This window comes from Vicia villosa, linkage group LG6, assembly GCF_029867415.1.
Source record: "Vicia villosa cultivar HV-30 ecotype Madison, WI linkage group LG6, Vvil1.0, whole genome shotgun sequence".
Classification (NCBI taxonomy): domain Eukaryota; kingdom Viridiplantae; phylum Streptophyta; class Magnoliopsida; order Fabales; family Fabaceae; genus Vicia; species Vicia villosa.
The window spans coordinates 2,763,214-2,831,781 of NC_081185.1; the positions used below are offsets into that span (position 1 = coordinate 2,763,214).

At 32.0% G+C, this 68,568-nt stretch overlaps 7 protein-coding genes and 1 long non-coding RNA gene across 14 annotated transcripts; 6 read left to right on the forward strand and 2 right to left on the reverse strand.

Moving 5' to 3' along the window:
- Positions 1–21,445: 21,445 nt before the first annotated feature.
- On the forward strand, positions 21,446–22,523 carry LOC131608747 (ribulose bisphosphate carboxylase small subunit, chloroplastic 3-like). Its single transcript, XM_058880278.1, has 3 exons — positions 21,446–21,712; positions 21,918–22,052; positions 22,142–22,523. Exons 1-3 carry the CDS (start codon positions 21,536–21,538, stop codon positions 22,370–22,372), a joined length of 543 nt encoding a protein of 180 aa, XP_058736261.1. The 5' UTR covers positions 21,446–21,535; the 3' UTR covers positions 22,373–22,523.
- Positions 22,524–32,048: 9,525 nt separating this feature from the next.
- Positions 32,049–34,828, forward strand: LOC131608751 (caffeoylshikimate esterase-like). The gene is made up of 8 exons (XM_058880282.1): positions 32,049–32,197; positions 32,317–32,498; positions 33,305–33,334; positions 33,508–33,634; positions 33,745–33,891; positions 33,970–34,100; positions 34,186–34,323; positions 34,414–34,828. Exons 2-8 carry the CDS (start codon positions 32,361–32,363, stop codon positions 34,747–34,749), a joined length of 1,047 nt encoding a protein of 348 aa, XP_058736265.1. The 5' UTR covers positions 32,049–32,197; positions 32,317–32,360; the 3' UTR covers positions 34,750–34,828.
- Positions 34,829–35,397: 569 nt separating this feature from the next.
- Positions 35,398–38,846, forward strand: LOC131611043 (caffeoylshikimate esterase-like). The gene is made up of 3 exons (XM_058883171.1): positions 35,398–35,523; positions 35,650–35,700; positions 38,511–38,846. Exons 1-3 carry the CDS (start codon positions 35,398–35,400, stop codon positions 38,844–38,846), a joined length of 513 nt encoding a protein of 170 aa, XP_058739154.1.
- A 955-nt stretch (positions 38,847–39,801) lies between these two features.
- LOC131608754 (protein ABA DEFICIENT 4, chloroplastic-like) lies at positions 39,802–42,064 on the forward strand. Its single transcript, XM_058880285.1, has 6 exons — positions 39,802–40,018; positions 40,675–40,888; positions 40,979–41,079; positions 41,174–41,302; positions 41,409–41,497; positions 41,768–42,064. The coding sequence occupies exons 1-6, from the start codon at positions 39,971–39,973 to the stop codon at positions 41,913–41,915; spliced, it is 729 nt and encodes a 242-aa protein (XP_058736268.1). The 5' UTR covers positions 39,802–39,970; the 3' UTR covers positions 41,916–42,064.
- Positions 42,065–42,282: 218 nt separating this feature from the next.
- On the reverse strand, positions 42,283–43,949 carry LOC131608755 (uncharacterized). Its single transcript, XM_058880286.1, has 2 exons — positions 43,802–43,949; positions 42,283–42,754 (listed from the first exon to the last, which is right to left on the reverse strand). Exon 2 carries the CDS (start codon positions 42,750–42,752, stop codon positions 42,474–42,476), a length of 279 nt encoding a protein of 92 aa, XP_058736269.1. The 5' UTR covers positions 42,753–42,754; positions 43,802–43,949; the 3' UTR covers positions 42,283–42,473.
- Positions 43,950–44,009: 60 nt separating this feature from the next.
- LOC131608753 (uncharacterized) lies at positions 44,010–46,808 on the forward strand. The gene is made up of 8 exons (XM_058880284.1): positions 44,010–44,428; positions 45,018–45,062; positions 45,199–45,328; positions 45,573–45,636; positions 45,718–45,766; positions 45,854–45,951; positions 46,091–46,229; positions 46,449–46,808. The coding sequence occupies exons 1-8, from the start codon at positions 44,084–44,086 to the stop codon at positions 46,608–46,610; spliced, it is 1,032 nt and encodes a 343-aa protein (XP_058736267.1). The 5' UTR covers positions 44,010–44,083; the 3' UTR covers positions 46,611–46,808.
- A 54-nt stretch (positions 46,809–46,862) lies between these two features.
- On the reverse strand, positions 46,863–49,581 carry LOC131608752 (mannose-6-phosphate isomerase 1-like). Its single transcript, XM_058880283.1, has 5 exons — positions 48,899–49,581; positions 48,174–48,341; positions 47,785–47,997; positions 47,440–47,706; positions 46,863–47,336 (listed from the first exon to the last, which is right to left on the reverse strand). The coding sequence occupies exons 1-5, from the start codon at positions 49,214–49,216 to the stop codon at positions 47,019–47,021; spliced, it is 1,284 nt and encodes a 427-aa protein (XP_058736266.1). The 5' UTR covers positions 49,217–49,581; the 3' UTR covers positions 46,863–47,018.
- Positions 49,582–54,802: 5,221 nt separating this feature from the next.
- LOC131608756 (uncharacterized) lies at positions 54,803–58,509 on the forward strand. 7 transcript variants are annotated; one of them, XR_009285801.1, is made up of 7 exons: positions 54,803–55,125; positions 55,694–55,779; positions 55,964–56,102; positions 56,218–56,290; positions 56,667–57,674; positions 57,945–58,022; positions 58,108–58,509. It is a non-coding gene; the product is annotated as an uncharacterized LOC131608756 (long non-coding RNA). The 7 variants fall into 7 exon arrangements; XR_009285799.1 differs by having other exon boundaries at positions 56,667–56,780; positions 57,590–57,674; positions 57,945–58,509; XR_009285800.1 differs by having other exon boundaries at positions 56,708–56,780; positions 57,590–57,674; positions 57,945–58,509.
- Positions 58,510–68,568: the final 10,059 nt, after the last annotated feature.

A 68,568-nucleotide genomic window follows, 5' to 3' on the forward strand; every position in this document is an offset into this window, starting at 1 on the left:
TGGACTATCATATGCAATTTTTCTCTTCTCCAAAAATGTGGACTATCATATGCAATTTCTGAAATTTACTTCTCCTCTCCAAAAACGTGGACTATTATATGCAGCTTCAGGATTTACTTTTCCATCTCCAAAAACGTGGACTATCATATGCAATTTTTTAAATTTCTTCTCTTCTCCATAAACGTGGTATATCATATGCAATTTTTGAAATTTCTTTCTCTTCTCCTAAAACGTGGTATATCATATGCAATTTTTGAAATTTCTTTCTCTTCTCCAAAAATATGGACTACCATAAGTAACTTATTTAATTCTTTCCTTCTCCAAAAACGTGGACTATCATATGAAATTTCATTCTCTTCTCCTAAATCATGGACAATCATATGCAATTTCTGGAATTTTTTTTCTTTCTCCAAAAACGTGGACTATCATATACAATTTCTGAAATTTCTTTCTCTTCTTCAAAAACGTGGACTATCATATGCAATTTCAGAATTTTTTCCCTACTTAAAAGCGTGAACTATCATATGCAGTTTCAGAAATTTCTTTCACTTATCAAAAAACGTGGACTATCATTTCCAATTTCTGAAATTTCTTTCTCTTCTCCAAAAACGTGGGCAATCATATGCAATTTCTGGAATTTTTTTCCTTCTCCAAAAACATGGACTATCATATGCAATTTTTGAAATTTCTATCTCTTCTACAAAAACATGGTATATCATATGCAATTTCTAAAATTTCTTTCCCTTCTCAAAAAACATGGACTATCATATGAATTTTTTGGAATTTCTTTCCCTTCTCCAAGAACTTGTATTATCATATGCAATTTCGGACTATTCTTTCTCTTCTGCAAAAACATGGACTATCATATGCAATTTCTGGAATTTAATTCACTTCTTCGAAAACGTGGACTACCATATGCAATTTTTGAAATTTCTATCCTTATCCAAAAACGTGGACTATCATATGCAATTTTTGAAATTTCTTTCTCTTTTCCAAAAACATATACAATCATATGCAATTTTTGGGATTTCTTTCCCTTCTTTAAAAACGTGGACTATCATATGCAATTTCTGAAATTTCTTTCTCTTTTCCAAAAACATGGACTATCATATGGATATTCTGGAACTTCTCTTCCTTGTCCAAAAACATGGACTACATATGCAATTTCTGAAATTTCTTTCTCTTCTCCTTAAACTTGGTATATCATATGCAATCTTTGAAATTTCTTTCTCTTCTCCAGAAACGTGGACTACCATATGCAATTTATAGAATTTATTTCCGTCTTCCAAAACGTGGACTATCACATTCAAATTCTGAAATATCGTTCCCTTCTACAAAAACGAGGACTATCATATGTAATTTCTGAAATTTCTTCCTCTTCTCCAAAAACGTGGACTATCATATGCAATTTCTCGAACTTCTTTACCTTCTCAAAAAACGTGGACTATCATATGCAAATTCTGAAATTTCTTCCCTTCTTCAAAAACATGGACATCATATGTTATTTCAGAAATTTCTTCCACTTCTCCAAAAAAGTGGACTATCATATCAATTTCTTGAATTTCTTTTTCTTCTCCGAAAGCATGGACTATCATATGCAATTTCTGAAATTTCTTTCTCTTCTCCATAAACATGGTATATCATATTTAATTTTTGAAATTTCTATCTCTTCTCCGAAAACATGGACTACCATATGCAATTTCAAAAATTTCTTTTTCTTCTCCAAAAACGTAGACTATCATATGCATTCTTCGGAATTTCTTTCCCTTCTCTAAAACTGTGTACTACCATATGCAATTTCTAAATTTTCTTTCCCTTCTCCAAAAACATGGACAATCATATGGAATTTCTGGAATTTGTTTTCCTTCTCCAAAAACGTGGACTATCATATGCAATTATTCTCTTCAATGAAAAGGTGGACTATCATATGATTTTTATAGAATTTCTTTCCTTCTCCAAAAACGTAGACTATCATATGCAATTTCTAAAACTTCTTTCTCTTCTCCAAAAACAAGGACTATCATATGCAATTTATGAAAGTTCTTTCTCTTCTCTAAAAACGTTGACTATCACATGCATTTTCTGGATTTTTTTCCCTACTTCAAAAATGTGAACTATCATATGTAATTTTAGAAATTTCTTTCACTTCTCCAAAAACATGGACTATCATATGCAATTTTTGAAATTTACTTCTCTTCTCCAAAAACGTGGACAATCATATGCAATTTCTTGAATTTCTTATCCTTCTCCAAAAACGTGGACTATCATATGCAATTTTTGAAATTTCTATCTCTTCTTCAAAAACGTGGTATATCATATGCAATTTCTTAAATTTCTTGCCCTTTTCCAAAAACGTGGACTATCATATGCATTTTTTGGAATTTCTTTCCCTTATCCAAAAACTTGTACTATAATATGCAATTTCTGAAATTTCTTTCTCTTCTCCAAAAACATTGACTATCATATGCAATTTCTAGAATTTAATTCACTTCTTCGAAAACCTGGACTATCATATGCAGTTTATAGAATTTCTTTCCAAATCCAAAAACGTGGACTATCATAAGCAATTTTTGAATTTTCTTTCTCTTTTCCAAAAACACACACAATCATATGCAGTTTTTGGAATTTCTATCCCTTCTACGAAAATGTGGACTATCATATGCAACTTCTGAAATTTCTATCTCTTCTCCAAAAATGTGGACTATCATATGCAATTTCTTGAATTTCTTTTCCTTCTCCAAAAACGTGGACTGTCATATGCAATTTCTGAAATTTCTTTCTCTTCTCCATAAACATGGTATGTCATATGTAATTTTTGAAATTTCTTTCTCTTCTCCGAAAACGTGGACTACCATATGCAATTTCTGAAATTTCTTTCCCTTCTCCAAAAACGTAGACTATCATATGCATTTTTTGGAACTTCTTTCCCTTCTCAAAAAACGTGTACTATCATATGCAATTTCTAAAAATTCTTACCCTTCTCCAAAAACGTGGACAATCATATGCAATTTCTGGAATTTCTTTTCCTTCTCAAAAAACGTGGACTGTCATATGCAATTTTTCTCTTCTCCGAAAATGTGAACTATCATATACAATTTATATAATTTCTTTCCTTCTCCAGAAACATAGACTATCATATGCAATTTCTAAAATTTCTTTCTCTTCTCCAAAACAAGGACTATCATATGCCATTTATGAAATTTCTTTCTCTTCTCCAAAAAGGTTGACTATCACATGCAATTTCTGGATTTTTTTCCCTACTTCAAAAACGTGAACTATCATATGTAATTTTAGAAATTTCTTTCACTTCGCCAAAAACGTTGACTATCATATGTAATTTTTGAAATTTCTTCCTTTTCTCCAAAAACGTGGATTATCATATGCAATTTCTAGAACTTCTTTACCTTCACAAAAAACGCGGACTGTCATATGCAATTTCTGAAATTTCTTTCTCTTCTCCATATACGTGGTATATCATATGCAATTTTTGAAATTTCTTTCTCTACTCCAAAAATATGGACTACCATAAGCAACTTATATAATTCTTTCCTTCTCCAAAAACGTGGACTATCATATTAAATTTCTGAAATTTCTTTGTCTTCTTCAAAAACATAGACTATCATATGCAATTTTTGGATTTTTTTCCCTACTTAAAAGCATGAACTATCATATGCAGTTTCAGAAATTTCTTTCACTTCTCCAAAAACGTGGACTATCATATCCAATTTCTGAAATTTCTTTTTCTTCTCCAAAAACGTGGACAATCTTATGCAATTTCTGGAATTTCTTTTCCTTCTCCAAAAACGTGGTATATCATATGCAATTTCTAAAATTTCTTTCCCTTCTCCAAAAATGAGGACTATCATATGCAATTTCTGGAATTTCTTTCTCTTCTCCAAAAACGCGGGTAATCATATGCAATTTATGGAATTTCTTTTCCTTCTCCAAAAACGTGGACAACCATATGCAATTTATAGAATTTCTTTCTCTTCTCCAAAAACTTGGACTATCATATGCAATTTCTGAAATTTCTTTCTCTTCTTCAAATATGTGGACTATCATATGCAATTTCTGGAATTTCTTTCCCTTCTTCAAAAACGTGGACTATCATATGAAATTTCTGAAATTTCTTCCTCTTCTCCAAAAACATGGACTATCATATGCAATTTCTGGTACTTCTTTACCTTCTTAAAAAACATGGACTATCATATGCAATTTCTGAAATTTCTTTCTCTTCTCCATATACGTGGTATATCATATGCAATTTTTGAAATTTCTTTCTCTTCTCCAAAAATATGGACTACCATCAGCAATTTATAGAATTCTTTCCTTCTCCAAAACGTGGACTATCATATGAGATTTATGAAATTTCATTCTCTTCTCCAAAAACGTGGACAATCATATGCAATTTCTGGAATTTCTTTTCCTTCTCCAAAAACGTGGACTATCATATACAATTTCAGAAATTTATTTCTCTTCTTCAAAAACGTGGATTATCAAATGCAATTTCTGGATTTTTTTCCCTACTTAAAAATATGAACTATCATATGCAATTCTAGAAATTTCTTTCACTTCTCCAAAAATGTGGACTATCATATCCAATTTCTGAAATTTCTTTCTCTTCTCCAAAAACATGGACAATCATATGCAATTTCTGGAATTTCTTTTGCTTCTCAAAAAACGTGGACTATCATATGCATTTTTTGGAATTTCTCTCCCTTCTCCAAAAACGTGTACTATCATATGCAATTTCTTAATATTCTTTCTCTTCTCCAAAAAACATGAACTATCATCTGCAATTTCTGGAATTTGATTTACTTCTTCAAAAACGTGGACTATAATATGCAATTTATAGAATTTCTTTCCTTATCCCAAAACGTCGACTATCATATGCAATTTTTGAAATTTCTTTCTCTTCTCCAAAAACATAGACATTCATATGCAATTTTTTGGATTTCTTTCCCTTCTTTAAAATCGTGGACTATCATATGCAATTTCTGAAATTTCTTTCTCTTCTCTAAAAACAAAGACTATCATATGGATATTCTAGAATTTCTTTTCCTTCTCCATAAACACGGACTACATATGCAATTTTTGAAATTTCTTTCTCTTCTCCATAAACGTGGTATATCATATTCAATTTTTTAAATTTCTTTCTCTTCTCCAAAAGCGTGGACTACCATGTGCAATTTAAACAATATATTTCCTGCTCCAAAAACGTGGACTATCATATTCAAATTCTGAAATTTCTTTCTCTTCTCTAAAAACGTGGAATATTTTTTGGAATTTTTTCCCTTCTTCAAAAACCTAGACTATCATATAGAATTTCTGAAATTTCTTCCTCATCTCCAAAAACGTGGACTATCATATGCAATTTCTCGAACTTATTTACCTTCTCAAAAAACATGGATTATCATATTCAATTTATGATTTTCTTTCCCTTCTTCAAAAACGTGGACTATCATATGTAATTTCTGAAATTTCTTCCTCTTCTCCAAAAACGTGGACTATCATATTTAATTTCTGGAACTTCTTTACCTTCTAAAAAAACATGGACTATCATATGCAATTTCTGAAATTTCTTTCTCTTCTCCATATACGTGGTATATCAAATTCAATTTTTGAAATTTCTTTCTCTTCTCCAAAAACATGGACTACCATATGCAATTTATAGGATTCTTTCTTTCTCCAAAAACATGGACTATCATATGCAATTTTTGGAATTTCTTTCTCTTCTTAAAAAACGTGGATTATCATATGCAATTTCTGAAATTTCTTTCTCTTCTCTAAAAACTTGGACTATCATATGCAATTTCTGAAAATTCTTTCCCTCATCCAAAAACGTGGACTATCATATGCATTTTTTGGAATTTCTTTCTCTTTTTTAAAAAGGTGGACTATCATATGCAATTTCTGAAATTTCTCTCTCTTCTACAAAAATGTGGACTATCATATGCAATTTATGAATTTCTTTCCCTTTTAAAAAAACGTGGACTACCATATGCAATTTATGGAAATTCTTTTTCTTCTCCGAAAACGTGGACTATCATATGCAATTTCTGAAATTTTTTTCACTTCTCCAAAAACGTGGACAATCATATACAATTTCTTGAATTTCTTTTCCTTTTCCAAAAACGTGGACTATCATATGCAATTTTTGAAATTTCTTTCTCTTCTCCAAAAACATGGACTACCATATACATTTTATAGAATTTCTTTCCTTCTCCAAAAACGTGGACTATATCATATGCAGTTTATGAGATTTCTTTCTGTTCTCCAAAAACGTGGACTTTCACATGCAATTTCTGGATTTTTTTTCCCTACTTCAAAAACGTGAACTATCATATGCAATTTCAGAAATTTCATTCACTTCTCCAAAAACGTGGACTATCATATGCAATTTCTGAAAATTCTTTCTCTTTTCCTAAAACGTGGACAATCATATGCAATTTCTAGAATTCCTTTTCCTTTTTTTCCTTTTCTCTTCTCCAAAAACGTTATATATCATATGCAATTTCTAAAATTTCTTTCCCTTCAGCTAAAACGTGGACTATCATATGCATTTTTTGGAGTTTCTTTCCCTTTACCAAAAACGTGTAATATCATATGCAATTTCTGAAAATTTCTTTCTCTTCTCCAAAAACATTGACTATCTTTGCAGTTTCTGGGGTTTAATTCTCTTCTCCAAAAACATGGACTACCATATGCAATTTATGGATTTTTTTCACTTCTCCGATGAAGTGGACTATCATATACAATTTATAGAAATTCTTTCCTTCTCCAAAAATGAGGACTATCATATGCAATTTCTGGAATTTCTTTCTCTTCTCCAAAAACGCGGGTAATCATATGCAATTTATGGAATTTCTTTTCCTTCTCCAAAAACGTGGACTATCATATGCAATTTCTGAAATTTCTTTCTCTTCTCCATAATCGTGGTATATCATATGTAATTTTTGAAATTTCTTTCTCTTCTCCAAAAACGTGGACTACCATATGCAATTTATAGAATTTCTTTCCTTCTCCAAAAACTTGGACTATCATATGCAATTTCTGAAATTTCTTTCTCTTCTTCAAATATGTGGACTATCATATGCAATTTCTGGAATTTCTTTCCCTTCTTCAAAAACGTGGACTATCATATGTAATTTCTGAAATTTCTTCCTCTTCTCCAAAAACATGGACTATCATATGCAATTTCTGGTACTTCTTTACCTTCTTAAAAAACATGGACTATCATATGCAATTTCTGAAATTTCTTTCTCTTCTCCATATACGTGGTATATCATATGCAATTTTTGAAATTTCTTTCTCTTCTCCAAAAATATGGACTACCATCAACAATTTATAGAATTCTTTCCTTCTCCAAAAACGTGGACTATCATATGAGATTTATGAAATTTCATTCTCTTCTCCAAAAACGTGGACAATCATATGCAATTTCTGGAATTTCTTTTCCTTCTCCAAAAACGTGGACTATCATATACAATTTCAGAAATTTATTTCTCTTCTTCAAAAACGTGGATTATCAAATGCAATTTCTGGATTTTTTTCCCTACTTAAAAATGTGAACTATCATATGCAATTTCAGAAATTTCTTTCACTTCTCCAAAAATGTGGACTATCATATCCAATTTCTGAAATTTCTTTCTCTTCTCCAAAAACGTGGACAATCATATGCAATTTCTGGAATTTCTTTTGCTTCTCAAAAAACGTCGACTATCATATGCATTTTTTGGAATTTCTCTCCCTTCTCCAAAAACGTGTACTATCATATGCAATTTCTTAATATTCTTTCTCTTCTCCAAAAAACATGAACTATCATCTGCAATTTCTGGAATTTGATTCACTTCTTCAAAAACGTGGACTATAATATGCAATTTATAGAATTTCTTTCCTTATCCCAAAACGTCGACTATCATATGCAATTTTTGAAATTTCTTTCTCTTCTCCAAAAACATAGACAATCATATGCAATTTTTTGGATTTCTTTCCCTTCTTTAAAATCGTGGACTATCATATGCAATTTCTGAAATTTCTTTCTCTTCTCTAAAAACAAAGACTATCATATGGATATTCTAGAATTTCTTTTCCTTCTCCATAAACACGGACTACATATGCAATTTTTGAAATTTCTTTCTCTTCTCCATAAACGTGGTATATCATATGCAATTTTTGAAATTTCTTTCTCTTCTCCTAAAACGTGGACTACCATATGCCATTTATAGAATTTATTTCCTTCTGCAAAAACATGGACTATCATATTCAAATTCTGAAACTTATTTCCCCTCTCTAAAAAGGTGGAATATCATATGCATTTTCTGGAATTTCTTTCCCTTCTTCAAAAACGTGGACTATCATATGTAATTTCTGAAATTTCTTCCTCTTCTCCAAAAACATGGACTATCATATGCAATTTCTGGAACTTCTTTACCTTCTTAAAAAACGTGGACTATCATATGCAATTTCTTAAATTTCTTTCTCTTCTCCATATACGTGGTATATCATATGCAATTTTTGAAATTTCTTTCTCTTCTCCAAAAATATGGACTACCATAAGCAATTTATAGAATTCTTTCCTTCTCTAAAAATGTGGACTATCATATGAGATTTATGAAATTTCATTCTCTTCTCCAAAAACGTGGACAATCATATGCAATTTCTGGAATTTCTTTTCCTTCTTCGAAAACGTGGACTATAATATGCAATTTATAGAATTTCTTTCCTTATCCCAAAACGTCGACTATCATATGCAATTTTTGAAATTTCTTACTCTTCACCAAAAACATAGACAATCATATGCAATTTTTTGGATTTTTTTCCCTTCTTTAAAATCATGGACTATCATATGCAATTTCTAAAATTTCTTTCTCTTCTCCAAAAACAAGGACTATCATATGGATATTCTAGAATTTCTTTTCCTTCTCCAAAAACATGGACTAAATAGGCAATTTTTGAAATTTCTTTCTCTTCTCCATAAACGTGGTATATCATATTCAATTTTTGAAATTTCTTTCTCTTCTCCAAAAACATGGACTACCATGTGCAATTTAAAGAATATATTTCCTACTCCAAAAACGTGGTCTATCATATTCAAATTCTGAAATTTCTTTCTCTTCTCTAAAAACGTGGAATATTTTTTGGAATTTTTTCCCTTCTTCAAAAACGTGGACTATCATATGGAATTTCTGAAATTTCTTCCTCATCTCCAAAAACGTGGACTATCATATGCAATTTCTCGAACTTCTTTACCTTCTCAAAAAACATGGATTATCATATGCAATTTCTGAATTTCTTTCCCTTCTTCAAAAACGTGGACTATCATATGTAATTTCTGAAATTTCTTTCTCTTCTCCAAAAACATGGACTATCATATTCAATTTCTGGAACTTCTTTACCTTCTCAAAAAACATGGACTATCATATGCAATTTCTAAAATTTCTTTCTCTTCTCCATATACGTGGTATATCAAATTCAATTTTTGAAATTTCTTTCTCTTCTCCAAAATAATGGACTACCATAAGCAATTTATAGAATTCTTTCTTTCTCCAAAAACATTGACTATAATATGCAACTTTTGGAATTTCTTTCTCTTCTTCAAAAACAAGGATTATCTATCACATGCAATTTTTGAAATTTCTTTCTCTTCTCTAAAAACTTGGACTATCAGATGCAATTTCTGAAAATTCTTTCCCTCATCCAAAAACGTGGACTATCATATGCATTTTTTGGAATTTCTTTCTCTTTTTAAAAAAGGTGGACTATCATATGCAATTTCTAAAATTTCTTTCCCTTCAGCCAAAACGTGGACTATCATATGCATTTTTTGGAATTTCTTTCCCTTTACCAAAAACGTGTAATATCATATGCAATTTCTGAAAATTTCTTTCTCTTCTCCAAAAACATGGACTATCTTTGCAATTTCTGGGGTTTAATTCTCTTCTCCAAAAACATGGACTACCATATGCAATATATGGAATTTTTTCACTTCTTCGATAAAGTGGACTATCATATGCAATTTATAGAAATTCTTTCCTTCTCCAAAAATGAGGACTATCATATGCAATTTCTGGAATTTCTTTCTCTTCTCCAAAAACGCGGGTAATCATATGCAATTTATGGAATTTCTTTTCCTTCTCCAAAAACGTGGACTATCATATGCAATTTCTGAAATTTCTTTCTCTTCTCCATAAACGTGGTATATCAAATGTAATTTTTGAAATTTCTTTCTCTTCTCCAAAAACGTGGACTACCATATGCAATTTATAGAATTTCTTTCCTTCTCCAAAAACTTGGACTATCATATGCAATTTCTGAAATTTCTTTCTCTTCTTCAAATATGTGGACTATCATATGCAATTTCTGGAATTTCTTTCCCTTCTTCAAAAACGTGGACTATCATATGTAATTTCTGAAATTTCTTCCTCTTCAAAACGTAGACAATCATATGCAATTTCTAGAATTTCTTTTCCTTCTCCAAAAACGTAGACAATCATATGCAATTTCTAGAATTTCTTTTCCTTCTCCAAAAACGTGGACTATCTTATGCAATTTTTTACATTCCTATCACTTCTCCAAAAACGTTATATATCATATGCAATTTCTAAAATTTCTTTCCCTTCTGCCAAAACGTGGACTATCATATGCATTTTTGGAATTTCTTTCCCTTTACAAAAAATGTGTAATATCATATGCAATTTCTAAAAATTTCGTTCTCTTCTCCAAAAACATGGACTATCTTTGCAATTTCTGGGGTTTAATTCTCTTCTCCAAAAACATGGACTACCATATGCAATTTATGGAATTTCTTTCTCTTCTCCAAAAATGCGGGTAATCATATGCAATTTATGGAATTTCTTTTCCTTCTCCAAAAACGTGGACTATCATATGCAATTTCTAAAATTTCTTTCTCTTCTCCATAAACGTGGTATATCATATGTAATTTTTGAAATTTCTTTCTCTTCTCCAAAAACATGGACTACCATATGCAATTTTTAGAATTTCTTTCCTTCTCCAAAAACATGGACTATCATATGCAATTTCTGAAATTTCTTTCTCTTCTTCAAATATGTGGACTATCACATGCAATTTCTGGAATTTCTTTCCCTTCTTCAAAAACGTGGACTATCATATGCAGTTTCTGGAATTTCTTTTACTTCTCCAAAAATGTTGACTATCATATGCAATTTTTGAAATTTCTTTCTCTTCTCTATAAATGTGGCATATCATATGCACTTTTTTAAATTTCTTCCTCTTCTCCTAAAACAGGGACTACTATATGCAATTTATAGAATTTATTTTCTTCTCCAAAAACGTGGACTATCATGTGCAATTTCTAGAACTTCTTTACCTTCTAAAAAAACATGGACTATCATATGCAATTTCTGAAATTTCTTTCTCTTCTCCATATACGTGGTATATCAAATTCAATTTTTGAAATTTCTTTCTCTTCTCCAAAAACATGGACTACCATATGCAATTTATAGGATTCTTTCTTTCTCCAAAAACATGGACTATCATATGCAATTTTTGGAATTTCTTTCTCTTCTTCAAAAACGTGGATTATCATATGCAATTTCTGAAATTTCTTTCTCTTCTCTAAAAACTTGGACTATCATATGCAATTTCTGAAAATTCTTTCCCTCATCCAAAAACGTGGACTATCATATGCATTTTTTGGAATTTCTTTCTCTTTTTAAAAAAGGTGGACTATCATATGCAATTTCTGAAATTTCTCTCTCTTCTACAAAAATGTGGACTATCATATGCAATTTCTGAATTTCTTTCTCTTTTCAAAAAACGTGGACTACCATATGCAATTTATGGAAATTCTTTTTCTTCTCCGAAAACGTGGACTATCATATGCAATTTCTGAAATTTTTTTCACTTCTCCAAAAACGTGGACAATCATATACAATTTCTTGAATTTCTTTTCCTTTTCCAAAAATGTGGACTATCATATGCAATTTTTGAAATTTCTTTCTCTTCTCCAAAAACGTGGAGTACCATATACATTTTATAGAATTTCTTTCCTTCTCCAAAAACAAGGACTATATCATATGCAGTTTATGAGATTTCTTTCTGTTCTCCAAAAACGTGGACTTTCACATGCAATTTCTGGATTTTTTTCCCTACTTCAAAAACGTGAACTATCATATGCAATTTCAGAAATTTCTTTCACTTCTCCAAAAACGTGGACTATCATATGCAATTTCTGAAAATTCTTTCTCTTCTCCTAAAACGTGGACAATCATATGCAATTTTTAGAATTCCTTTTCCTTCTTTTCCTTTTCTCTTCTCCAAAAACGTTATATATCATATGCAATTTCTAAAATTTCTTTCCCTTCAGCTAAAACGTGGACTATCATATGCATTTTTTGGAGTTTCTTTCCCTTTACCAAAAACGTGTAATATCATATGCAATTTCTGAAAATTTCTTTCTCTTCTCCAAAAACATTGACTATCTTTGCAATTTCTGGGGTTTAATTCTCTTCTCCAAAAACATGGACTACCATATGCAATTTATGGAATTTTTTTCACTTCTCCGATAAAGTGGACTATCATATGCAATTTATAGAAATTCTTTCCTTCTCCAAAAATGAGGACTATCATATGCAATTTCTGGAATTTCTTTCTCTTCTCCAAAAACGCGGGTAATCATATGCAATTTATGGAATTTCTTTTCCTACTCCAAAAATGTGGACTATCATATGCAATTTCTGAAATTTCTTTTCTTCTCCATAAACGTGGTATATCATATGTAATTTTTGAAATTTCTTTCTCTTCTCCAAAGTCTTGGACTACCATATGCAATTTATGGAAATTCTTTTTCTTCTCCGAAAACGTGGACTATCATATGCAATTTCTGAAATTTTTTTCTCTTCTCGAAAAACGTGGACAATCATATGCAATTTCTTGAATTTCTTTTCCTTTTCCTAAAATGTGGACTATCATATGCAATTTTTGAAACTTCTTTCTCTTCTCCAAAAACGTGGACTACCATATGCAATTTATAGAATTTCTTTCCTTCTCCAAAAACGTGGACTATCATATGAAATTTCTGGAGTTTCTTTTCCTTCACCAATAACATGGACTATCATATGCAATTTTTTAAATTTCTTTCCCTTCTCCAAAAACATGGACTATCATATGCATTTTTTTGAATTTCATTCCCTTCTCCAAAAACGTGTACTATCATATGCAATTACAAAAAATTCTTTCTCTACTTTAAAAACGTGGACTATTATATGCAATTTCTGGAATTTAATACACTTCTTCCAAAATATGGACTATCATATACATTTTATAGAATTTCTTTCCTTCTCCAAAAACGTATTCTATATCATATGCAGTTTATGAGATTTCTTTATGTTCTCCAAAAACGTGGACTTTCACATGCAATTTCTGAATTTTTTCCCTACTTCAACAACGTGAACTATCATATGCAATTTCAGAAATTTCTTTCACTTCTCCAAAAACTTGGACTATCATATGCAATTTCTGAAAATTCCTTCTCTTCTCCTAAAACGTAGACAATCATATGCAATTTCTAGAATTTCTTTTCCTTCTCCAAAAACGTGGACTATCTTTGCAATTTCTGGGGTTTAATTCTCTTCTCCAAAAACATGGACTACCATATGCAATATATGGAATTTTTTCACTTCTTCGATAAAGTGGACTATCATATGCAATTTATAGAAATTCTTTCCTTCTCCAAAAATGAGGACTATCATATGCAATTTCTGGAATTTCTTTCTCTTCTCCAAAAACGCGGGTAATCATATGCAATTTATGGAATTTCTTTTCCTTCTCCAAAAACGTGGACTATCATATGCAATTTCTGAAATTTCTTTCTCTTCTCCATAAACGTGGTATATCAAATGTAATTTTTGAAATTTCTTTCTCTTCTCCAAAAACGTGGACTACCATATGCAATTTATAGAATTTCTTTCCTTCTCCAAAAACTTGGACTATCATATGCAATTTCTTAAATTTCTTTCTCTTCTTCAAATATGTGGACTATCATATGCAATTTCTGGAATTTCTTTCCCTTCTTCAAAAACGTGGACTATCATATGTAATTTCTGAAATTTCTTCCTCTTCAAAACGTAGACAATCATATGCAATTTCTAGAATTTCTTTTCCTTCTCCAAAAACGTAGACAATCATATGCAATTTCTAGAATTTCTTTTCCTTCTCCAAAAACGTGGACTATCTTATGCAATTTTTTACATTCCTATCACTTCTCCAAAAACGTTATATATCAGATGCAATTTCTAAAATTTCTTTCCCTTCTGCCAAAACGTGGACTATCATATGCATTTTTGGAATTTCTTTCCCTTTACAAAAAATGTGTAATATCATATGCAATTTCTAAAAATTTCGTTCTCTTCTCCAAAAACATGGACTATCTTTGCAATTTCTGGGGTTTAATTCTCTTCTCCAAAAACATGGACTACCATATGCAATTTATGGAATTTCTTTCTCTTCTCCAAAAATGCGGGTAATCATATGCAATTTATGGAATTTCTTTTCCTTCTCCAAAAACGTGGACTATCATATGCAATTTCTAAAATTTCTTTCTCTTCTCCATAAACGTGGTATATCATATGTAATTTTTGAAATTTCTTTCTCTTCTCCAAAAACATGGACTACCATATGCAATTTTTAGAATTTCTTTCCTTCTCCAAAAACATGGACTATCATATGCAATTTCTGAAATTTCTTTCTCTTCTTCAAATATGTGGACTATCACATGCAATTTCTGGAATTTCTTTCCCTTCTTCAAAAACGTGGACTATCATATGCAGTTTCTGGAATTTCTTTTACTTCTCCAAAAATGTTGACTATCATATGCAATTTTTGAAATTTCTTTCTCTTCTCTATAAATGTGGCATATCATATGCACTTTTTTAAATTTCTTCCTCTTCTCCTAAAACAGGGACTACCATATGCAATTTATAGAATTTATTTTCTTCTCCAAAAACGTGGACTATCATGTGCAATTTCTAGAACTTCTTTACCTTCTAAAAAAACATGGACTATCATATGCAATTTCTGAAATTTCTTTCTCTTCTCCATATACGTGGTATATCAAATTCAATTTTTGAAATTTCTTTCTCTTCTCCAAAAACATGGACTACCATATGCAATTTATAGGATTCTTTCTTTCTCCAAAAACATGGACTATCATATGCAATTTTTGGAATTTCTTTCTCTTCTTCAAAAACGTGGATTATCATATGCAATTTCTGAAATTTCTTTCTCTTCTCTAAAAACTTGGACTATCATATGCAATTTCTGAAAATTCTTTCCCTCATCCAAAAACGTGGACTATCATATGCATTTTTTGGAATTTCTTTCTCTTTTTAAAAAAGGTGGACTATCATATGCAATTTCTGAAATTTCTCTCTCTTCTACAAAAATGTGGACTATCATATGCAATTTCTGAATTTCTTTCTCTTTTCAAAAAACGTGGACTACCATATGCAATTTATGGAAATTCTTTTTCTTCTCCGAAAACGTGGACTATCATATGCAATTTCTGAAATTTTTTTCACTTCTCCAAAAACGTGGACAATCATATACAATTTCTTGAATTTCTTTTCCTTTTCCAAAAATGTGGACTATCATATGCAATTTTTGAAATTTCTTTCTCTTCTCCAAAAACGTGGAGTACCATATACATTTTATAGAATTTCTTTCCTTCTCCAAAAACAAGGACTATATCATATGCAGTTTATGAGATTTCTTTCTGTTCTCCAAAAACGTGGACTTTCACATGCAATTTCTGGATTTTTTTCCCTACTTCAAAAACGTGAACTATCATATGCAATTTCAGAAATTTCTTTCACTTCTCCAAAAACGTGGACTATCATATGCAATTCTGAAAATTCTTTCTCTTCTCCTAAAACGTGGACAATCATATGCAATTCTAGAATTCCTTTTCCTTCTTTTCCTTTTCTCTTCTCCAAAAACGTTATATATCATATGCAATTTATAAAATTTCTTTCCCTTCAGCCAAAACGTGGACTATCATATGCATTTTTTGGAGTTTATTTCCCTTTACCAAAAACGTGTAATATCATATGCAATTTCTGAAAATTTCTTTCTCTTCTCCAAAAACATGGACTGTCTTTGCAATTTTTGGGGTTTAATTCTCTTCTCCAAAAACATGGACTACCATATGCAATTTATGGAATTTTTTTCACTTCTCCGATAAAGTGGACTATCATATGTAATTTATAGAAATTCTTTCCTTCTCCAAAAATGAGGACTATCATATGCAATTTCTGGAATTTCTTTCTCTTCTCCAAAAACGCGGGTAATCATATGCAATTTATGGAATTTCTTTTCCTTCTCCAAAAACGTGGACTATCATATGCAATTTCTGAAATTTCTTTCTCTTCTCAATAAACGTGGTATATCATATGTAATTTTTGAAATTTCTTTCTCTTCTCCAAAGTCGTGGACTACCATATGCAATTTATGGAAATTCTTTTTCTTCTCCGAAAACGTGGACTATCATATGCAATTTCTGAAATTTTTTTCTCTTCTCGAAAAACGTGGACAATCATATGCAATTTCTTGAATTTCTTTTCCTTTTCCAAAAATGTGGACTATCATATGCAATTTTTGAAATTTCTTTCTCTTCTCCAAAAACGTGGACTACCATATGCAATTTATAGAATTTCTTTCCTTCTCCGAAAACGTGGACTATCATATGAAATTTCTGGAGTTTCTTTTCCTTCACCAATAACATGGACTATCATATGCAATTTTTTAAATTTCTTTCCCTTCTCCAAAAACATGGACTATCATATGCATTTTTTTTTAATTTCATTCCCTTCTCCAAAAACGTGTACTATCATATGCAATTACAAAAAATTCTTTCTCTACTTTAAAAACGTGGACTATTATATGCAATTTCTGGAATTTAATACACTTCTTCCAAAATATGGACTATCATATACAATTTATAGAATTTCTTTCCTTCTCCAAAAACGTGGACTATATCATATGCAGTTTATGAGATTTCTTTATGTTCTCCAAAAACGTGGACTTTCACATGCAATTTCTGAATTTTTTTCCCTACTTCAACAACGTGAACTATCATATGCAATTTCAGAAATTTCTTTCACTTCTCCAAAAACTTGGACTATCATATGCAATTTCTGAAAATTCTTTCTCTTCTCCTAAAACGTGAACAATCATATGCAATTTCTAGAATTTCTTTTCCTTCTCCAAAAACGTGGACTATCTTATGCAATTTTTTACATTTCTATCACTTCTCCAAAAACGTTATATATCATATGCAATTTCTAAAATTTCTTTCCCTTCTGCCAAAACGTGGACTATCATATGCATTTTTTGGAATTTCTTTCCCTTTACAAAAAATGTGTAATATCATATGCAATTTCTAAAAATTTCGTTCTCTTCTCCAAAAACATGGACTATCTTTGCAATTTCTGGGGTTTAACTCTCTTCTCCAAAAACATGGACTACCATATGCAATTTATGGAATTTCTTTCTCTTCTCCAAAAATGCGGGTAATCATATGCAATTTATGGAATTTCTTTTCCTTCTCCAAAAACGTGGTCTATCATATGCAATTTCTAAAATTTCTTTCTCTTCTCCATAAACGTGGTATATCATATGTAATTTTTGAAATTTCTTTCTCTTCTCCAAAAACGTCGACTACCATATGCAATTTATAGAATTTCTTTCCTTATCCAAAAACATGGACTATCATATGCAATTTCTGAAATTTCTTTCTCTTCTTCAAATATGTGGACTATCACATGCAATTTCTGGAATTTCTTTCCCTTCTTCAAAAACGTGGACTATCATATGCAGTTTCTGGAATTTCTTTTACTTCTCCAAAAATGTTGACTATCATATGCAATTTTTGAAATTTCTTTCTCTTCTCTATAAATGTGGCATATCATATGCACTTTTTTAAATTTCTTCCTCTTCTCCTAAAACAGGGACTACCATATGCAATTTATAGAATTTATTTTCTTCTCCAAAAACGTGGACTATCATGTGCAATTTCTAGAATTTATTTCACTTCTCTAAAAACGTGGAAAATCACATGCAATTTCTGGAATTTCTTTCCCTTCTTCAAGAACTTGGACTATCATATATAATTTCTGAACTTCCTTCCTCTTCTCCAAAAACGTGGACTACCATATGCAATTTCTAGAATTTCTTTCCCTTCTCTAATAACGTGGACTATCATATGCATTTTTTGGAATTTCTTTCCCTTTTCCATAAATGTGTACTATCATATGTAATTTCTGAAATTTCTTTCTCTTCTCCAAAAACGTGGACTATCATATGCAATTTCTGGAATATCTTTCTCTTTTCAAAAAATGTGGACTTTCATATGCAATTTATAGAATTTCTTTTTCTTCTCCGAAAACATGGATTATCATATGCAATTTCTGAAATTTCTCTCTCTTCTTCAAAAACGTGTTATATCAAATGCCATTTCTGAAATTTCTTTCACTTATTCGAAAATTTGGACTATCATATGCAATTTATAATATTTCTTTCTTTCTCTAAAAACGTGGACTATCATATGCAATTTCTGATATTTCTCTCTCTTCTCTAAAAACATGGATTATCATTTGCAATTTATGAAATTTCTTTCTCTCCTCCAAAAACGTGGACTTTCACATGCAATTTCTGGATTTTTTCCCTACTTCAAAAATGTGAACTATCATATGCAATTTCATAAATTTCTTTCACTTCTCCAAAAACGCGGACTATCATATGCAATTTTTGAAAATTCTTTCTCTTCTCCAAAAACGTGGACAATCATATGCAATTTCTAGAATTTGTTTTTCTTCTCCAAAAACGTCGACGATCACATGCGATTTTTAAAATTTCTATCACTTCTCCAAAAACATGGTATATCATATCCAATTTCGGAAATTTCTTTCCCTTCTCCAAAATCGTGGACAATCATATGCATTTTTTGGGATTTCTTTCCCTTCTCCCAAAACGTGTACTATCATTTGCAATTTTTGAAATTTATTTCTCTTCTCCAAAAACATGGACTATCATATGCAATTTATCGAATTTAATTCATTACTTCTAAAACATGGACTATCATATGTAGATTATAGAATTTCTTTCCTTATCCAAAAACGTGGACTATCATATGCAATTTTTGAAATTTCTTTCTCTTCAACAAAAACATAGACAATCATATTCAATTTTTGGGATTACTTTCCCTTCTTCAAAAATGTGGACTATCATATGCGATTTCTGAATTTTCTTTCTCTTCTCCAAAAACGCGGACTATCATATGCAGTTACTGGAATTTCTTTTCCTTCTCTAAAAAAATGGACTATCATATGCAATTTCTGAAATTTCTTTATCTTCTCCATAAAAGTGGTATATCATATGAAATTTTTTAAATTTCTTTCTCTTCTCCAAAAACGTGGACTACCATATTCAATTTATAGAATTTATTTCCTTCTCCAAAAACGTGTACTATAATATGCAATTTCTGAAATTTCTTAAATCTTCTCCATAAACGTGGTATATCATATGCAATTTTTGAAATTTCTTTCTCTTCTCCAAAAACGTGGACTACCTGTATGCAATTTATAGAATTTATTTCCTTCTCCAAAAACGTGGACTATCATATGCAAATTCTGAAATTTCTTTCTCTTCTCTAACAATGTGGAATATCATATGCACTTTTTGGAATTTCTTTCCCTTCTTCAAAAACGTGGACTATCCTATGTAGTATCTGATATTTCTTCCTCTTCTCCAAAAATGTGGACTATCACATTCAATTTCTGGAACTTCTTTACCTTCTCAAAAAACATGGACTATCATATGCAATTTCTGAAATTTCTTTCTCTTCTCCATATACGTGGTATATCATATGCAATTTTTGAAATTTCTTTCTCTTCTTCAAAAACATGGACGACCATGTGCAATTTATAGAATTCTTTCTTTCTCCAAAAACCTGGACTATCATATGAAATTTCATTCCCTTCCCCAAAAATGTTGACTATCATATGCAATTTTTGGAATTTCTTTCCCTTCTTCAAAAACATGGACTATCATATGCAATTTCTGAAATTTCTTTCTCTTCTCCAAAAATGTGGACTATCATATGCAATTTCTAAAATTTCATTCTCTTCTCCAAAAATATGGACTATCATATGCAGTTTTTGGAATTTCTTTCTCTTCTTCAAAAACGTGGACTATCATATGCAATTTTTGAAATTTCTTTTTCTTCTCCAAAAACTTGGACTATCATATGCAATTTCTGGAATTTCTTTCCCTTCTCCAAAAACGTGGACTATCATATGCATTTTTTGGAATTTCTTTCCCTTTTCAAAAAAGGTGTACTATCATATGCAATTTCTAAAATTTCTGGTTCGATTGAGCAAGGAAGTCCTAAGTTGTGACTTTAGGCAAGAAAGTCTCTTTCAGGTCGATTGAGCAACGAACTTCGAAACAAGTGTGTTTAGGCAAGAAAGTCTCTTTCAGGTTGATTGAGCAAGGAACTTCTGAACGAGTGTGTTTAGGCAAGGAACTCTCTTTCAGGTGTAATTGAGCAGGAAGTCGTGGACTGGTGTGTCTAAGCAAGTTGTAATCAAGTTCTGATTATAGTGAAAAGCTATTGTGTGACAAGGGGTCTGGACTACTCTCGTTATAGAGGAACTAGGATAATTGTTGTGAGTGATTTACTTATTGCTTCTGAACTTTAAACTATTCCGCTGCTGCTTACTCTAGCTTGGAATCTGAACTTTGTCAGATTCAGAAGCTACCGATTCTAGAAAAACAAAAGTTATCAGAAACTTAATTCAACACCCTTCTTGCGTATTTTTCTCACCTTCGTATTGATATTCATTTACCAACTTAAAAGAGAATGTTAAAAGTATTAAATTTCAAATAATATTTTATAATATTCACTTGAGACTCATTAAACAACACATATTAAAATTTATTTTTCTCTCTATTTAACTCAAATTATTTCAATATATCAAAATCCTAGCTATCTACCACCATCTTAATAGTATGATTTGTTCAAATTTACCTATCAATGATTCGTGGGTCTTTCACATTTTCAACATATAAATTTGTACATAAATCAATTAGTATGTAAAATTTATCTCAAAATAACATAAACCACTATTTTTTTACCTCAACAAGGAGCCAAATACTAAACAAAAGGTACCATCTATGATTTAGATATTTATGGAGGAATTAATAGTGACAAAACTCCATGAGGCCAACATGCATACATTAATAGCATAACTACCATCACACATTTATGTTTTTCACATATGAAAAGATAAGGTCATCATCCACGTGGCACTCTCATAGTGATGCATAATGTATGGCTAGTATACAATTTTCATTCAATCTCGTGTGGTTAATATGGTTCCATTGTTGATCATTTTCACAATCCAAAACCATTGGTATAATTGATCAGAAACCATTTCTGAACCATTATATATACCTATAGTTTCCATAGAAGCTTTGCAACTCAACTATAGCAACAATGGCTTCTATGATATCCTCCTCAGCTGTGACTACAGTCAACCGTGCCTCTAAGGTGCAATCCGCCACTGTGGCTCCATTTGTTGGCCTCAAATCCATGGCTGGATTCCCAGTTCAGAAGGTCAACACTGACATTACCTCCATTGCAAGCAATGGTGGAAGAGTAAAGTGCATGCAGGTAACAAAAACATATATCTACTTATGAAACTGTTTGGATTATTGACATAAGTGCTTATGAAACTGTTTGAGAGAGTTATTAGAAACAATATATCATATGTCCATGAATTATTTTCAACTTATTTTCATAAGCTTTTCAGAATATCTTATGAAACAGTTTGTTATTTGTTAACCCTAGTTTGTTAACACTTTTGTTGAATATTTAGGTGTGGCCTCCAATTGGAAAGAAGAAGTTTGAGACTCTTTCATATTTGCCACCATTGACCAGAGAACAATTGTTGAAAGAAGTTGAATACCTTCTCAGGAAGGGATGGGTTCCTTGCTTGGAATTTGAGTTGGAGGTTTGATATTTGTTTACTTTTTCAATCATTATATATACATAGTTTTGGTTAAAACCCTAATGTGTTTGATTTTGATTACTTGGTTGCAGAAAGGATTTGTGTACCGTGAGCACAACAACTCACCAGGATACTATGATGGAAGATACTGGACAATGTGGAAGCTTCCTATGTTTGGTACCACTGATGCTGCTCAAGTCTTGAAGGAGCTTGATGAAGTTATTGCGGCTTACCCCGAAGCTTTCGTTCGTATCATCGGTTTCGACAACGTGCGTCAAGTTCAGTGCATCAGTTTCATTGCACACACACCAAAAACCTACTAAGTTTGATGCATTGGAGCTTCCTATTTATATGTTATGCTTTTAAGTTCCTTTTGTTGTGTAATTTTATGATTTCTGTTTTTGGATTTCAAATTGCAAATGGGATGTATCAGAGTTAATGAATGATATATATGGTTACTTTATTCCCAAGTTACTTAAGAATTTATTCCCTGTTGGCTTTCATTGTTCGGTGTTTGACATGTGTTAGTGTCAGAGTTTCATTGTTCGGTGTTTGACATGTGTTAGTGTGAGAGTGTCAATACTAGAGTGTCAATACTGGCACATGTGATTATCGATGTTTATGTGTGATTGTAGGTATCGTGTGAGTGTGTTAATGCTGACATGATATATGTGATTGTCGATGTTTATGTGTGATTGTAAGTATCGTGTGAGTGTGTTAATACTGACACGATACATGTGATTATCGATGTTTATGTGTGAGTGTCAGTATCGTGTCTGATGTGATAGCAGATATTTGTGTCAATGATTGTTAATTAAATTTAAAGTATAGTGTTTGAAATAAGTGACATATAAGAATGTTGCATCACTTATACTCATGGCATAATTTAATTCAATGTGATGAAGATAAGTGATATATCTTTTATGCATGGCCACAAATGATCTATCAAAGATAAGTGAACACAAATGAAATGAAAGTATAGCCATATGTTTTAGATATTTATTCACTTACATTTATGCAACTTGCAGTTTGAGATTAATATTTTTTGAAAGGGCTGAATGAATCTGAATTTTAAGTACAGAGATAAAAATTTATGAGATCTTATAGTATATCACTCTTGTTAATATCAATAATTTTAACAAAATTATTTTGATCCCTTTAGAGTTGCATTCAGTAAAGATTGTTTTTTATAAGTAACTTTGAATCAAATTCAAACACTTTAATCTAGCTTGTGAGCTTGGAGAGAAGTAAAAATTGAATGCTTTAGAGTTTGGAGGAATGAGAGTGGAGAGAGAAAGAAAAAGAAAAAAAGGATTCATGTTTTTTGAAAATGAGTGCTTTAGAGTTTGGAGGAATGAGAGTAGAGAGAGAAAGAAAAAAATTCATGTTTTTTATAAGAACATTTTTGTAGAATGATTAGTGAACACTTAACATTAGTTCTTTTTAAAAATTTAGATTGAGATTAACTCAATTTTACAAAATCAACTTATAAAATAAATAAGTAAATCTTGTTTAAATTTTATAAACATCACATGTTACATTTCCAAAATTTTATAAACACCACACATGTCATATTTCAAAACAAGATAGAATTAAATTCACGGCTTTACACCTAAAAAAACAAAGTATTGGAGGTTGCAATGAAGACAATCTGAATAGTGGAATTAGGCAGTTATGAGCATATCACAATGAAGGTGGAATTTCTAACACACTCTTAAGCTCGAACTCAAATGAGATTAAAGTGTGAATGATGTCGAAAACCTAACATCGTATTTAGTATAAGTTTTGATATCATCTTATAATTTGGTTATGGGTTTCTCGGTACTTAGTTAGAGTGGAGGTTGTCTAGTTATGTATGTTTTGTAATAAATGTGCACCCAAGTGTTATTTAGTAGATAAAAGAGCTATGTGGGCATACCCATATTCCAAAAGGCAAGTTTTTAAGGTGATTCTTTTGGTGTGTTATGGAGAATTATAATTCCATCTGCTCTTCTGCTAAAAGGGTAGGTTTGGGTGTATCTTCAAGTTCTTTTGGGAGAGTGGCTAGGAGGACTGGTCGTATTATGATTTCTAGTGGGTGGTGGAACAATTGGGGGGATGTGGGCTCTCCAGAAGGATGTTTCTAATCATTGTCCTATTACTCTTAAGTATGATAATCAGTCGTGGGGTCTCAAACCTTTCAAATTCAATAATTATTGCTTAGCTCACAATAGTCTTCCTGAGTTGGTGGCTTCCTTCTAGAGCACTACTAATTTTTATGGTTGGAAAGCACTTGTTCTGACGGAGAAGCTTAAAGCCCTTAAAGTGCACCTAAAATCTTGGAATAGAGATATTTTTGGTAATCTCGACACATAGATTAACTGGTTGAAAGAGGAAGTTAGCAGGGTTGATTCTTTGGTCGACCTTAGAGCCTAATCTGGGGGAAATTGAGACTAAATCCAAAGAAATTGCAAATTTTTGGTCCCTCCTTAGGGTTAAAGACTCTCAATTTTTTTAGAGATCTAGGTCTAAATGGCTCAAGGAAGGTGATACTAATTCTGGTTACTTTCATGCTTCTATTAAGAATAGGAGCAAAAGAAATGCTATCTTAGAGCTGTAAGTATGAGAGGTTTGGATTAAAGGGGTGTTCGATATTAGATGAGAGGTAGTGAACTATTTCACTGAGATATTTAAAGAACTTGATGTTGATACACCTTTTTTAGATGATGTAGTCTTTCTCTCTCTTTTGGGTGACAATAATCTTTCTTCATCAGCTCCCTTTAGTCTCTAGGAACTTGATGTTGTTGTGTCCCAATGTGATGGTAATAAAAGTCCAGGTCTAGATGATTTTAAATTCTCCTTTTTAAAAAATATTATGGAACCTACGTAGATTTGACTTAGGGATCATGTTTGATCAATTCTATTGTTTTACATCTCAACCTCATAGTTTTTCTTCTTACTTTGTGACTCTCATTTCTATGGTTAAATCTCACTTTCATCTGTGAGACTTTCGACCTATTTCCCTTGTAGCATCCTCGTATAAATTGGTGATTAAAATTTTGGCCATTAGACTTGTGATTGTGGTAGAGAAGCTCATTTCCCCTAACCAATCAACTTTCCTTAAGAGGAAAATACTGGTGGATGAAGTGGTGGCTATTAATGAGGTGGTAAGCTTGAATAAAATAACTAAATGAACCTTGGCCAAGGAGTATTACATAAAATTATATGTTTCCTGGTTTGTTTTCCAACTCTCTCCAACCTAAAAGGTAGGTAGGTGAGATATGATTTGTTGTTAATGAGGTATTGACTTGGGATTCAAGATGGTGGATATCCTTCTTCCTAATAGAATTACCTATTTTTTATGAGTTGCTTTCTGTACTTAGAGATGTCATCCTTACTTTGGATAGAGATAAGTGGATTTGGAAGCACTTTAGTGAGGGTACTTTTTAAGTGGCCTCCGATTACATCGTCTAGAGGGAGAGTTTGACTTATTTTGTGTCCCCACTTCCAGTTTAAAGTCATACCTTCTCCCTTATTTGGAGTAGTTGGGCTCGGTCTAAGATATTGGTTTTCTCCTGGCAGCTTTTGCAGGATAGACTTCCGCCTAGAGATAACTTATTTAGAATAAGGGTGTTTTCTGACCTAGTAAGATTTCTTGTTCCTTTGGTGATTTTTAGGCTAATACTGCTCCTCATTTTGTTGTTACTTGTGAGATATCCTCGTCTGCGTGGCATAGAGTTTTTAGGTGGCTTGGATGGCAGATAGTTATTAATAAGAATCCTAGGTTGCTTTTTGAGTATTTTCTTTCTTTATGGGGTAGGGTTTAAGTATAGGGGTGGAGGAAAGCTCAAAATGATGTCATCTTTAACGAGTTACAAAACTAGCAAGAGAGGTGGAGGAAAGAAGTATTTATTTGGCTTGAAAATGGTTTTTGGATAGATCCGGGGTGAACTCTTGCACCTTCACGAATTGTCTTCACAATCCTATACTTACCTGCACTGAAGTCATGTTCTCCCTCCAAAAAGATGTCAAACACAATGTTTCGGGCAATGTGTATGACAAGATGGGTGCAGTAATAATTAAAATGCAGATAAAGCAAATTGAACACAAGGAATTGGAACCCTATTTAGTGCAATATCACCTACATTTGGAGTGTGTTAACCTAAGAAAGGAAATATACACTTAATAGTAAAAGAACAAATTGGTCTTAGATGAAATCTTCTAGTTCAATGCCTTTTTCATAATACTACCTGTGAATTTCTATTTAGGACTCCCCCTAAATATGACACCTCTCCCACTTTCTCTCAACAACTGTCCCAGGTGTTGGAAGAATTACAAGAAGTTGGAATGATAAAACTATTACAACTCAATAAACAAAACTTTATTCCTTTGGATATGAATGCTTCAAATAAATTGAGTTTCACAAGTTAAACACAGGAAAACACAAATAATCAACAAATACAAAATGCCTTGCAAAATCTCTCAAAGTCGGAGTCTTTTATGTGGACATCGTCTCTTTAAATAGCCAAACATCCAACTTTAGTTTGCATTTGGGGTTTCAAAATACTCGCGGCTGAAGAAACACCAAAAACTCAGTTTTAAGATATGATTTATTTGATTTACAATCTAACTTAAATTAAATCTCTATTAATCTGATTTGGATTTCATCTTTGATCTTTTAGGATTTCTTTCCTAATTCTAAAAAGTGAATAAGCTCAGAGATAAATATGGAAACAAATTAGGCTTGTGATTCTATTACAGTGCACCTGGCTTGTGAGGCAGAAAGTTCCATGATGTGTGGGAAATTTTGCTCCACATCTTTGCCTCTTGTTTTAAGTGCATAAAGACCAAGTGTCTCAACATAGTGTCATGGCATCTTGCATTACATGTTGTCTATAAAAATGTGTCAATTACTTGTGTCGCACCCTAATTTTGTTCCAATATTTTTAAATCACTTTTGTATATCATGTGCATTAGGTCAGGTGTTACCTCATTTAAAATTGAAAAAAATATTCTAAGTACACTAAATGCATCATATGTCATGCATCATTTAAAATTCATTCATTTCAAGATGATCCCATTAAAAGTCAACCAAAAAGTCAATATTTGATCACTTGAATAATTATATGGTGTGTATCATTACAAATAAATTCATATGATTCAGGAAATTAATGGCAATGAAGATGCAATTATTTGTGATAAAGGAAAGATTCTTGTAAATGGGGAAAGTTCCAATACTGATAATATAAACAATATTGGAAATAATAAAGGCATATTATATAGAATTAATGAGCAGGAGGTGGCGTACGAGACGGAAAAAGGTGGGGACAGTAGGGCTCAAAATGAGGATAATTTGCATGCGGTGGTGACGTGGCCTGAGATGACTGGAGGACTAGAGAATAACATTAAAAGTCAATATTTCAAGATGATCCATCAAAAGTCAACCAAAAAGTCAATATTTGATCACTTGAATAATTATATGGTGTGTATCATTACAAATAAATTCATATGATTCAAGAAATTAATATAAAAGTTTATTGCACTATACTTTTATATTTTATTGTACTTATTTTAGTTGATGCTTAATCGATAATTGTTAATAAGATAAAATTACCATTAAAATTAACCCTTTCTAAAATAAAATCAATCAAACACTTGATTAACATCAAGTTATTTTTAGCAAAACCACTTCACCATCAAATCAAAATAATCAAACCGTATCCATCTCAACGCAAATTGAAACACATGATCAACATCAAGTCAGTTTTCACGCTTAATTAAAAAAAACATCAAAAAAAATTTCGCAATAAACTTGGAATAAAAAGGACAACTGGATGCACGTCCTTTTGAAATCCTGAGTAAACGAGTGCAAAGTGTACACTTTGTTTCAACCAGTTACTTGTATTATGTAAAGATAATTTTCATAAATACAATATGGATGAAATGGGACAATTGAATGCACATTCTTTTGAAACCCCGAGTAAACGAGCACAAAGTGTACACTTTGTTTCAACTGGTTACTCATATTTCGCAAAGATAATTTTCATTAATCCAAATTGGATGAAAAACGACCATTGGATGTCTCTCAAACAATGTGAATCTCATGGAAATGTGTATGGCAAGATGGATGCAGTAACAATTAAACGACAATAACAGTTAAACTACAGATAAAGTAACCATCACCAAGATGTCAAACACAATGTGCTAGACTATGTGTATGACAAGATGGATGTAGTAACAATTAAACTGCAGATAAAGTAAATTGAACACAAGTAATTGGTAACTCATTTTGGTATAATATCACCTACGTCTAGAGGGCATTAACCCAAGAAAGGAAATCAACTTTTAATATTAAAAATACAAATTAGTCTTAGATGATTTATTCTTGTTCAATGCCTTTTTTCTTAATACTACACATGAATTTCTATTTAGGATTCCCTCTAAATATGAGACCCCTCTCACGTTATCTCAACAACTATCTCTAGTGTTGGAACGATTACAAAAAGTTGGAATGATGAAACTATTACAACTCAATAAACTAAATTATATTCCTTTGGATATGAATGATTCAAATGAATAGAGTTTCACAAGTTAAACACACGAAAACACAGACTCAACAAATACAATTGCAATATCTCTCAAGGTCTGAGTCTTCTGTATAAAGAGTGTCTCCTTAAATAGAAAAACATCCAGCTGCAGTTTATGTTTAGGGTTTAAGAATACTAACAGCTAAAGAAACACAAAAAAACACAATTTTAAGATATGATTTAATTTGACTTGCAATCTATCTTAAATTAAATGTCTATCAATCTAATTTGGTCTTGGTCTTTGATCTTTTTAGGAATTCTTTCCTAATTCCAAAAAGCGCATAAACTCACAGATAAATATGGAAACAAAACATGCGTGTGATTATGTTACAACACAACTAGCTTTTGAGGAAGAATGTTCCACGATATGTGGGAATCTTGCTCCACATCTTTACCCCTTGATTTGAGCGCCTGGAGACCGAATGTCTCAACATAATGTCATAGCATCTTGCATTACATGTTGTCTATACAAATGTGTCAATCACTTGTAATAACAATATATAACAGATCAAGTGTTTGCCTTATTTAAGAGTGTGGTGGTGGATCTTCTATTTCTCTTTTGATGGAATATGTTTTGTTGATGGTGGATTTGTTAGTTTAAGATCTAACACGTGAGTAGTGTGGTAGTTCTTTAGTGGTTGTAGTCTGTTTCTGGGTGGTTTAATCCATATTTATGCCTTTTGGTTGTTTTATTTTTTTATTTCCTCGTGATTGTATGTTGTTTAGCCTTAGTTGTTTATGTAAATATTTTGTTATACGTTGGTGTTTATTACCTTATTAATAGATTCTATTTTCTATTAAAAAAAGAGTGTGATCTAGCTCAATTTTACAAAATTGACTAGTATGATGAGGATTGTCCTAATTTATAAATATATTTTGAAGAACTATATCATTTGATGTGTGACTCTTACACACCCTTCATACCGTGTAATATTCAGGGTAAATTAGACATTACATTCATAGTCAACACAACCAAATCCTAGATGTTTACGGTCAACACAACAAAACACACATGCAATAATTTCAAAACTAAGTGGGGCATAACAAAGACATACGATATTGGAGAACATAAACTATTCCTAATACATCAAACACAACACACAAAAGCACATGTGGGACTAACCTTAATGTTTGGACCACAACAAACGCAAAGTTGAATCAATGGAATCTTCGTACAGCGTAGGAGAAATCGTCAAAGTTGGGACCACAATCGAAATGCGAAATCGTCAAAGAAGCTGGGACCACACAATTCAATGGAGCATGTATGCATCTTCAATGGATAAGAAGGTATGACGAAGATTGGGACCACAAGTGAGAGTGAACAAAAATAAAAATGACGAAGATTAGGGATTTGGTTTTAGATTTAGAGTTTATGGTTAAATGATTAATAGGTAAACATCAAGTAGAGTGAACAAAAATAAAAATGACGAAAATTAGGGATTTGGTTTTAGATTTAGGGTTTATGGTTAAATAATTAATAGGTAAACATCATAACACGTGTACTGGCAGTAAAAATGAAAAATTAATTAGTTAAAATAGTTCTAATCCACCTGTACTGTCACATCAACATCTGTTAGTGACATTTAACGTCTGAGACCATTTGTATGGATGCAATGTTTTGAAGAGACCATTCTTTAAAAAAAAAAATATTTAGGACTAAGAACGAAAAAATACTATCCTAAAATTAATAATTAAGTTAATAAAATTTTTTTAATTTTATTTTATGATTAATGTAAATACATGAGTATATGTGAATAATATCTTAATAAATATTTTTTTAGTACCTACTAGTCAGAGACCCGTGCTTACGCACGGGTGATTTTTTTTTCTGGTGTAGTATTTTTGTAATGATATGAATAATATAAATAAAAGGAATTATAAGCAATATGCATAATTAAAAGGAATTGTTTTACTTGAATAGAGTTAGAGTTTTATTGATTGCTCTGTTATACTCCCAATTCTCTGAAAATCTAATATCCATAGGAATCATTTTGAAATTTGAAAATAAATACTTTAGTTTTCAAATTAAAGTCATTATTGTTTAAAATAAAATAGGCATTGTATTGAAAGTGGCCCTTAAGATTAAACATTATTATCTTATTCATGTGTTAATTTTGTGTGTAATAAAGAACCATATAAAAAAGGACATGTGAGTTGGAGAAAAAAATAAAATTTTAACAAATGCAAATGTAAAATTTTAAATATAAATGAAAAATATGAAATAGTTTACTTAATTGTAAATTTAACAATAATTATATAGAAAAGAATGATCCACAAAAAAATGTTTAAGATAGGTTAAGAACACAATAGCAAAATTGGGTCAGATAATTTAATAATTGACGGTCCAACAACAATTAAAAGAAAATGATATAGATAACTATGGTTTAATTATAAATGAAAAATAATCATATAACTTCAATTATATTAAATAATCATATAAAAAAATACTATAAGATGGAGATAATAAAAATGAAATATTAACATTTAAAAATAAAAATTATCTCTCAATTAATAGTAATTGTTGATTAAAATAAAATAGCTACTATGTTGATAATGACCCGTGAAATAAAAAAATAATTTGATGCGATATAAAATATATTTAAAAACAAATGTAAAATAAACAATAATCATGGAAATTTAATTGTATTAAATAATGATAAAAAATCGTGAGATGGAGAAAAAAATAAAAATAAAGATATTATCTCTCAAATAAAGACAATGATTGATTAAAATAAAATAGGCATTATGTTGATAGTGACCCGTGAGATAATAAATAAATAAATAAATAGAGAAAAAAATTAAAATTAAAGTAAGAAAGTGTGAAAAAATGTGAGAGAAATTTGAAATTTTAATTAAGATAGAGAAAATGTGTAATGATCGATTAAAAAAAATTAAATATTAAGTTGATAGTAGCCCGTGAAATAATTAAATATTTTTGGGAATAATAATTAAATGATCGATTATTAATATTTTTTGCGATAATAGATAAATGTTGAAAAATTAAAATGAAAGTATGGAAAAATGAAATGCGAAAGAAATTTAAAATTTTTAGTAAGATTAAAATTTAAAAATAGATTATTAATATTTTTTGTGATAATAAATAAATTAAGAAAAATTAAAATGAAAGTAAGAAAGTGTGGGAAAATGAAATGTAAAAGAAATTTAAATATGAATTCCATCATCCATGACTTACATGTGATGTCATCATTCATGCAATAAAGTTGTAGGGAAAATGTTATTTAATTCGGACCAATGAAAAGCTAACACTTGGGGCATCCATTCAATAAAGTTGAAAGAGTGAATACTTAATTTGTTAGTTACAAAAATGACCTTTTATTAGTGCAAATAAATTTTGGTGAAAGGGTAATTTAGGCAATTTGGTGAATCTATTATGAATGTATAGATAGATAGATAGATAAATAGATTTCACACATTTACCTATTTTGATTGTTCCATTCCATTCATTCATCACTATATCTCTTTTCCTACTTCCCGGGACTCCTTTTTCCAACAACCACAGTCAATAACCATCGCTTATGCCTCTCACAATTTCAACCCTTTTCAAGTTTCACCATTTCCAAGGTTCTTTCAATTCACCCCACACAAAAAAAAATCAATTTTTTTGCTTAAATTTCGCTTCTTTTTCATGTGGGTTGTGTGTGCGTGAGTTTTATGTGAATTGATTTTCTCATCATCCATAGGTTGAACAATCCAAGCGTGTAGGAGAGAGGTAAAGACATTGGCTATGGCCACTAGGTTTCCTGGAGTTGACAATGAGTTGCAGAAGATTTTGGATGCTAATATGGATCATGTTCATGCTAGAAGACTAGCTCGTGAGTCCTTCAAGGATATTCAGCTTGGGATTGATCACATACTCTTTAAGGTATGTTCATGGTGGTTAGTTAGGTTTGATTCAATGTTGAATACTATAAGTTATTAAGCATTGACTTTGAGATTTCAAAATGATAGTTGGTTCATAGAGTAGGGTGGTGTCAACCATGAATAAATTCAATGAGGCAAGTATCCTAAACAATATATATAGACAACACAATCAACAACTGGTAAGTTTACACCGGTCCGGCTTAAGTTTTTGAAGACTCTGTGTAGGTTAATTGCAGCTTAACTGTGGCAAAATTTATAGGAGCCCTATTTTACCACGGTTTAAGTGAGACCCTATTTAGCCACGATTTAACTGTGTCAAATTTTAGGCTCTGCGTGGTAGCCTGTCTTGTACATCCTCAAAGACAGCCTTGGGTTTACGTGGTTCAACATCTATTGCCTGCATCGAAAGAAACGCCTCAACAAATATATTCACTGTCTTAGATTAGATTACAAGATTGTCACTCACCCCAAATTGTATATCACTCAAGAGTTACAACGAATGATAAACATATTCTCACTATAGGTGATCACCTGCACTAGTCCTCCTCTCTATGACATAATTGGGGATGCTTCGACTCTTCACTAATCCTTCTGTTTATAGGAGGTGAAATTGACATAATCTGTCTCAATTTTCTAAGTAACATCTATCCATGAAAGTTGAGTTCTCTAGGAGTCAAGATACATTCATTCACCTCTTAGAATGTATATCGTAAATTTTCGCTTACTTACGTTTATTAGGAAATTTGAATTGATTTCCCTAAATATTACTTCCTCTTAGAATTAAGTCAATTCCTTTATGCTTTGCAGACTCGATGCGATGGACTGATAATGAAGGAGGTATGAATTCTCTCATATGAAATTATTTTCATAAAACTTTCGTGTTTGAAATGACGGTTTTCTTAGTATTGCTTTGAATTGGCATCAATCTCATCTTGTCATTGTACTGTAATGTTATGCTAATACTTTCTCCTCCTTTTTGATTTTGCATCACTTGGTGTGCTTTTCAACAGTCGTATGAGAGGAATTCAAAGGGTGTTGAAATCTTCTACAAGAGTTGGCTTCCTGGAACTGCCAAGCCGAAAGCCGCCGTGTTTTACTGTCATGGTTATGGAGACACTTGTACCTTTTTCTTTGAAGGCACGTGGTATCTGGTGTTGTTAAGTTCTGGTTGCTACAAGTAACTAGTTAAGTTACATTATCGATTACTAACTCGATCAACTCGATGCTATCATGAAATATATTTGCAGGAATAGCGAGAAAATTGGCATGTGCTGGATATGGAGTGTTTGCTATGGATTATCCAGGATTCGGTCTTTCAGAAGGTCTTCATTGCTATATTCCGAGTTTTGATTCGCTAGTTGATGATGTCATCGAGATTTACTCCAAAATCAAAGGTAGCGTACATGAAGTTATGCTGCCTCATACAAAGATTCGTGTATATCGTTACTAAAGTTTGGTTTGTTCTGTAACAGAAAATCCAGAATTCCAATCTCTTCCAAGCTTCCTCTTTGGACAATCCATGGGAGGAGCTGTTGCTTTAAAGATGCACCTTAAACAACCTAAGGCATGGGACGGCGCTGTTCTTGTTGCACCAATGTGTAAAGTAAATATTTCCTAAACAAATTCGTGTTAAGAGTTTCGGTGGAATTTTTTACGATCTTCTTTTGACCAGATACTCGATTTTGTAGATTGCAGATGATATGGTTCCACAGAAGTTGCTAGCTCAGATTCTTATCGGCATCGCTAATATTCTACCAAAGCTAAAGTTAGTTCCTCAGAAGAATTTAGCAGTAGCGGCATTTAGAGATCTGAAGAAGAGAGAAATGGTTCGCGTATTTAATCTAATGCATTCAGTTTTTCTCAGCAATTCGCGTATTGGCGAGTAATAATTATACTTTTCCGATATCACTTTGCAGACAGCTTATAATGTCATTGGCTACCGTGATAAACCGCGTTTGTGGACTGCTGTCGAGATGCTTAAAACCACTCAAGAAATCGAAAAGAGATTGGAAGAAGTATGTTTGCCATTGTTGATCCTTCATGGAGAGGCTGATATTGTGACGGATCCGTCGGTGAGCAAAACATTTTACGAGAAAGCTAGCAGCTCGGACAAGAAGCTTAAACTTTACAAAGATGCTTATCATTCTCTTCTTGAGGGGGAGCCTGATGAAATGACAATCCAAGTTTTTAGTGATATTATTTTATGGCTTGATGAACACAGCTTGAAACATTCTTCATTTTCCTCTAATTGATTTATTTTTTGTGTATTTTATGAATATTGAGATTGTTCTTTTAATGGTGAAAAGGAAGTTTTCCATTGTTTGTATATAATTTTTTGTTTAAGTTTTGATCCAATATCTTTCACACTTGCCTATTTTGATATTAAGCAATGGAGGGTGCATCTATTTTCCTACTTCTCAGGACTCACTCTCTGCATATGGCTCTCAGTATTTCAAAATTTTCCAGGTTTCACCATTCACAAGGTACTTTCAAATCACCCTACTAAAAAAAATCGATTTTGTTGCTTTTTCATGCGGGGCATGTGAATTTTATTTGAATTGGTTTTCTCAGCCTTAGGCTCCAAGCATGTAGAATTCAAGTGTTTGTTGCCGAGGAGAGAGGTAAAGACATTGGCTATGGCCACTAGGTTTCCAGGAGTTGAGAATGAACTGCAAAAGATTTTGGATGCTAATATGGATCATGTTTCTGCTCGAAGACAAGCTCGCGAATCCCTCAAAGATATTCAGCTTGGAATTCCAGCATAGTCTATTCCTCTCCGCTCTGTTCTAGTCCATCAATCTAAACATAGCCTTAAACAAATTCATGCGAGAGGAGTTTTGGTGGGACATTTTCTGATCTTCTTTTGACCGGATACTCTATCTATGTAGATTGCAGATGACATGGTTCCACCAAAGTTGCTAGCGCAGATTCTTTTCGGCATAGCTAATATTCTACCAAAGCAAAAGTTATTTCCACAGAAAAAACTATCAGTGGCAGCATTTCGAGACCTGAAGAAGAGAGAAATGGTTAGCGTATCTTAATCTAATGCACCTATATGAACTTTCGATTTTCACTTCAAATCTTTGCGTTCGGTTTTTCTCAGCAATTTGCGTATACGTGAATGATCATACTTTTCTGATATCTGTGTGCAGACAGCTTATAATGTTATTGGCTACAGAGATAAATCGCGTTTAAGGACTGCTGTCTAGATGTTTAAAACGACTCAAGAAATCGAATGGAGATTGGAAGAAGTATCTTTGCCATTGTTGACCTTTCATGGAGGGGCTGATATTGTGACTGACCCCTCATTAAGCAAAACATTTTATGAGTGATCTATTTAGAATAAAATGATGTCCCAAAATGAATGATTTATTTCAAGTTTCATTTTAAAATTTTTACCAAGTAAAATTTTCATTTTAAAATCAATGTGTTTTTTATTTATTTTAGAAGTCATTAAATTATTTTGTGAAAAAAAGAAGTCATTAAGTTAGGACGTCATGTTTATGCAAACTCATTGACTTTCACAATATTATAATAAGAGCATCTCAATGAGATAATAAGGGGGTGTTTGTTTCGGAGATACAAATATTATTCCGGGGAATGTTACATTGAAATTCACATATTTCTTTGTTTGTTTCAAGTTTTGATGAATTATTCCCGGGTACTTTTTATTCCCAGGAATAACTTTTGTTCATGAGTTTCTTCTTTTTCATTCCCATGTAAAAGAATGGGAATCTTACATTTCCATAGAAATATAAAATAACAATCATAACTTCCCACTCTCATATTATTTTAACACACTTACTTTTTAATTTTTAAAATTTAATTAAAACAAAATCTAAAAATATTCCTAGGAACTTTATTCATTTGTCAAACACATTGATAGGAATAAAGTTCCAAGCAATAATATTCCTAGGAATGATATTCCCAGGATTATAATTTTAATCCTTCAAACAAACACACCCTAAGAATATATTTTGTGAGTGCACTTTTTTATTAGATGTTTCGAATGATGTTAAAATTAAGAACATTTTAAGATTTTTGTACATTGAACAGTATCTCTGAGTCATTATGTGTACCTTAGCATTAGGAATCTTAGAATGCACCTAGACCAAATTTGAAAAATGTATCATGCATCAAAAATGAATTACATAACATTAAAAATCAGTTGCAAGATTGAAAAATTACTTTTTCTCTAAATACAAGTGTATGTGTCGACACATACCTTTTGACACATACATTTTAGGTCGACACATACTGAAGAAATTACTTTTACATGTCGATGTATACGATTTTTAGGTTGACACATGTGTTGTAGTTTTAAAGTTTGTAGTCTCTGTTTGAATGTGTCGACACATGACCCGATACAGGTCGACACATGCATTAATATAGGTCGACACATAACTAACATGTGTCGACACATGCTGCTGTTTTTCAAAAAAAAAAATTGCATCCTTTTTCATATTTTTAGGTTTTTTGCCTCCAAATTACGCTACTATAAACACATCACACAAGCATCTTTTTCAAATCGATGAAACTATAAACACATACTAAGATTGCTCATCATCTTTAACCTTGCATCTATGCATACGCACAAACAAAGTATACATAATCATTCATTGTTTGGGTGTCATCTAGACTTGGTTGATAACGTTCAATTTAGGTTGGTTGTAACCTAAGATTGGGTTGAAAATCATAGGGGGTTTCATTGGAAAAACTATAAGGGTTTTTACTCTAAGATCAAGGTGTTGATTTGGGGATTTTCAACAAGAGTTAGGCAATTGAATTCGGTTGAGTGAAGAGCCTTGAAGAACGAGTGGTTCTTGCAAAGGAGTAGCGTGAGACGGTGAATCAATTGGTAATCTTGGGTGACAACAACTTGCAATTTGAATTTGACTGAGTGAAGGCTTTGAAGAACATTGTTTTCTTGCAAAGGAGTAGCGCGAAATGGTGAATCAATTGGTGTTTGTTGGGTGACTCGATCAAACTCAAATCAAGAGAAAGGCAAGAAGCAACGTCAAACATAGGGTTTGTAGGGTTGGATTGCTTCACATCTCTTGTAAACAATTTTTTACATAGTAAGATTGATTTCTCGATTTCAAATTGGAATTGGGGGCTGACGTAGTCTTAACAAGGACGATCGGTTAAGTGCCTAAATAACTCCCTATGTCTTCTCTCTTTATCTCTTGCAATTTAAATTTTCATTATCAAAATGTTAAGCACATTGATTGAGCGATTGATTCGTAACGATTTTCCATTAATTGTTTGAAGCATTGTTGATTTGTTGATTACCTTACAATCAATTAGATTGTAAGATGATTTTTATATCAACAAACTTAAACGAAAAACTGAAAAATCGATCGCACGTCAAGTGTTTGATAATTTGACACTTTGAATTTTTGTGTTAAATTTCATTGGGAATTGGTTGCTTAGTGATCACATTAAAACTGTTAATTGAGAATTTTTGTTAATAAATTATATCATTGTTATCCTACACTAAAAGTTGTGCGCATATCTGAGATTGCAATAATTAGTCCGGTTTAGACAACCTTCTATCTAAACACGATATTTCCGTTTAACATAGTTTAAAAGTTTTCAAAACCTTTAAAATTTGAAATTTAAAGTTTGGGATCTATTCACTCCCCTTCGAATAAATTGTCGTCGTTTAACATATTTCATTTTAATCATAGATCTTGAGTTTGACCCAGTCTAAAATACGCACCGAATATTTTAATAAATATTTCAGATATATAACTAATGTAAATATATCTCATGGATGACATAGTTCACAAAAGAAAGATTACATTATACTCCAACTAAAAATATAGAGTTCTTATAACAATTACCAAGGGAAGTATTTGGTAATTAAAAATATAGAGTCTGTATTATTAGATAGGTCACACACATGGAGGAAAATTGATATTAAGGGAAGTAACGTAATCTAATGCATTCAGTTTTTCTCAGCAATTCGTGTATTGGCGAGTAATTATACTTTTCCGATATCTCTTTGCAGACAGCTTATAATGTCATTGGCTACCGTGATAAACCGCGTTTGTGGACTGCTGTCGAGATGCTTAAAACGACTCAAGAAATTGAAAAGAGATTGGAAAGAGTATCTTTGCCATTGTTAATCCTTCATGGAGAGGCCGATATTGTGACGGATCCGTCAGTGAGCAAAACATTTTACGAGAAAGCTAGCAGCTCAGACAAGAAGCTTAAACTTTACAAAGATGCTTATCATTCTCTTCTTGAGGGGGAGCCTGATGAAATGACAATTCAAGTTTTTAGTGATATTATTTTATGGCTTGATGAACACAGCTTGAAACATTCTTCATTTTCCTCTAATTGATTTATTTTTTGTGTATTGTATGAATATTGAGATTGTTCTTTTAATGGTGAAAAGGAAGGTTTCCATTGTTTGTATATAATTTTTTGTTAAAATAATAACAATTAGGGAACAAGATTTTCTTAATTAGAAGTAAAGGTGTTAAAAGTGGATATAATGAGTGTATTTCAGAACATATAGTTTAATTAGCATTGGAATTTTAAAAAAGGTCATTAAATTAAATTATGCAAAAGCTTTGGCTATTTGCAAAAGGTTTGTGGGGTCGCGAAAGTTCAAGTTGTTTTGTAAGGTGGTTTGATCTGGTCCTGTGAAAAAACTTAAGGCATTTATCTAAGTGATTTGGAAGCGTCCTGACTCATGAGGAAAGCAAAGTCTCACTCTCTAATCGAATAGATCTTGTATCTAATCGATTAAGAAACGAGTTCACCACCTAATTAATAAGGAGCCCTTTTAATCGATTAGGATGCGAACCCAGTTTAAATGTTTTCTTATTTGTTAGGCCTAATCGATTAACGCCACATGCTAATCGATTATAGAACGGTCATTTCATCTCCGGTTGCTCTTACTCCGGTCGCTCAATATTCAATAGATTTGTGCAATGTTTATTAGAAGTCATTACATTATTTTGTGAAAAAAACAAGTCATTAAGTTAGGACTAATATGTCTCGTGTTTATGCAAATTCCTTGACTTTCACAATATTATATTAAGAACATCTGAATGAAATAATAAAAATATATTTCCGTTTAATCAGAGATTTTAAGAAAATAAGAATATATTTCCGTTTAATCAGAGATCTTGAATTTGATCTGGTCTTATAACAATTACCAATGAAAGTATTTGGTAATTAAAAATATTGAATTTGTGTATTATTATTAGATAGGTCACACACATGGAGGCTTTATAAAAGACAAAAGAAATGATAGTGGAAAATTGAAAAGAAAAAAAATTGTTCCAATTTTGGCCAACTTTTTAACTTGTTTATCTATCTTCATCTTTCATAAAACTCCAACTATTTGAGTTATTTAGTCAGCATTCAAAAATTTCCCATTTTTACTTCTTTTATATATATGAAGAAGTGGCCATTGTTGTTGAATCTGTTATTCACTATCCTTGTTTTGCTTCAGCCATGTCTTTCTCTTCTTGCTATTCCCATTCTCCATTAGTATACAATAAGGTACAATTTTTCTGTTTTTCTTGTTTTTTCAATTATTTGCACTTTCTGCTTTGTAATCTTATCTGCATTTTTCTTGCTTTTTGGTGGAATTTTTTGGTACCCTTTTGTTTTAATTTAGTTTTTATCAAATGGGGTTTCTGTTTGAAGTTTAAAGTTTTGAACTTTGGTTGAAAATATCTGAAATTGAAAATTGTTTGCCTTCTGTCATTGATTTGAATCACCAATGCATTATTAATCAAATGGCCATTTGAATTTTTGTTGTTGTTGTTGTTGTTGTTAATTTTTGTATTTAATAGATCTGATGATGCTAGGTGCATGTTGGTATATTGATGATAAACTATGTAGAACACTTAAAATGTCTACGAATTTAGAGTCGTGTTTGGTGTCTGTGTCTATGTCGGTGCTTCTTAGATAGTAAAACAGAGTTTATAGGTGGCTAGGTGTTCGATATGTGTCCGTGTTTGGCACCAATACAACATTGACTCATGTAATTACATTGAATCATTTTACTTTTTCAAATTATGATTGGTGTCGATGTGTCACTATCGTATCTGGTGTTCATGTCTGTGTCAATACTTCGTAAAAAACAACTATGAGTTTGTTCAAGAAACTTTATTCTTTTTCTATGCTAACTGATTGATCATCACTTGGGGCAGGATATAAAACTCTGTAGAACAGTTGGACAAGAGAAGCCGAATTTTCCTTTCTCTATCAGGAGTAATGGTGTTGATCTATGCACCCGACGTGTTTCCAGAAGTAGAGCGGGCTTAAGTGGAGATTGGAGTTTCATAGGAGGATCTAAAATTGTTATAAAACCTAAAGCTACAACGTCGTTTCGCAATTCAAAACGAAGTCAAATACATGCTTCATGTAATAATCTCTTTTCATGCTACTTAATGGTGGTGATAATGGTGACAATACTTGTTCTGTATATTCATTTGGTCTAGCTCTATGTTTCAGGGTTCGTCGGATCTCAACTTGCCAGCACCGTGTTTACATGGGGAACAATCGCAGTGCTCCCGTATTACACACTTATGGTTTTCGCCCCGAAATCCGAGCTAGTATGTTTGATTAGTCATCGCAATTCACTTCATTTCATTTATTTGGTTATGATTCTGATATCCTGATTCATTTTTCTGAAATGCAAAATTACAGACCAAAAAGTCTATGGAAAGTAATTTACCGTACGTAATCCTCGGCGTTCTATACGCTTACTTATTGTTCCTTTCTTGGACACCTGAAACGGTTCGATTGATTTTCGCAAGTAAATACTTACTACCTGAGGTGAGTATTCAATCATTCATTCATCCATGAAGTTTAAGTTTTCTTTCTCTACAGAGTTCTATTATCTAACTCGTAACCGTTTACATTTGCGTACTCGATCATGCAGCTAAGTAGCATAGGAAAAATGTTCTCTAGTGAGTTGACTTTAGCCTCTGCATGGATCCACCTTTTAGTTGTTGATCTTTTTGCTGCAAGGTTCTGCATTTTATCTTCCTTTTTGTGTTTGGATTTGATATTTTGACACGCAAATTAGATAACAAAAATCGACAACAATTTGGATGGTTAACGTCGTTCAAATATATGGTTAATCGCGTTCAGTGATTGGTCAATGAATAAAACTCTAAATTAATCATGTATAAGTTGCATTAACTCTAAATTTTTGTCGAATTTTGTGTCAAAATAACACAACTCTTTCATGTTCTTTAGCTTTTTTTTTCTGATAGTATTTTGTGGTACAAAATCCAGGCATATTTTCCGCGATGGAAGAGAGAATCAGATTGAAACTCGGCATTCGGTTTCCTTTTGCTTGTTCTTCTGCCCTATAGGGATTCTTACTCATGTCATCACCAAAGCAATGACCAAAATTACAAGAACAGAGAGTCATGGTTTATAGATGGCACATGCTTCAACAGAAGAAAACAAGTATTTTGTTTGAAGATTAAGATTATGAGGATGTCTAGTTTGAGTTGAAGTTACTTGTAATTTCATTGTAACAAATTTTCGGTCTTCAATAAAAAATGTAACTTAATTTGCTGTTTGTTCTATCTCAAGTGTATCTAGCAAGATTGAGAGTGTAATCTTTCTTCTATTGTCAATGTTTAACAAATCAAATTGAACCCGACAGTTTAGCCGATTGAACCGTGGATCAACATCGTATACAATTTGGTTACTTGAACGATTCGGTTGCGGTTTCTTTTAGTCTCCAAAGGTTTAAAGCAGTTCAATTATACTCCAAATGTCTCATCAATTCAATGGTCTGGTTATTAAAACATTGGTTTCAACATTACTTCAGCCACAACGCACAATCTTATTACAAAAAGTTAAATATTGTTGTGTTATCATCCACCAAACAATACTCCATAATTTCTTCAATAAACTAACTAAAAACTAATTGTAGAATCATACAGTACCAAGATAAAATCACTCAGACATTTAAAACATATTTCAAAAGCTAAGTAAACTTAGTTTTCTTGGACTTTACTTGAGGCTTCTTAGCATCCTCATCCTCATCATCATCGTCGGAAGAACCTTCCAACGACTCGTCGGGAACATCTTGAGGAACATTATGCTTTGTTATGAAATCCTTCAATACAGCCATGCTTTGTTCTTTCAGGTTAACTAGTTGCTCTGATAATGAAGAACCATCGGTTGCCTTAACAGAATATGATTCTGCACCAAGGCGAAATGTGGCATTCACCTGAGGTCTCGGAAGCACTGATTCGGTTTCCATCTCTGTGTTTTGAATAGTTAAAGAAACAAATAAGACAGTTAGTTGCTTCATTACTTACCGATGTATGATGATACTAAATCAAAGACAACAAAACAAAGTAAATATTATTGGCTCAAAAATATATCAGTGAAAAAGGTTATCGGATGGAAGAATCTGTTCTCAGTCTCATACTGTAAAGGAAAAAGACGAGAGCTATGAAGAGTTGGCGCAGCCGCTGACACTGACATTTACACATCAATACTAATAATAGCTTAACAATGGCCCAATTTGGATTACTACCTTCAAATTCATGGGGGCTTCTTAACTGAGAAAGCCAGAAAGGTATTTGTTTCATAAATAATGAAAAAAAGCTTCAGAAAAATTTCATAGCTACATTAAAACTTAAAATTTTCTACAAGGCTGGCACTATAATTTGTATGCAATACGAAACAATAGAGCCAAACAAATGAAGGAATTAAGTCCAAAGAATTAACTATTACGGCCCTGTTTCGATAAACAGCTGAATTAAACATACAAGCTATTAGTTGTTGTTTATATAAACTATCGTGGACAACTTATGAAAATAAGCTGAAAATAACTTAGTTTAGCTTAGGGACATGTCATAAGTTGTTGGTGTAAGCTCTCTCAAACAGTCTTTCAACAAGTGCTTATGCCAGCACATAAACTCAATCAACCAATCCAAACAAGCCCTAACCATAGTTTTAAAAACAAGTCCTATTTAACTATCAAGAAGCTCAAATGCTCAAACAGCAAGCTAAACTCAACCCAATATATCCTATAACATACACAGCTTAAAGTTAAGCACAATTCCTGACGCCAAAAAACATACAGAGACATTTCATCAAACAGTTGATATCCTCAAATAGTAATAGCAAAAACAACACTTTCCAGTTTCCAGTAACTGAACAAATCAACCAAGGAGCGTAATTGTATGCATAGAATATCAAGAAGTTCAAACAAAAGCACACATAATTGAAATTGAAAATGAAAACTCATCGACATGAAAGAAACAATGAAGAAAACCAAAAAAAAGTTTAGGCGTTTATTACCTTTGACTCAGAATCTATTCAAGTGGCGATAGAACGACAGACTTCGGTTCCCGTTTTGTGGTAACTGAGTTTACAACAATCTCTCTCACCCCATTTAACCTAATTTTGTTTTTGACCCTTTAAATATATTAAATTTTATTTTTAACCCCTCCAAATATTTTTTTTCCAACTTTCATCTCACCTAAAGAACATATTTAAAAAATATATAAAAATAAATCTTTTATCCCAAAAGAGGAGAAAGTAAAAAACATTGAAGAAGAAGAACAAGCAACAGAATCAGCAATGGCAATGACAATGGGTACTATTTATGTCTCTTCCATTTTCAAAGTTTCTTGTTATAATCATAATAAGGCAGTAACAGTAGCTGCACAGAAGAAGGAGAAGATGAGTGTCCCTTACAATCTAAAGGAAGGGCAATCTCGTATTTTCCACGAACTCCCTTCAGGGTTGAACATGGAAGTTATTGTCCAGAAGAGTAGAAATGTTGTTGAAGATGAAAAGTGTTACTGTCCACCTTTGGTATTTGTTCATGGAAGCTATCATGCTGCTTGGTGTTGGGCTCAACATTGGTTGCCATTCTTTTCTCAATCTGGCCATGACTGCTATGCTCTCTCCTTGCTTGGACAGGTTCATCTCTTTCTTCAAAAATGATCACCAATTTGTTTATTTCTGCTATTAGAAGTAAATAGTAGCACGACTCTTCTGAAAAAATTTGTGTCTTTGCTAGTGTCGGTGTACCGTGACAATGTGTGTCTTTGTTAGTGTTGATGTCTAAAACTTCCATAGTGACACTTGTGATTAAGTTTAATTTATAATATTTTTTAAATTATTATTGGTATTGTCATGTTAGTGTTTGTGTCGTATTTAGAGTCGTCTCAAGTTTTTGGAAGCCCTGTATGTTAGCCACAATTTAACCATGAAAAAATAAATAGAGGTTCTACTTAATCACGATTTAACTGACAAATATTTTATGAGGTTCTATTTACCTATAGTTTAGCCTTAAAAAACTTGAGGCCCTGTGCGGTAAGTCACCTTGCACGCCCTCTAAGACGGACCTGGTCGTACTTCTGGTGTCGGCGCTTGATAGTGTTAGAGAGGCCTATTATCATGTTATCAATTTTCAAGGACTAATTTGGTTATTTAGTTTTGGTGATTTCATGTTGTTCAATAAAATAGATTATCTGAAACTCATTTGTCATGTATTTTACATGACTAGGGTGAAAGTGATGAACCAAAAGATAAAGTTGCTGGTACACTTCAGGTAGAGAGTTCCTCCCCTTTTACTAGTTTAGAATTATTCATCTATCAACTTTCAACTTTTTTGATTATTTCGACAAATTTTTTCGTTATTTTCAAATACTCTTATGATTTCCTGTTTGTACCATGTTTTGCAGTAGACACATGCAAGAGATGTTGCTGATTTCATTCATCGAAATATTGGATCGCCGCCCGTCTTACTCGGACATTCATTTGGAGGACTTATTATTCAGTATTACATTTCAAATTTAGGAAATGGCAGACTCAAAGGTACTTCATGATTCTCGAATAGAGAATTGTCTGGTGAAGAGAGAATCGTCGCATATTTCCTTAGTTCTTTGATAATTGAGCCGACTATCTTGTTGACATTGATTGTACAAGTTAACGAAAAGGCTGAACGAGTAGAATGCAACACGCACGAACACTTACTTTCACCACACACATGCGCGCGCGTGTAGTCATGTTCATTTTTGGTTTGTTATGCTAATTCTCTTTGAGTTTGATTCTATAATAGAGAATTTATACCCGGAGCTAATCGGAGCTGTCCTTGTTTGTTCGGTTCCTCCTTCTGGTAACAGGTAACTTACTAAAATTTCTAGTGTTTAGGGAAAGATAAATACGACTAAAATGGTTGATAATTTTTGTTTTATTTTTATCAGTGGACTAGTCTGGCGATATCTCTTTTCGAAGCCGGTTGCTGCGTTCAAGGTATATGAATCGATTTTTTCGGTAGAGTGTGAATGTTTCTTTGTTTATCTTCTTCTTATATGCATGTATGTATCCACTGTTTGGCAGGTTACATACAGCTTGGCAGCAAAAGGTTTTCAAAGCTCTATTTCTCTTTGCAAGGAGACGTTTTTCTCCGCCACGATGGCCGATCATGATGTTAAAAGGTGTATTTTCCCTGAATAAGTATTTCATGAGCATTTCTTGTTGCAATTTGACTCGAAAAGACGATGCTTATTGATTTTTGTTGGTTTTGAAGTTTATTAAAGGAACAATGTCTGTGTTTTTTTGTTTTTAATGTTTTAGATATCAAGAATTAATGAAAGAAAGTTCGCGGATGCCGTTGTTTGATTTAAGAAAACTGAACGCTTCACTTCCGGTTCCTTCAGTTCCAAACTCCTCTCTTAAAGTTCTTTGTTTGGGTGCAAACAATGACTTCATTGTGGTAAGCTCAATTTCGTATAAATGATGAAACAACTCGCAGAAATGTTATTTGAACATCAATTTGAGAAACCAACATTCAACAACTTTTTACAAGGTTAATGCGGTTCACACACGTGGTTAGCAATTCAACCATGCGTATTGGTATCAGACACTGACACTTTTTTTATCGGTATTTCTGCAACCGTTTAAGTTTTGTTTGTGTAATTTTTGTTGGTTATAGGATGCAGAAGGACTCAAAGAAACCGCAGAATTTTATGGCGAGTCGCCGGTATATGTTGAAGGAGTTGCTCATGACATGATGTTGGACACTTCATGGGAGAAAGGTGCAGAAGTTATTCTTTCATGGCTTAAGGGCTTACACAATCAACAAGAAGGAAAGTAGCAAAGGAAACTTTTGGTTCAATCCAAAGTACTACTTTTGGAATTTCAAGCTAGTTGACTTTCTTTTGTTTACTATTGCAATCCAACTTTTTTTACTTTCCATAATGTTGCATTTAATAATCATCTCCATGGTTGACCCTCAAAAACAATTATTTCCATTGATTCACAAGATTATATTGGAAGCAAAAATTTAAATATATGTATACAATCTTAAATCACAAACTTCACTTTCTAAGTTAAACAAAAATATATATATATTTGGAAGCACTTCACTTATTTATAAATAAATAAAATGATAAATAATGAACAAATTACATGAAAACAAACCTCTCTAGAATGAACTTTTCTCTCAACCTATATGATCTTATTACTCTCATTATTAACTTATAAGACAATTAAAAAAATAAACTTAAGATTCTTCAAAAAACTTGCTATTAATCCCTGTTCTGTACAGATGCAACTCGGACTCACTTGCGACGCTAATCTCGGTATAAGCCGGAGCGAAAAGAACATCACCTTCGGTGATTTCATAAACTTCAGGTGATCCTGTGTTCATCGTTCCTTCCCCGGCCGTGACCAAAAAGATCGAAGGACCTGGAACGGCCGGGAACACCACTCTTTCGCCTTTCGGGAGAGTACAATGATCGATCTCGAATTCCTCGAACGGTGGGATATATTTGTTTACGTATGGATTCATAGAAACTCCTTGTAAAATCTCAGGAATACCCTGTGAGAATATGAGAATAAAAATGAGTTTAAAACTAAGAAAAAAGCGCGTTTATGCTATAAGATTCTTATAATGAAGTTGTTTATCCAAATATATGATTTACCTGTTTGTATGTGAGCATCGAGCAAAGAGTCGGGACGTCTATGTATTTGGGAGTGAGACCGGCTCGGACAACGTTGTCAGAAGTTGCCATGCATTCAATACACTCCCCTGATAAATACGCATGCGGTTCGTTTGCTCCGAGGAACAATGCTTCACCAGGATTGAGTTTTACGTGGTTTAGAAAGAAAGCCGCTATCACGCCAATATCAGACGGGTATTGAGTCTCCAACCGCAGCACGAGCAGCTCCTTTTCTGTCAATGGCCTCACCTAAACGAGAACATAACGGTATCAATCAATCGTGCTATCACGTCTAACTAACTTGAAGAGATTAAGTAATAAACTAACCTCGCTTTCTAATTGAAGCCGATTTATCAATCTGTTCACTGCTTCGGTTACGCTTTCTTTGCTAGTTGACATAAGATGAGTGAACACTGCCTGTAGAACAGGTTTAACCTTCTCTTCATCACTCTGATCACTAGTTTGCAAGACTAGATCTGCGTTTGCATCACCGACGAGGTCGACAACTTCGGGAACATTATGAATCACAGCTTTAAGCTCCTAAAATGAAAAGAAAAGAAAATTTCTCATCAACTCTAAGTGAACAGCAACACAATGAAGCATTAGAAACATTCCGTAAAACTAAAATTATTCTATGAGCAAGATTTCGGTTTTCAAGCAGTTCAAAAAACAGAATCAAAACATTTCAATCAAAACTTAAAAGAATAATTGAGAACCTCAAGAGTGATGAATCCACAAAGGGCCTCAAAATCTGTCATTGCAAGAGCCATCTCAGGTTTATGATTCCCATCTTTATACACATCAGGATGCAGTTTATGCAGCCTCCTAGCCAACTCCTTATCAGGGTGAGCTTGTATAGACAAAGCCTTTCCCACAGACAACACCTAATTCATCAAAAAACAACACAAAAATTCATCCTTTTCATAAAATCTAAACAACCAAAAATCAAAATCAAAGGAATACCACATAAACATTGACACAGACACGCGTTTACACAGACACCAGATACGATTTAGACATGCATTGACATAGACACACGTTGACACAGACACCAGATATGACATGACACATGACACAGTAATCGCATTTGTCTATGACATGCCATGTCATGTCGGACATTGAGACGTGTCAAACTTAAGAAATGCTTTCAATGCACGACGCATTAATCTCAAATGTAGATGCTACATAGTAAATAACACAAATTCAACCTTTTCACAAAATCTAAACAACCAAAAAATCAAAATCAAATGGATACCACATCAAACATTAACACAAATACCAAATACGACATTGATACTGACACATTAATCACACATTTGTATATAACATGTAATGTCATGTCGGACACTGAGATATGTCAGACATCAGATATGCTATCTCAAATGTTGATGCTCCATACTAAACAACAAAAGGTTAATCAAAAATCACAATTCTAACAAACCTTAAACAAGAAAGGCAGATCAGACCCCCATTTCTGAACAACTTTATCACCAAGCAAATCAGGGTTATTAAAAATCCAATCTTTAAGAGTAACACTCTCTTCACCATCATCAGAAACAAGAAAAGAAGGACCCGAATCATGAGTACCAATCCAAAGCTCAGCATAAGGCTTCATTGGATCAAATTGAAACCCAGAATTCAGCTCAGAGAGCTTTGCAACATGAGATAGTTGACCTGGTAATCCCCAATCGTAATTCTTCACAGAACAATGAAGCTTCTGAAGTGAATGATGAATTGTTGACCCATTTGAATCTTCCATTGTTTATCTTGTTTGGATGAAGATTTGAGTAGAATGTGCAAATGGGTTTGTTATAGAATGAATGAAAATGGGAAAAACTGAAATTGAGATTGAAATTGAGATTGAGACATTGATGGTATTTGAAGAGATGGGAGGAGAGAGAAAGTGTAGAGAGAGAAAGTGACGTTCTTGAATGCGATGAATTGAAGTTGAAATTTTCTTCTTTTCGGGATTCTTGATTGAGAAATTTGTGATCTTATCTTCTTGGACACGGTTTGTTGATGATTGAATGTGAAGGAAAGAAGAACACGAAATTTCGTGCAAAAGACACAAACGTTAATCTCTTTCGACGAGATTTAGGAACTTTCTTGTTCTTCGTACTAAATTTTTGTCTTGTCTTTTATTTTTTTGAAATTTTGTTATTTATTTATTTATTTATGAAACTTGAAAATTTTGTGGGTTCTACTAATTATTACTACTAATTTGGAAACATCAATGCTATATCTACACCAAAATTATGACACCCTAACCTAAACCGTAATTTTCCAAACATCATTTTCAAGTGGCACATATTTCAACTTATATAAAAATATTAAATAAAATAAAAAAGAGCAATGCTATATCTACACCAAAATTACGACACTGTAATTTACACAGTAACTTTCCAAACATCATTTTCAAGTGGCACATATTTCAACTTATATAAAAACATTAAATAAAATAAAAAAGAGCAATGCTATATCTACACTAAAATTATCACACTGTAACCTACACTATAACCTATACTGTAACTTTTCAAACATCATTTTCAAGTGACACATATTTTAACTTATATAAAAATATTAAATAAAATAAAAAAGTACTTGTACCATATATTTATATTCGGTGTAGTTGTACAAAATAGTGTAAAGATAGTCTTTCTCTTTTGAAAAATGGGTTTAGACCAAATTGACTTTACTAATTAGGAAGAAATGATAATGACTTTTGTTCTAGAAAAGGTCAATTAAATTTTTCAATATTTTAAAATAGTTTAAATATTGAGTATTTGTATACAAAAAATAGTTTAAATATAGTAATTAAAAACACCAATAAATAGTGATGTATTTTTTATATCACACACAACAATAAAAACTAAATTTTAAATTTTGGTGTTGATTTTCAATCTAGTATTATTAACATTTTCCCCATTGCACTAATATTTGTGGTGTTCTAATTTTCTTTATATTTTAATTGTTTAAGTGAATTTATTAGATGTAAAGATAGTATGATTTAAGGGTGTTCAAAATCAAATTAATTTAAATAAAAATCACAAATTTATTAGAGTATTCAAATTCAAATCAATTTAAATAAAAATCACAAATTTAATAAAGAATCGAAAATGAAAAAAAATTATTACATAGGTTTGAATGTCAATTTATAAAAAGAAATGAATTTTAGATTGATTTTTTAAAAATTAAACCAAATCAAACCGAATCATATTTATATATTTTACACTTATCTATATTTTTATTAGTATAATATGTTGTTCTAATTTAGTATTCAATAATACTTATATTTTTAAAAGCATTTTTTAGGTCGGTTAAATTTATTTTATTTTGATTATTTCATTTATTTTCATAGATTATTCTAATTTTGTAATATTAATTTTAATATATTAATATATATATATATATATATATATATATATATATATAATAATAAATATATTATTATTATTATTATTATTATTATTATTATTATTTATTAGTATTTGTATAATTTTAATAATGATATCATTGGTAGTTTGCGTATTTAAAAATTGACCCAAATTAAATTATTTAAAATTGGATAATTTGAAATTAAATTGAATCGCAAGAAATTTTATCTTTAAATTAGATGAGTTTTGTTTCAAAATTAATCATTCTTCTACACACTCTTAATATGATTTGTGTTATATACAAATAGAAATCAACCTATAAAATTTAATTTATAATTTAATTTATTGATCCGCAATTATAATTCTATTTTTATTTATTGCAAGTTAAATTTTAATAATATTCTTATATTAATTATAAGAAAAATGTTAACAAATGCTCTCGCGGCAATGGTTAAGACTTTAAAATAGTAAATTTATCTCGGTAATCTACGTATTTTATGTATTGGAAATTGAAATATTAAAAATTTTATAAAATTTTTTTTTTAAAGAATACTTAACCATTATTCTGAGGGCACTAGTTAGCAAGACCCTAATTATAATATTTATAATTGTAAAATAAACTATTAAATATTTATTTTTTGGTTAATTTTGAATAAATTTATCAAAATACCTTAGAAAATTTAAACACAAAAATAATATTTTAATGTATCTTATATTATAGTCAATGAAAAGTACATATATTAGTTTATTTATGGCCATGAAATCAAAATATGATAAAGCGGCAAAGAGATAGCCACGTCTGACGATGAAAGCATTAATAGTTAAAATGACTAAATTACCCTCATGTGACGTAACACGACGTCGTTTGCTAGAACTAAATCCGCGGATTAAAGAGTCGGCGCAGTATTGAATATGTTTTATTTTTTTTGTTTTTGTTTCTTAATATTATTTTGATAATATGTTATTTTATTATGTTTGAGAATGACTAATTGTGTAGATATTATATTTCAAATAAGAGATCTATAGAATTACCATCAAGTTCAACATCCCGAGGCCATGCAAATGACTTGTCAAGAATCATAAATTTTATTTTATTTTACCATTTCTAATCATTCATTTTAGGATTAATTATTTCACCCCTGAGCGAGTTTTGAAAAACTCTCCTGTATAAAAAAAAATTGGATTCGTCCTCTAACATTTAAAGATTTTTCTGTTTTGCCTCCTCAAAATATCTAATCATCAGAATAATTGATGTGACAACCTTTTTTAAATTATTTTTAATAATGTGGTTGACTTAATTGACATTTTTATTATTTTTTATTTATTTTAATTTCATGTGGTATTTTTTGTTATTATTTTATTGTTTTGGTGTTAATGGTTAAATTTTAAAGCTTAAAAAGTTCTATGAGATGTTGAATCCATGACTCAAAGCATACATATAAAAAAATGTTCCCCTGTGTTAATTTAGTTTTAATTTAAATTAGTTTAATTAGTTTTAATTTAAAAAATGTACCCAAATCTTCTTTACCTTTGCTCCGGCCACAATCTTGAACCACTTCACATACAAATTGCCGCCTTGAGTTCCTTCCTCTACATTTTGTCTCCTTTGAAAATGAGTCAAAAGTGTAGCACTAATCACATCAAGATTGATAATGTATTTCTTGTAGGTAAGAATAGTCAATAAGTGGTCAAAAGAATTGGTAACGAGCCTAATAAAATAATTGCCTCATCTTTGTCATCAATTTTCACCCCAAGCCTCACCGGATCAACCAGTATGTTGTTGAAAACATTAACATCTTGCAAATCAGATCCTTCATGCATCTTCAAACAGTGTAGTTGATGGTTCGCGATTCCTCAATGTCTTTGACATATATTGACTCTCTAGTTTGTCCCAAACTCCTTCAACGTTGTATGATACGATACATCATCTTGTCTAAAACACATAGACAAATGAATCTCATGACATTTTCTTTCATCTCTATCAAATCGCTATTCTCCATGTCGGTCAGTTTCGTCTTACACATAAACTTTTGTAAACTATGTTGAACCAACAAATCCTTAACCTTTCTTTTCCATAATTCAAAACTATTCGTCTTGTCGAACCTCATCACCTCGAGTTTCACACCAAAGTTAATCGTTATTTAATACCGATTATTATAACAAGTACAAATATAAAAGACTAAAGAAATAAAAGTAAAAGAGAATGAATACAATCAATCTTTGTTAATGTAGTTTGATTGTAACTATAAAACAATTATAATTTCTTTTTATTTCTATGATAATTAAGATTACAATATTATAAATAAAATATATATAATACTACAACTCAATTTACAATAATATTCAACACCGCCTTAACTGCAATGTAGGTGGCTACCGCCCAAACACCCCGGCAAAGAAAATTAAATTGCCTAAAAAACAATGTAACTAATTAGCTAAAAACAATATCTTTAAATCACATCTAATTATTTTCCAAAATGAAATTCTTGTATTACTTAAAGAAATATGAGTAGATACTATTCCACATGAAAGAGATAGGCACTGCCTCAATTTGATTCAATCATCATATAGCATGTGAATTTGAGTGGTGATGGGTAAGTGTAACAGAATATAATGGACAAGTGATTGTGAATGTGATTCTACAACTAGTTTTGTACCTCTAACGAAATTTCTCACGTGAATATGACAATACCTTCTTCATCAATAAGGTTGTTCAATTTTTGTTTTCTTGCCAAGATTTTATTAAGATTGTACACTACCTTTTGTATAAAAGATCAAGATTGTACAGTTTTTTGTTTTGCCTAAGAGCAATGCTATATCTACACCAAAATTATGACACAGTAACCTACACCATAATTTTCCAAACATCATTTTTAAGTGGCACATATTCCAATTTATATAAAAATAATAAATAAAATACAAAAAGGACTTGTACCGTATAATACGGTGTAGTTGTACAAAATCAGTGTAAACATAGCCTTTCTCTTTGCCTAAATACTTATCCTCAAGATTATAAAATTTGGAAAATCAATTCCACCATCATCCATTAACGTAACATTAATAAAATTCGAAGCTGAGACTTTGAGATGAAGTCTCTTTAAAATATTAAGTGTGGACTAAGATACCACAATACGAAAACTCCTAAAATTTTAAGTGTTTATTTGTTACGTAAAATTTTAAATATTTCAGTTGTCAGAGTGTCTTATAGATTTGGATCATCTACTTTAAAATAAAATTGGTGGCTTAAATATATTTTTGGTCCCCTAATTTTTTTTATAAACAATTTTTATATTCAAATAAGAGTACTAGAGGTACTCTAACCCGATAACATTAGAGTGTCATACAGACAAATACATTTAACTAGACAATTTAAGATAATCAAGCGGACTTTTATATCATTCATAAAAATTACAAATAAGTTTTCATTTTGAGCCTATTGCAAGCCACCACCAAATGAATAATCTTACTTTGAACACAATTTCTTCGGTATCCCTTACTGCATCTTTGAATATGATTTCATTTTTCATTCTCCATACACTACAAGAAAAAAATAGTTTTACGACACATGAGTTGCGACAGTTCCCATAAAACCGTCCTCATTCTTATATTGTGACAGTTATCACGACAGTTAGAGCCAACTGTCGTAGATATTTAGGCATGTTGAGTAACATAATTGCGACAGTTACCAAAGAACCGTCATTTTTCCACACTCGCGACCATTAGAACAAGCTGTCGCGACTACTTTGACCAATAATAATCATTACTTTTTTTAGTCTTTTATTTTCTCACTTTTTTCTTTCATTGTTTAATTTTCTTTTTCACTTTCATTAATTAATTTTAATAATAGTAATAATAATTACAATATTAATTACTAATTATAATTATATTAATACTAATAGTATTTATAATATAATAGTAATATCTATATATATATTTTCAATAAAAATATAATTGTAGCCCTTAAAAGAGATTCACGACGGTTCAACAACGGTCGGCCCAGTCTTTCTCCATTCCCGCAAAAGTTTTGAGAAATTTTAGGCTACGGTTGAAAATACAGTCGTCCCTCTAAATTCTAAAAGAAGGCGCTTAGACATTTGGACAAAGTGGGAAAAGTAGCTTCAGTCTCTCAGTTGTGAATCTCTAAGCCCTGAATCGCACTCTCAACTGTAAATCTCTAAACCCTAAGTTCTCAAACCGCCATCCCTCTGCAACAGTGAATATCTCTCTCAGCCGCGCATCTCTCTCATCTTCGAGCTTTCCTCTCTCAGCCGCCACCACAAATCTTTCTTAACAGGTTTGTCTTCCATCTGTATAAGTTGTGGATTTGCGGGAAAATGTTCCGTGCGTGATACAGTTTAACGTGAAAATATGATGTCTAAACATGGTTATTAGTTGAGTCAAGGGTTTTGAATTTTAGTTAGGATTTGATTTGTTAGGGTTTATTTTTTTACGCAAGGGTTCCATTTTGACAATAGGGATTCCAATTTTTAATGAACTTTTGTTTGTATGGTGTATTGATAATGTACAGGTTTCTCTCTGTGTTGTTCATGAGATTGTATTTTTAAGCCTTTAGGTAGGTTTAGAGTTTTTAAAAACTTTTGATTAGATTTTTATGGTTGAATTGGTTTCAAACCTATAATGTACTTTTGATTGATTGAATTTTAGAAGATTGTTGAGTTTGTCACTGAACAAGTCAATGAAATTAATCAGTACTATTCAACATTGGCTAAGTTACTGGGCCAACCTTATGAAAATATGTACCTTGAAAGCTTATTCTCCATGGCTTGGAAATTTGGAAAGTTTTAAATGATACCGTCGGTACGATACTCACCAATATCATCATTTTATGTTTTTGTTTATAGTGAAGAGAAGGTAGCTCTGGTTGTGTTCTCCAGCCTGTGTCCAGCTCTAAGATGAATCAATTCTTCTCCAAGCTGCTCCTTCAAAGGTTTGTTTTTGGAACTGTTAATGAGCATTAAAGTACTTTTGTTGAAATAAGATGATGTGGGTTCGAACTCGCTCATATAGTTGAATGTCCATATAAAACTATCATTCTTAAATAAATACAAGTGAGGCAAAATAAGCTTCTAAGCACCCTTTCTTCATAATAAGATTTATTTTAATATGGAAAGAAGCAGAGAAACGGGAATCATGGAAGAATAAAGGTCATGGGGAATTTAGGCAAGTCACTGAAGGGGATTTCTTGGGTGAAGTCACTGGAAGTGAAAAAATTATCTGTCATTTCTACCACTAGGAGCTCTATCGATGCAAGTATGACTTTTTACTCAAACTATTGCTCATTGAATCTAGCATCCATCCCTATCTCTTAATATCTGAACTAACAGTTATATGTGCATGTTTTTATTGTATCAATATATACTTTCAGGATAATGGATAAGCACTTAAAGTCCCTTTCAACAAAACATATTGATACAAAGTTCATCAGGCTTGATGCAGAGGTCAGCTTGAAAACTTTCTCAGAGTTCATCATTCAATAACTGTGTCATTTTACATATTATTTAAATGCAAATATTTGTCTTGGCAATTCAGTAAAAATGTTAACTGTTAAAAATTGGCAATCAAAACTTTGACTAGCCAAAAACCATTCATAACTTACTGCAGCGCCAGGTAATGAAGCTCTCTTGAGATTGTCACCATTCTTTGAAGTCTGCACATGTTTAAAAACTTCCCTTTAGTTTATTTTCTCAAGAAATTAACTCTCCACTATGGATTCCATTGTACGAATGTAGTTCTAAATGGAGTCCAAGAATTGGAGTTTAGATATCTGCAGTAGAAATTTAGATTCTGTCTTATAGAGGTATTGATCTAAATCAGGCTGCTCGAAAGGTTACAGAAGTTCATAATCTATTTTTCAGAGGTATTGATCAAAATCAGGCTGTTCAGAAGGTCGTTGAGAGAAGAATTCAGATATAGTCGCATATTCAACAGGTTCTTGAACCCATATTCTTTTTTTAATAATGAATAATATGTTTCATTTCAGATCTGGTGTAGGAAGCTTTAGATTCTGCTTTTTTATGGTGCATGTAAGTACCTTGGTTCATTTAAAATGGATCTACTTCTATGTGCTCCAGATCAAGCCAGAACTATTGCAGTTTGCTATGCGGACTGGTATGTTTGGAGTTAACTGTTAGCTGAGTTCATGAATAAGGAATTATGGCCAATGTGATTGATGGAATCAATTTCGGTATTGGAAATATTAATAAGCTTGAATTTGACTATACAGTAGAGTGAAAACAAAAAAATTATGAAAATTAAGTGGTCCAATGTGTCTTAGAAGCATACTGCTAGAGAGTGATCAATTTTAGAAAGGTCTAGTGGCTGTTATTTTGGTGTCGTAGCTGCCATATTTTGGCCGAGTTGGAGAGGCATGTCTCAGCTCTGAAATAATAGGTTATGACAAATTGGCTTTCGAGGGAATTGGTGGTGTATGGCCAAGATCTTCAGGTGCATCTTCCGATGGCATGTCAGTCACCATTAATGTTATATTTTTCTTCCAAACTGGTGGTCCTCACTCATGCATAATAGGTACAGGATAGTGTTACCATTTTATAAACCACATGAGCAAACAATGATGCCTAATTATAATAGGAAACAATGGTGCCTTATTCATATGGGAAAAAAGTGGTTTGTTTAAAATCTCAGCATTCACAAAGAACACCTAAGGAACCTATATTTATATGTTATTAGTCACATAAATTTATTCTTATATCTTTCTATTGACTTGGTGTGGCTCGTAGAGTATGAATAAATGATGTTGAAAAGAATACAATCACTACAAGAAAATTTCCAATTTGCAACATATATTCTGCGTTGAAAGTGAAGGTGCGTATATATCATTTATTTTTTAGGTTTTACACTTCTATATGTAACTCCAAATAAATTGTCTCAATGTTTATTTGATTTTTCTATGTTGTGTCATTTTTTTTAATGTTTAATATTTATCTTCTATTTGTTTAATTTGAATATTTAGGGTAATTGATTTTTGTTCTTTAGGGTTAATTGATTTTAGAATTGTATCATGTTCAATTATTGTTATGTAGAAGAGTTTATTTATTGGTCATTATTTCAGTTTTGACATTTTTTTTCTTTTAGTTTGGCATTTTTTTCCGGTTGCACTTTCGATGGCTTGATGCGCAATTGGCGGGACTAGTTTTTCACATCAATGATATTGTATATGGACTGGATTTTAAAAAAAACCATTGTTGAGTTTCATTTATATCATGGAGACTAAGCTCATTTTCATTGTTAAATATAGGAACATTCGGCGAAGAGTCACGACAAGATCGAGATGACCCTAAGTAAGTGGTTATGCTAAGTCTGAAGCTTATATTTCGTGAATGAAACCGAGAAAGAAACCGACTTAAAGAGTTTGTGGACTGAGTTGAAGAACCATGTGCCGAGATGCTCGCAGTTCTGGATTCAGTGTGACTCTGCTAATCAATATCAATATTAGAACATTCTTTCTATGAATCTGCCTTAGATTTTATTGTTGTTTTAGGTTAATTCTGAATTTTGATGTATTTCTTAGTTAACTTATGTATGATCTTGAGAAATATCTCTGTATTGTTTTTGAATTCTGGAAATCACATTTTTTTCAATATATTTTGAATGCACTAGTTAGCATTCAATCATTGGGTATTTGTTATAAAATTAATATATTTACGGGGTTAAACCCCATAATTTTTTTAAAAAGTAATATATTTAGGGGGGTTGCAAACCCCCATAATTTATTTTAAAATTAAATATAATATAAATAACGACAGTTTGAAACTGTCGCTACTTGCGATTTAGGACAGTTTTTTACCCGTCCCGACTGATGACGACGGTTGGAGTGGCGGTTTTAACAACCGTCGCAATACACTCCGGCGACACACGTTTCCGCGACAGTTACACAACCGTCGCGACTTGTAATTTGTGGCAGTTAAAACCGTCGTAACCCGCCAAAACTAGCCGTCGCAATTCGCCAATTTTCTTGTAGTGATATACACTATCATACATCCAGCCAAATGAATCCCACCCTTTTTTTTACTTATATGCCCTTTCAACATCATAACAACCTTCATGAAGTGATTACATCAACCTTTTTCCACAAAAATGTCTTTTCCCAACTGAACTTGAATTTTATCCCTCACTTTTCTCACCATAGGACAATTTAACATTACATGATCAATATCTTCCTTCTGTCTGAAACATAGCACACAAATTTTATCATGAGAGCTATGAATAAATTCTCTTTTAGATAATTGCATCTTTGTTGGTAACCTGTCAGGGAAAAGTCTCCATCCAAATATCTTTACTTTTGATGGAACTCTTGAATCCCATACCACATTTAGATCTTGATTTAGACTTTCATTTGACATTGCACCTTCAAAATCCTGCATAATTTTAGCAAAATAGGACTTAACAATAATGTATTTTCACTTCCATAAGGCCACACCACCAAGTCTTCTTGATTACTACTGGGAGTTATCTCTGATAAAATTTCTAACAATACTTCTTTTTCTACCTCTTCTGCTTCTTTGACAAGTTCCTCCTATGATAATCTGCAATCTATTCTCCACTGCCAATTATCTCCATTCCATTCTCCCATATTCCTTACACCATCTATTTTATTAGTACATACATGATACAAGTTTAGGAATTGAATTTCCAGGGAACTCTGTCCCAACCATTTAGCTTTCCAAAATGGAATACTCTCCCCTGCCCCTAACCTGCATGTTAGCATCAACATAATTCCACCATCCACACTATAACCTCAAATCTTCATAAAGTTTTTCCACCACATAGATTCTTTTGTTTTTTTCCTCGACCCTTCATTAAACCACAATCTTCTATGTAGCTTACCATATTTCTTCCGAAGAATACCCACCCAAATTGCATTATCTTACTTGAGAAACCTCTAGATCCATCTACTTAACAATATTATGTTGAAGCTAGATACATCATTGATTTCTAATCCACCATCCTTTTTATCTTTACATATAGATTCTCAACTTACCCATGTTATGCTCTTCTTCACTGCTGACTCTTGCCACAAAAATCTCCTCAGGATACTAGTAGTTTCCTTAATCACTGTAGTTGTAGCTTTACAGAATGATAAGTGATAAACATATAGATTAGCGAGAATAGAGTTTATCATAGTAACTATTCCACATATTGGCAATAAGCTTCCCTTCCAAGCTGATAGTTTAGATTTCAACACTGATATGTCAAGTTTCCAAAATTCACATCTTCTAGGGTTTCCTCCAACTGTGATACCTAGGAATTTAAAAAGAATTCTATCTATCATGCATGCAAGGAAATGAGACGGAACCTGTAAAAACTTATCATTAACCCCTATCCCATACAACTTGTTTTCCACATATCGATGCTTAATCCAAACACCATTTCAAATCCAAACACAATTGTTACTCTGCCCAATTTTTACCTCAAGTTCTCATGGTGTATTTCCAAGGCTTTGTGCAAGTTATACATGAAGATATCAAGTTAATCTAGATCCTATAGTTGGTATTATGCTTGCTTGGTTATGGTTTAAGTCCAAAGGATGAGAAATCTACATTGACTCTTTAATGTCAAGTGTTGGGTTTTTGTTTGGTTAGAATTTTCTTGTCCTCAACTTTTACTTTATACTTTAGGATAGTCCCTTCATATCCTCCCGTCTTCTTTAATTTTCAAAATAGTCTCCCTCTTTTCCAAAACCTTCTTGTGTTTGCAAACCTTTTTTTTTATAAACTTTCGCTTAAAAATCTTTTGGTCTTAATGACTTTTCTTCACAAGTTTATACATGACTAATTGTTATGGTGGAGTTGTAATCTCCTAACCCCTTGATATTGATTGATATGATTGATTCTTTTCCACTTGAAAGAGCTAGTGGCATACTTGTTGATTTATCCAAGTTGGAGCTAGTGGCACAAGATGTTATGTCTTGCCGAGCATCATTTTAAAAAAACAAACCTTTTTTTTTACACACAATATCTTTTAACAACACAGATTTTCAAAATGGTTCTTGTGGAGTACCAAAGATATGAGGGGTGCTAACACCTTCCCCTTGTATAATCAACACTCGTACCTAAGAACTCTGCTTTTTGTTGTTTTTTATTTAAAAAAAATTCTTTTGGGTTTATTTCTCTCTTTTCCCATTTCCTTTGGAAACATTAAAACGCGGGGGGGGGTGGCGACTTTCACTGGGTATGAGTCAAGTAAATTAATGACTTTGATCTCAAATTTTTCCCGCTACAAATATGTGAGATAAATACACAGGATGAGCACAGGTAGTTGGATCATGTTTTTGACGTCAAAATTACAAAGATTTGACAGGAAGCAAAATTGATTCTCGATAGAATTAGATAGAAGACTTGAAGATGTTTTTTTGACAGTAATGGTTGTGTAGTAGTTCAAGAAGTGAAGACACGTGTACGCAAAACAGAGGCCAAAGGCCACATAATAATGTAGATGCGAGTACTAGAGAGTTGACAGTTGTCGACGGTAATTAATGTACATAGTATATAGGTAGTTTTCCTCTCTGTGACAAGGGTTCACATTTTTCATTGTTGTTCTCTACAGAATTCAAACATCTAAGTTACAAATATAAAGGAATTTGTGAGAAATGTATGAACTTACGTCTCACTTTTAATTCAAACTGTTTTTATCCAATTGTCTTATTATTTTGCTTCTTTTGCTTTGTTCATCTAAACTTTTTAGCATTTATTCACATTCAATCTTTACATTGAAAATCATCAAGCACGAATACAGTTTCTTAAATTTTTTATACAAATTGTCCTTAAAATTTTTTCGAGCTTAATATCTTAAGTGAACAAAAACTTCTAATTTAATTTACTAAAAATACCTATAAACAAATTGTAATTAGCTTTAACTTAAAATGTGAATAAGTAAAATATATTAAAAATAAATATAAGGAATACTCCACTGAAGAATTGCATCAATCACAACATAATAGCAAGGATTCTACTAGCATTTTAAACTAATAGCAAGGATTCTACTAGCATTTATATATATATATATATATATATATATATATATATATATATATATATATATATATATATATATATATATATATATATATATATATATATATATATATATATATATATAAAAATTGCTTATTAATTTGGAATCAAAATAGGATAGTTTATCGATAACTAACCTATTAATTAGGAACAAAATAACATAAACTAAGAAAGTATGAATCAGTCAAATACGACTAATTCATGTAGCTATTATAGTTGCATTGCAGCAAATATTCAACCAAAGATCATAGTTTCAGCAACACCTTTACCTTAAACAAATTCATCAAATCAGTACACTAAAATCAATAGAAAAATTTAATAATTAAATGCAACCTAAAATAAAAACCATGCTAATTGCATGCAATTATATTAAATTTCATCAACTTCATAAACTATAGGCCAGGCACTTTACCGGTAACACCGAAACCGGAGGAGGCGGCGGTGTCGATGGCCTATTTGACACTGACACCGACGCTTTCTTCGATGATGAGCCCTTCTCTAATTTAGACAACAATTTTTTACTTGATGTTTTCTTCACCGGCGCGAGGAAGACGATCTTTCTCTTCCCTTTTTTTTCTTCCATGGCCTTGTTATATATTGATGATGCATGCTTAATTTGGTGGAATTCTTGTGGGCTGTAAAAATAGGGTGCAACATATGCTAATAAGCCATCCATGTAATGAGGTGTGAAATGTTTTGGAGATTTTTTCTTACGTGATTCCACATCTGAAATGCTATCCATCAATTTCCATAGTTGTTTCTTGTTCCTCATGATGGATTTTGGAACAATATATATGATTATAAAGTTGAGACAGAAATTGGAGAGAGAATAATGAACATGGTTAATGTGGAGAATGAAATGTTATAGGTAGTTTTGATGTGTGTGTATATATATGTGGTGAGAAAGTAAATTAGGGTTTCTTGAATTAATGTTTAGTTAAAAGTTTTGGTGAAAATAATGAGTCAAATTAATTTATGGTTAAAATTGAATTAATTTATGGTTAAAATCAATTGTTTGAATTAAAATATTTAAGAAAGAGTTTGTAAAAAATAAAAGTCGAAAAGGGTACAAATGTTGATACTTGAAAGTAAATTTGGTATAGTAAGTTGAGCATAAATAGATAATAACATAAATGGAATTTGTTATAACAAGTAATTTGTTAATGTGGAAATAATTTAGACATAAACACTTACATAAAAACGTAGTAAGTAAGATTACTTAGAATTGCATTTTTTAATAACATAAACTTTTGTAATATCTCATAATTTACTTTCTCAAAAATAAATTTATAAAATTATATAAATAGTAAGTTTTCTAATTACAATTAGTTTGCATTAAGGTTCTGTCCTACGTCCATGTCTTTTTACTTTAATTCGGGAGATATTCACGGAACACATCCAAGAGCTGACACCAAAATGTATGCTTTTTGCAGATGAATAGTCCTTCTTGAAGAGTCGAAGGAGGATTCAAATGAGATGTTGGAAACTTGGAGATGAACTTTAGAAACACGTGGTTTTTCGCCCAAGCGGAAGTAAGACGAAATATATGGAATGTAAGTTCAACAAAAGAAGAAGCATTTCTAACCTAGAGGTGAAAGTTTGAGACCATATTATCCTTAAAGCCACATGATTTAAATATCTTGGATCCGTAATACAAAGTGATGGAGATATAGAAGGGGATGTAAATCATCGAATTCGAGTTGGGTGGTTGAAATGGAGAAAGACTTCAAGTGTTTTATGTGATGCAAATGTACCACTTAAGTTGAAGGGAAAGTTTTATCAGACTGCAATAAGACTTGCGATTTTACACGGGACAGAATGTGGGACCATTAAGAATCAACACGAGAATAAAGTAAGTATGGCAGATATGAGGATATTGCATTGATATTTGCAAGAATCGACAAGATAAAATTAGAAATGAAAATATTAGAGAGAGAGAGAGAGAGAGAGAGAGAGAGAGAGAGAGAGAGAGAGAGAGAGAGAGAGAGAGAGAGAGAGAGAGAGAGAGAGAGAGAGAGTTAGGGTAACGTCTATAGTGTAGAAGATGATGGAAAATAGACTTAGATGATTATGGCATGTAGAGAGAAGTCCAGTAGGTTATATAGTAAGGAAGGTAGACTAGATGGAGAGAAGATAATCAATTAGTGAAAAGGAAAGATCTAGAAAGACTATCAGAGAAGTTATTAAGAAAGATATCAAGATTAATGATATGGATAAAATTATAGTACTTGATAGACCATTATGTGAAAGTTGATCCATGCAACTGACCTTACTTAGTGAGATAAGGCTTTGTTGACGTTGTTGTAGTAAGACGCTATAAGTGATATTCCTTATCGTTCACATTTTTTTGGGTAAACAAAGTCATTTATTCCCTCAGGTTGATTGACAGCTGAAGGGAAAAGTCTCGCATGGGCACAAACTTCGATTCCCAGCACCAGAAACTTTATGTTTTATTCATTAAAAAGTGGTGCATTCCTTTTATTTTTATTTTAAAATTAAATTACATTACTTCCCCTGAGCGCCAGATTCCTCTGGAGATCCACTTACTTTTCCAACGTGGCAGACATCGTGGCTTTTATTTTAATTTTTTAAATTCACGCGGACTTTTTTTTTTTAAATTTTTTAATTAAATATTTTTTAAAACTTTTTTAAATATATAATATATAATATACTTATTTTTACATTTTTCATAAATTATTTTAATTAATATTTTTTATGAAAATCTATTTATAAACTAATTATTATTAAAATATTATTTTGGGCTTAATACACCAAAATTGTTTTGGCCCAATAATACCATAGCCCATTACTTGATGTTTTTGATAGTGTTGTTTAAAATAGGTATATAACATGTCCATTTTAAATACCTGCTTATTCAATAGAGAGATTGCTTCATAGAGATTCTTATGATCCTAGCAGACAAGTATTACTCCATCAAATTTTTCTATTAAAGTTCCTATTCAATTGTTCAGTTAATATATATGTACTTTCTTTGTTATGTTCAAGTACTCTGATGAGATTGTTCTTTTCTTCAGGGGTGATGATGATCATATTGTAAAGAAACTTAAAACTGGAAGCATCTGGTATCTCACAGTGCTTGGTTCTCTTGCTATCACACAGGAATATATTGTGCTACATGCATTTCGTCGCTTAAATATGCAGGTATATGTGAGAGAACTACCTATTGTGTTTCTTCAGTTTTAATCCTACATGGTTTGGTGAATAAACAAAATCAGTGTTTATATACAAACCAAACATAAGGTTTCTTGAATTATTGAAAGATTAATGGGCTTAGACCCAAATTTAATATTTTGATAATTTAAAAAATAATTTTTAAAAAATATTAATAAAATCATTTAAGAAAATCTAAAATAAATAAATAAGTAATACAAAAAAGTAAAAAATAAAATAAATCAAATAAAAATTAAACGTAAAATAAATAATAAATCCAAAAAAGTAAAAAAAATAAATAAATTCCACGTGGCTCTTACAAATTAAATATAAAATAAAAATCCAACTGGAATGTAAGTCATTAAAAAATGGAATATAGAAATTATGAGGGTGGTTTTGAGCTTAAACCGAATATCGCTAATATTACAAGGGGATTTTATATATTTAACCTTATTTTTATTTAGAAAAGAAATAACCTATTACATCGATGGTCATAAAAATAGGAGGGGAAAAGTAACTCAATTTAATCTATAAACAAACTATTGGTGTCCATTTATAAAGTAACAACGAATAAGACATTGCCAAGACATCAATCCACATGAAACATCAGTGATCCCCATGAAAATCACACCATCCAACGAGAATCTGAATGCAAAAAAATATATCTTGGACGCACATCGCCGAAAGGAAAACAGTGATAATGAAAACAATTGGGTTGAAAACACTGAAATACAAACTTAAAGAAGTGTGGAAACAATCTCTATGATGGATTATAAAAGTAGATATAAGTTTTAAGTTCAAGGTTACTTCCTTACATAAAGGTCTCCAGAACCTAATACATCGTCCGGGCCGACAGCTACCATCAAAGCAAGAGATTCAGTCTGAAACAGGGTATGAGAATCATCCGCAAAAAAACCTCGCATGTCAATCATAGAAAGGTTCCAAAGAAAATCCAAGTCCTCATCTGCCACAGTAGTAGCAAGTTCCTTGGGGTGTTAGGTACTTGAGATGGAAGAAAGCGGGAAGTCAGAAGAAAGGAGTAAGAGCCTCTGACTCAATTTCCTTTGTCAAACGAGTCTGTCTGGAAAAGTTTCCTTCAACAGCAGTAGACGGTCAGTCCCCCCGATTCCTCTTAGCAGGGGAAGAAGATGGTGAAGGCTCGCGAACAAAAAGTTTGTTAGTCGCAGTGGTCAAGTGTTCCACCTTAGGAGGTATACTTGGGATAAAAGTCACAACTATTGTCGGGGCAACAACTATAACTTGTGTCTGGACCACCAGAGCAGTAGAAACAACCATCAATCATCCTAAAGAGTCGGTATTAGGCTCGGATCCCTGGCGAACACGAGAAACTTCTGCAATTGGTCCATGTTACACTGAAGATTTTTTGCCTCATGATGTGACGGGGCATGCTGATAATCGCATATGTATCAATATGCTTCTTCTTTCGTTGAGAAACGAGTACTTTTCTAGAACTAAATCCTTCTTTATAACTGAGCCCCTGATACCAAGCGCATAGATCCTATTTTCATTTTGACCTCTTTGTAGGATATCGGACTTAGCCTAGAGTGGTAAAAGAAAAAGGCCGACAGAAATGAGCTCTAAACCGATACTTTAGAAAACTGATTTTATAAGAATGAGCACATCCTCCCGGGGCCGAAGACGAATAGAGGACAAAGTGAGCCTCAAGAGTAATAGGTTTCACCAAAATGAATCATTCAAGAAAATTACCCTTATATGTGGTGAAAGTGTCGAACCAAGGCACTAAGAGGCAAAGGGAGACCAATCCATGATTCCGAACATCATCCCGAGAGGCACGAGCCATGTAAAAAAAAGATTTAAAAAAAGAGTTCCAAAGAAGGTTTCCAAGACTTATGTTCGACACAGAGTTGGAATACCTCCATATAAGCTCAAGCTCCGGGATGAAGTTACAAGGGGGAAACTTTTAGGTGGTTTATCCCAACTACCTTGAAATCTAAGAAGGGCAATCGTACCCCTAACCCGTTGATGAGACATTCTACAGAGGAACCAAACAATTCTTAAAAGAGCTTCATATCCTCTCCGTCAAACCTACGGTAAAAACCAACCAATCTGAGGAGTTGTCAACCACAATGTCAACATTGGTTATGGCGTCAACTGTATTCACAGTGGAATGAGTCCCTACCACTTTCGAGGCATTTCTACAGCTTTATAATCATTACCAGGACTACTCCAAGACACAACATTAGTTTGTCCCTAGCATTCCAAATGATGGGTGACTTCAGCATCGCTAGGTTCATGGCCAATCGCTCCCCGGTATACTCTGACGAAACTACCAGCATGTTGCCTCCTTTGTCGGGCAGCTATTTTTGTCTTAGTAAAGACAGGTGGAGGCATTGATTTCTCAACATAAATCTCACCTCATTAGCTTTACCTGAAAATAGAGCCACTAAATGATCCCTCGAAGGACCTTCGTCTGAAAGAGAATTTCCAGAAACTCCTTCCATTTCTGAATCATCAATGAGAGAAATGATCTCCAATTCAAAATCCCCATTGGCATGGGGAAGAGAATATGATTCAATTTCCATTCTCCTTCTCGAAGGGGGAGAATCAATACCCTCTGAATCACTCTTTATGTTAATAGGGTCATTGTTCATCATAACAAAGGTATAATAAATGCTTGAATGAAAAGGCTGGAGTAAAGAGAAGGTACCTTAAAATGTAAGGTCGCAAGGCAATAAAGCAAAAAACGAAGACTGAAAATCGAAGCTCTTGAAGCTTTGAATGCGTGACGACAGTTACGCCTGAAAAAACACTCTCAGAGAATAGGGAAAGACTCAAAGAAAATAAGGGAATCTCAATCTAAAAATATTGCGAAAAGTTTCTCCAAATTTCCTCTATTCTTATATAGGCAGAGACAATCAAACAGATCGAATTAAAAGTAAAAAGCAAGTGCAAATCAACAGTCAGATTCCACTTTGAATTTTCACCAAAAAATATCTTAAACCTTTTTATAAAATCAGTCCAAACAACCTCACAAACAACTTGAATTTTTATACAGATCAATTCATAAACCTTCTATAAATAACTAGAACTTTTGCAAAGAATAAAGTATTCAGTGAACCCTCTCAGGTCGACCACTACTCAATGTTTCTTCATATATATATATATATATATATATATATATATATATATATATATATATATATATATATATATATATATATATATATATATATATATATATATATATATATAATAATTCGATTTGAAACATTATGTAGTGGAAGCCTTTGAGGGTGACCGAATACATTTTCTTCTATTCATTTCAAATTTGAAAACTTCTCCCAGAACTAATTATTTTTGTTAGCGTACTAAGCTGATGAAAACTAATGTTTGCAATGAGCTTGTATATATAGTAGCAAGGATTTTGACCTTTCGCCTCATCCATAGAACAATAACAAAAAAAGAACAATATTTCATTTCATGTAGAATCTCATTGTGCTTAAGACTATTGTGAAAAATGTTAATTTTTCTGA

Excerpts from the sequence above, each read along its gene's own strand:
- LOC131608754 (XM_058880285.1), top strand. The coding sequence starts at position 39,971 with ATGTCTTTCTCTTCTTGCTATTCCCATTCTCCATTAGTATACAATAAG. Across the intron at positions 41,080-41,173 it reads TCGCCCCGAAATCCGAGCTA|ACCAAAAAGTCTATGGAAAG; the intron begins GTATGTTTGATT and ends GCAAAATTACAG. Across the intron at positions 41,498-41,767 it reads GTTGATCTTTTTGCTGCAAG|GCATATTTTCCGCGATGGAA; the intron begins GTTCTGCATTTT and ends TACAAAATCCAG.
- LOC131608752 (XM_058880283.1), bottom strand. The coding sequence starts at position 49,216 with ATGGAAGATTCAAATGGGTCAACAATTCATCATTCACTTCAGAAGCTT. Across the intron at positions 48,342-48,898 it reads ATCTGCCTTTCTTGTTTAAG|GTGTTGTCTGTGGGAAAGGC; the intron begins GTTTGTTAGAAT and ends TTGATGAATTAG. Across the intron at positions 47,707-47,784 it reads GGCTTCAATTAGAAAGCGAG|GTGAGGCCATTGACAGAAAA; the intron begins GTTAGTTTATTA and ends GTTCTCGTTTAG.
- LOC131608747 (XM_058880278.1), top strand. The coding sequence starts at position 21,536 with ATGGCTTCTATGATATCCTCCTCAGCTGTGACTACAGTCAACCGTGCC. Across the intron at positions 21,713-21,917 it reads GAAGAGTAAAGTGCATGCAG|GTGTGGCCTCCAATTGGAAA; the intron begins GTAACAAAAACA and ends TTGAATATTTAG. Across the intron at positions 22,053-22,141 it reads GCTTGGAATTTGAGTTGGAG|AAAGGATTTGTGTACCGTGA; the intron begins GTTTGATATTTG and ends ACTTGGTTGCAG.
- LOC131611043 (XM_058883171.1), top strand. The coding sequence starts at position 35,398 with ATGGTTCCACCAAAGTTGCTAGCGCAGATTCTTTTCGGCATAGCTAAT. Across the intron at positions 35,524-35,649 it reads ACCTGAAGAAGAGAGAAATG|ACAGCTTATAATGTTATTGG; the intron begins GTTAGCGTATCT and ends ATCTGTGTGCAG. Across the intron at positions 35,701-38,510 it reads AATCGCGTTTAAGGACTGCT|ACAGCTTATAATGTCATTGG; the intron begins GTCTAGATGTTT and ends ATCTCTTTGCAG.
- LOC131608751 (XM_058880282.1), top strand. The coding sequence starts at position 32,361 with ATGGCCACTAGGTTTCCTGGAGTTGACAATGAGTTGCAGAAGATTTTG. Across the intron at positions 32,499-33,304 it reads TTGATCACATACTCTTTAAG|ACTCGATGCGATGGACTGAT; the intron begins GTATGTTCATGG and ends TATGCTTTGCAG. Across the intron at positions 34,101-34,185 it reads TTGTTGCACCAATGTGTAAA|ATTGCAGATGATATGGTTCC; the intron begins GTAAATATTTCC and ends TCGATTTTGTAG.
- LOC131608753 (XM_058880284.1), top strand. The coding sequence starts at position 44,084 with ATGGCAATGACAATGGGTACTATTTATGTCTCTTCCATTTTCAAAGTT. Across the intron at positions 45,063-45,198 it reads AAGTTGCTGGTACACTTCAG|ACACATGCAAGAGATGTTGC; the intron begins GTAGAGAGTTCC and ends GTTTTGCAGTAG. Across the intron at positions 45,952-46,090 it reads GCCGATCATGATGTTAAAAG|ATATCAAGAATTAATGAAAG; the intron begins GTGTATTTTCCC and ends TTAATGTTTTAG.
- LOC131608755 (XM_058880286.1), bottom strand. The coding sequence starts at position 42,752 with ATGGAAACCGAATCAGTGCTTCCGAGACCTCAGGTGAATGCCACATTT.